Source organism: Vigna radiata, unplaced genomic scaffold, assembly GCF_000741045.1.
Source record: "Vigna radiata var. radiata cultivar VC1973A unplaced genomic scaffold, Vradiata_ver6 scaffold_234, whole genome shotgun sequence".
NCBI lineage: Eukaryota > Viridiplantae > Streptophyta > Magnoliopsida > Fabales > Fabaceae > Vigna > Vigna radiata.
The window spans coordinates 362,335-434,423 of NW_014543117.1; the positions used below are offsets into that span (position 1 = coordinate 362,335).

Sequence of the window (72,089 nt, forward strand, 5' to 3'; positions counted from 1 at the left end):
ATTTTTTTTAAAGTACACTTTTTATTAGGTAAACCAATTCACTCCTCCTAGTTTTTATCCACACGTGAATATTCCGTTGCACATTTCTAATATATATAACACGTGATACCTAATATTTCAACACACCTTAATAATCATGTATAAAGAAAGATTTATCTTAAATCTTTTGAGTCACAATAGTCCTATGAATGCATTATTTTAAAAAATATCTAAAAAAACAAAAACTAAACTTACTTAAATGAAAATCCACATTAACTATGATAATAACATTCTGCTTTAAAACTTTAATAGTGCATTTTAATTTTAAAACAAATATTTACATGATTTAGAATCTTATAAAAAATCACAAAATAAGAAAGAGAACATTTTTTTTTAAATAGTAACTTTTACAAAATGAAACTTAATTAATTAAGCATTCTATTTATAAGTTAGTATTTTACCAACGTAGTAATCAAATTCTATTTAGAAAGGATTATTTAATACACCTAAATTTTTTACATTTATTTCTTACTTACTTTTTATTCTTTTCTTTCTTGAAAAACTACAAAACTTTACATTTTTTGAACAATTTTACTATTGTATTATGTGTCAAATGAATGTAAAAGTGTATTATAATATTACTACTCTTCTATTTATAAAGTCAATTTTCATTTTTAAATAATTTTTATGTCCTCATGGTTACTTTTTCTATTAAACAAAGTATACTAAGTATAGAAAACTATTTTCCTAACTTCAAATTATTATGAAAATAAAAAATTTTCCAATGCCAAAAATCATATTTATTGTAATCGCAAACATAGATAATTATGATTATTTTGAATGGTTAAATTTTGATTGGTTGGAAATCTATTTCCAAGAATATTCACCAAGATCACTAATTCGTCACCATATTAAAATGATTTAATAAAAGTAATATGATATGTTTTTTTTTTTTCATAATCCTTTTACTCAATAAAGTCAATTTCCAATCTCCCTTGGTAGAAATTTTGGCCAAAAACTATCATCAAAAGCTCTACTTTTTGAAACGTCAACTTGTAAAAAGTAAATCAAACTTGAGAAACATATTTTTCCAACATTAAGATTCCAAAAAACCTAAAAATCCTCTTTTACCAAACGTGAAAAAAATAAATTTTTCCAAACATTGGTTCATGTGGTGAACGATGACAGAACAAACAAATCAAAATTAAGCACCCGCATTTCTTCAATGATAATGACATAGGTTAAGGAATGAGACCTAAAGAAGTCAAGTCTGGCGCCAGGAGGTGGCAAAGCAAATTATTTAAATAATAAAGTAATTATAAAATAAAATAAAAGGTAAAAATACCTTCGCTTTTCGCTAAAGAAGGATCTAGAAGAAAAACCTAGATCCGTCAAAGCTTCAGATGGATCCAACGGTCCACAATTACTCACAAAAACTTGGCGAATAAAAATTCTAGACCCTTCTGCGCAACCTAAGAATATTTGAGGTTGGATCGTGGCCATTCAACCGATCAAGTACGGATACTATATAAACACGCCAGACGAGGAATTAGTGAATAACATTTGCTCGCTGCGCTTATATCATTTTCCCTTCCATTCTTTGGAGATCTAGTGCAGCAACCACACGTGGAACTCGGTGAAAACTAGGGTTAAGGATTCGAAGGTAGAAGAACAAAATGTTTGGGAGGGCGCCCAAGAAAAGCGACAGCACTAGGTACTATGAAATCCTTGGCGTCGCCAAGAACGCGTCGCAGGAGGATTTGAAAAAGGCTTACAAGAAAGCCGCCATAAAAAATCACCCCGACAAAGGTGGCGATCCCGAGAAGGTAACCGTCGTCGATGTTTCTGATATGTAGACATAATTCCGTATTTGTTTTGATTATTACGAATGACGATTTGAATGGTTGTTGATTGATTAATTGATTATGGAATTAATGAATTGTGATGTGATATGAGGTGATGAGTTTTTCTGATCAGTAATTTAAGGCTAGGGGAATTAGAGGGATGGAAGATGTGTTTGGATTGTGATTGGGTGGTGTTGTCTTTCTATTTTGTGATGTTGAGAATTGGATGTTTTGGTTCTGAATTTGTGTACTTTTTGTTTAGTTCAAAGAGCTTGCTCAAGCCTATGAGGTTCTTAGTGACCCTGAGAAACGTGAGGTTTACGATACTTACGGTGAAGATGCTCTTAAGGAGGGAATGGGTGGCGGCGGCGGTGGCCACGACCCGTTTGATATCTTCAGTTCGTTCTTTGGTGGAAATCCGTTTGGTGGGGGTATGGTTTGTTTATTTGTTTTTTGTTGGAAGGGGTTTCCTTCAATTGATAATTGTGTGAAGAGTCTTAAGTGGAGTTTTTGACTGTGGAATGTGAACAGGTGGTAGCAGTAGAGGAAGGAGACAGAGACGGGGAGAAGATGTGGTTCACCCTCTTAAGGTCTCTCTGGAGGATCTTTATCTTGGAACGTCTAAGAAACTCTCTCTCTCACGAAATGTGTTGTGCTCAAAATGCAATGGGTATGTGTCGTGCTTTTATGTTTAATATATTTAAGGGCAAGTTATTAGTTTTTTTGTCTACCTTTAGGTAATCGGTTTCTAATTGGTTGCAGGAAGGGTTCAAAGTCTGGGGCTTCAATGACTTGTGCTGGTTGCCAGGGTAGTGGTATGAAGTTGTCGATCAGGCACCTTGGTCCTTCTATGATTCAGCAAGTGCAACATGTTTGCAATGAGTGTAAGGGCACCGGAGAGACCATCAGTGACAGAGACCGATGCACTCAATGCAAGGGAGAGAAGGTTGTTCAGGAGAAGAAAGTACTTGAAGTTGTTGTGGAGAAAGGAATGCAGAATGGACAGAAGATTACATTCCCTGGTGAAGCTGATGAATCAGTATGTATAGCTATTGAGTATAAAATTTGTATACAGACATTGAACTGGATTATGGGACTTAGACTGACATTGAGCTTTGTGTTTTGCAGCCTGATACAATCACTGGGGATATTGTATTTGTCTTGCAACAGAAGGAACATCCAAAGTTCAAAAGAAAGGCTGAAGACCTTTTTGTCGAGCATACTTTGTCTCTCACCGAGGCTCTATGTGGTTTCCAGTTTGTGCTGGCTCACTTGGATGGTCGACAACTCCTTATCAAATCAAACCCTGGGGAGGTTGTCAAGCCTGGTATGCAAATTGTGATTCTTAGTTGTATTTGATGATTGAAACTTGGATGTTTTTGACATGGAATATGTTATTTCTTGCGTGTAGATTCATACAAGGCTATAAACGATGAGGGAATGCCAATGTACCAGAGGCCGTTCATGAAGGGGAGGCTTTACATTCATTTCACTGTGGAATTTCCTGATTCTCTGAGCCTTGAACAGGTGAAGGCCATAGAGACTGTTTTGCCAGCGAAGACTTCATCACAAAAGTTGACAGACATGGAGCTGGACGAGTGTGAAGAGACTACACTTCATGATGTGAACATGGAGGAAGAGTCAAGGAGGAGGCAACAAACTTCGCAGGAGGCGTACGAGGAGGATGAGGACATGCATGGCGGTGCTCAGAGAGTACAGTGCGCTCAGCAGTAATGAATGAGCCACAGGAGCATAGCAGAGTAGTGTGATGATCTTGATTATCATTTTTAAATATAATTTGTGTTTGATCCATCGATTTTGACAACCAAACACCTTACCATTTATTCTTCGACAAATTATTTTACAGAAGACATCTTAATACAATATTTTTTATCTATACTGTCTGCACTGATGTCTCTTCCATTCTTTTCATTTATCCCCATACAAGAAACTCTTGTTACTTTTATATTTTCATATGCCTATTATTGCATTAGTCAACATGTTTTAATTAAATTTCTAAGATTACAAACAGTATAAATTATCTATTTCACATACATAAACAACTAAATAAATTCCTTTGTAGAGTTTTTTATTTATTTCACATGCATAAATACGGAAAATTTTCAATTGAGTAGAGATTTTATGTATATAAACACTTCATCTAATTACTCTAAGTAAACATATTTAAGAGATTAAATGCTAATTTAAGTTACTAAACAGTAATCCATGTTATTAGTATTTTTTGATCATTTATAAAATATATTATTTTAATTTGTGCTTAGTTAAAGTTTAGGAATTATATACTTACAAAAACAGATTACGGTTGACATAAGTCAAAATATTTTGGATGGATACGGACAACATAAAAAAATCTATTAATAACTATACTTATTAATACCGATATATATATATATATATATATATATATATAATTATTAATTATAACGAATTGGTAAGCAGACATAATTTTTTTTCTTAAGAATAGTTATTATTAATTATACTTATATTATGTAATATAGGAACGAGTAATTAAAATCATAAAAGTACGAATTTGAGGACATGATCGTAAAAAGGAAAATAAATTTGAAAGTCAAGGAGGACATTGTGCTCCATCATTGATGAAAGTTAATTTGAAAATAAATTAAATATAAAGAAAATTTAAGAAGGATTTTTTTTTATCTGATTATTAATAATGAAATAAAAATAGGAGGTAATGAATATATTAAAAAGCAATAAAAAATAATCACTTATTTCTAAATATTATTTTAATTAATGTATTAAGTAGTTGTAAAAGTACTTAATTCGTTTTTATTAGTAGTTATAAAAATACTTAATTCGTTTTTATTGTCAGATTAATGAAAGTTTCTTTTTATACGTGATGTTTTCATTTTAAATTAATTAACAATATTTCATTGTTCTTAATTTTGTTATATTTGCTATTTTGATTATTTATTTAATAATATAATTATTTGTAAAAAGAACGTATTTGGAAGGAAATGTATTTACCTAAATTTCCTTTCTTTTATTTTATAATTTAAGATTAGAGCTGACATTGAATTTCACACTACAAACAGAGTGTTAAGAAAAATAGACAAAACTAACATTTTTTTCTCTTGATGTAATTTCAAATGAAAATCATCACACTTATCAAACGCAACACGAAAAGTGAAAAAGTACTTACACAAGGGAGTGCTAACTATTCTCCCAAGAATCTAAAAGGTTTTCAAAGAAAACATGTAACGATTCTATTGATGAGTAATATCAATCTTCCTCTGGAGATGCCGGAATAACTGAGGAATTGTAAATGAAGGCTTGTCCCATGATTTTATACATAGTTTTGCCACAGCGAGAAGACTTTTAAGCTCCGTACAGTCATAGTTGTTACCAAGATCAGGGTCTATCATCTTATCAATGGAATTGTAAAATCGTGATTCTTGGATCCATTCAATTAAATCTGAACCTTCCATCTCTGAAGACTGTCCGGTGACCAGTTCTAGTATGAGTACTCCAAGTTGGAATATAATCTTACCACTTTTCTGCTTCAAGCAGTCTGAAATAGATATATGTCGTAACAAAATGTAAGCACTTTCAAAATTTGATTTTGTTGAAACTTGTAAGACTAGTTTACAAGAAGTGACCTTCTGAATATGGCATCAAATCAGAATTTCCACCAGATGGAAGAAGGCCAAAGTCAGATAACTGTAATTGCAGAAGTCAGTCTAATTTTATACGATTTGCCGTCGGCATGTCAATCTGAAACGAGATATAATATGAAGAGGCAAGAGTTTAACAGTGAGAAAGGGAACTATTTCCTTACCTTGGCTGTGAAGTTCTCATCTAACATAATATTGCTTGAGGTGATAGAGACATGACATACGGGTGGTTCACTGAAGAGAAACAAATATTCCTGCTTCCACATGGACAAAAATCAGATAACCATGATTGAAAAGAGACTCTTAATCTTTCAGTTAAATATTAAAAAAGAAAATTAACAAGCAATTATTGTTGGAACCAATGTTCTTCCACAGTATTATCCTGTCTTTACTTCCCCAAGCTTTACCTTTATTTTATCATGTCTCCTAGCTGTCCATCTCTACTTCCTATTTCTTCACTCATTCCTTCAAGACTTTATATTAAAGCACCAAAAGAGAGTATAACTATCATCATACTCGACTTCAGTACGTATGACTCGCTAAGCATAACTTTCTTAGCCGTCACACTTTAAGTCCAGGTAGAAGTGAGAACACCATTTCTGCAGCTTGCTACTTATGAAACAGAATTTCGTGATCTTAGCAAAGCTTATAATTCTTTAACCTCGGAAAGGTGCCACAGTGTCAGAGTGTTACCAATCAGAAGAGTCCTATGTTTTTAATACAGATCTAACAAAAAGATATAGAAAAATGTATTTCTTGTCCCGAAGTTATGGGATGATGAGTTTCTTCAACATGACTCTATGATTCTATTACGATCCCTCGTATGTTTTAACTGTTCACCTGTGTTGGTTTAACCTTGTTAACTGTGTCAATAATCAGGAGTCCCACGTCATAAATACTAAACAACACCGATCGCCAATTGAATCCACACAAAAGCTAACTTCTTCCCTCGTGTATGGAACTAAGTGAGCGAGTAGTTTCCAATATTCACTTTGCTATATGACTATCTAAGTTATCAAGAGTTTTGCTATATGACTATCTAAGTTATCAAGAGTTTTCCCGTATCCACAATCAATTTAGAAACTCAACAAGACATAAGAATTTCAGGCTCTTCAAATTAATTGCCACGGAAAATTAATAAGATCGCAGTTTCTTGCTGAAAATATTAGGCTATTCTGGTTTCTGACATGCTTTAATTTGCAGAACATACCAGTGCAGCCACAACACCATTGGCTATCTGCAACCTCGTTCTCCAATCTAAGGGAGTCTTCAAAGGGTCTGCCAACACCCAATCATTGAAACAAAATAAAAAAACATGTAATTGAGAAGCTCCTCTAAAATGATTTTTTCAGCTTTCTAAATTTACCGTTTAGATGATCCTTCAAGCTTCCATTTTCTATGTTGTCAAATATGAGCAACCTGAAGAGATACAAGAAAAAAATAATCACAAAATTTCTTTACCTACCCACACCAATACCGTGAAGACTAACTGTAACAAACAGTGATCCACGTCCACTTCTTACACAATAGAATTCGACAATTACATATTGAAAAATTAAATCAAGAAGATAAAATATATAACGTTTTTCGAGATTCATTAAAAAGCAATCCATGTCTATAATTTCAGCTGCAACGTTAATTTTAAGTTATTCTAATTTTCCAAATATCAAGAAACATGAAATGATCGCAATTAAAGACCTTCTAAATTTGTTTTTATAAATCCCTGTGAAATGCGAAACAGAGCATACTGGACGAACCTCTTGCGATTGCGCCCGACGGAAAAACCTCTGAGCGAGAGAAGGTGGCGATGTCGCAAGCGTCCCAAGAACTGCACGTGTCTGTAAAAATGATCGGTTCCTTCATCGAAGCCTTTCACTTCTCTCACCAAACAAACGCCGCCACTGTCTTCAAACCTGGCAGCATACGCAGAAATATCGGAATTGCTATATACAACTCTGTGGAAGCCATCCGTTGCTCTTCGAACATCTTTATACGAAATTCTCCGCACGAAAAACACCGCACCTGAACAATTCGACACGGCGATGGAGAACTTCGAGCGTGGAGTTAAATTTGATAATTGGATTGAAATTCGATGAAATTGAGAGAGAAGTGATTGAGAGGAAGGAGTGTGGAGTGAGAATTGTGATTACCGGAGCGAGATCGGTGAAGCCATGCGCGAAGGTGGCGACGGAGCTTGTGGACGAAGGGATCCATGGAGATGTTGGTTTAGGATAACGGAGTTTAGAAGAGATGTAACACCGTCAAATTCCATTCGCTTTGTAGCTGTTTGCCAAACGGGAAGAACGGACTCTTTATGAAAACGAATCTGCTGATTCCTGATATCTGTGGTCTTGAGGAGAGAGAAAAAACGTCGAGACACATAGCACCGATAACAGAACTGTGGAACAGTTTCAACGTGCGTCAACGTCACCCTTCAAAGGTCAATTAAAAATAAGTAATAACATAACGGGACGCTAATCCAAACGGTTTCTTATTTAATTCAATTTTTAGTCAGAGGAGTAAGAGTAAAGCAAAAAAAAACTAGTTTTTATTTATTTTTTATTTTTATTTTTTATATAACCTGTGCGCTTTTCAAAAACTAATTTTTATTAAAAACATATTATCAACATGTTTATTGTTTAATAAAAAACAGTTTATTAATATTTATGATGATTTTATTTTTTATTAATAGTTCTAGCAAAATATATTTAAACTAAAAAAATTTAAATCTTTTATTCTTAATATTTGAGAAGGTTGTTGAGAAGTATTTCCAAGTCTAAGTAGAGTTGACAGCTACTTACTTTATAGTGGGCCAAGATATTAGACTATACTTTCAAATAACTACATCAAACATTTATTAATATTAATTGTCATATTTTTCTCTCCTTTAAAATTAAAAATAATTTAAAAAACTAACTCAATTAGCCAGGCTGGCGACACAATTGGCCAACCTAAGTACATACCCGTGAAGGGGATGTACTACTAAACTATTCCATTTATTTTGTTAAATGTTTGAGCTTTTTAATTAAATAAATACTTCTAAAGTTAAGTTTAGACTTACTGTGAATAAATAATTTTAAGAACACGTGGTCAACTTTTTTCTCTAATCAATTTCAGGTTAATTTATTAATAAGAGATAAATATATTACTAAGCATTACTGAGATAGGTATCTTCTTTAACTACTTCAAATAACCACGAATTCATAATTTCCTATGTAAAGTTGACCTTACTCATATATTAATGAGCTTTAATAAAATAAGTTTGTCTAACCCCTTAGTTTACAGACTTTAAAAACATTACCCATACACTCTTTTACCCTTTTTTTAATCTACTTTTTTATAATATGAAAGCTACACTCAAATTTTAAACTATTAAAATAATTTTGATGACAAAAAATATCATATTAATAAATATATACATAAATTATATTTATAATAATAATACTAATAATAATATAAATAATAATTTAATATATACCAAACAAAAATATTAAATGATAATTTTTATTTGATAATATATTGATAAAATATATTATGTGATTTACTTGGGTTTTCATTTATTCATTTTTATGCTATTTCTGAACTTCTGGAAGATTTTAAATCTCCAGAAACTATCCTATTCAATTGAATATGTATTAGTTCAGCATTAAATTATTTACTAGAAACAAAATGGTCCACATCACGCCAGCCAAAGTATATATATATATATATATATATATATATATATATATATATATATATATATATATATATATATATATATGTATATATATATATCACAACCATTGGATGGTGAACTTATTTGCGAGATAAATATTCATTAATATACTTTTAAAATAAATCATATACAACAATAAAAACACTTAATTTAATTGAATTTATCATTATATTAAAAAAATCATCATTAATATTTTTAAATAATTATTTATATAAAACACAAATACTGATCATCATATTTAATATGGGTAAATATACGAAAAAAATCTGGTATAAAAATTATAATATGAAATAACTTTTTTATGTTGGTGTTTTTTACATTAAGTACCTAATAATTATTTGTTTATTAAGGTTTTGCTATTACTTTGTTTCCTTATATTGAAAATACATGTTTGTTAAGGATTCGTCTAGTCACACATATAATATTCTAAAAAAAATGTATATAGATTAACTATGTGATGTTTGATATGGGCAAACTTCACCTAAATTGTGATAATGTATGAATGAACTCATGAACCAATATTTTTATTAGAATTAAATACATGTTTATGGTATATTATAATTTACTTTTAATTGTAAAATAGTGTAAATAATCATTGTTGTACTTGACGATATGAATAATAGAAGATAAGAAAATAAAGAGCATTTTAGGTCACTTTTTAAAATTCATTGTATACATATATATAGTCACATATAATTAAAGATACATATAAAGGGTTTAGAGTAAGAGTGAAATATGTTTAATATACTTTAAGTGTAAAAAGTAAGTTAGATCAAACACATACAATCTAGATTAATTATTTACCGCACATGTGAAGAATAAGCACATGAAAATAATTGAAAACTTTCTTTTATTTTGGTTCGACCCATACATGAAAACTTTCTTTTATTTTGGTTCGACCCATATATGAAAAATAAAATATTTTTTTGTTGGAAAATAAAAAATTAACTTTCTTAAAATGTAAAATAAAATATTATAATGCATTCCACATATTTCCACTTCTATCAATTAACTAATATTATTTTCACCATGTGTATCCGTTCTCCCCTTCCAATTTCTATCCAACCAAACAGGTCGTATGAGAAAGACATGCTTCCTGGTACATTGTTCCAAATCTTTCAAAAACATTTTCCATGGAGTTTCAGCTTCACCCAAAGCTCAACCATCTTTTATGCTTATTCATCATTACCCTTTCATTTGCCCACGCTCAAGCTACTACCTTTGGATACTGCGGTACTTCCTCTCTCTCCCTTTTATACTATTTCAAATTGTAACCCTCAATTCCGATTTTTTTTGCTCATCACATTGATCCCCCATATTCAAATTTTAGACTTTATTTTTGGGGATTAAATTGTAATCGGACCCAGTTTGTTGATAACTTCTGTTCTGTCCTCGATTCCACGCACAGGTTATGCATACTGAATTTACAGCTAATTGCGCCCAGTTACTCATGATATGGTCTCGTTGAACTTTAGTGACTTTCTTTTGTGTTTAATTTTCCATTGAAATTTATGCAGCTGATGTGAACTATGCCGTGGAGGTGTCTGGAGTTGAAATCACACCAGACCCTGTTGTGCGTGCTAGGCCTGTAACCTTCAAAATTTCTGCTGCTACTGGTAATCCCTATCTTCATCTGTTTCTTTATTTCATTATGTTTTCCTTTAAATTCGATTTTTCTTTCAAGCAGGGACCATGTCAGTAGCCTTATTTCTTTCTTCTGTAGCATTTTAATATGTTCCTTAATTATTTGAGTAAACCATCAATGCAGTCTCTCAAGGATTTCTGCAAAAGACAAAAGGTTTCTCAAGGATTAGCCTATATAATCCTTAAAACAATGAAGTTATATGTATTTAATATCCATTAGTTTAATCCCTAAGTTGATATACTTTACTAAACTAATTTGAAAAAAGTGTTGATACTTAGGAGACTATTTTGTATTATTGCTATGAAGTTGATGGTTTATTATTGTAATAACTTAGTTCATTGTGAATATATTTGCTGAATGCAGGTGAAGCTATTTGTGGAGGAAAGTGGGAAATTACAGTTTCATACTTCGGATTCGTTGTCCATAAAGAAATCCATGATTTTTGTGAGCAAGTATCTTGTCCTGTTGCTACTGGCAGTTTTGTGGTTGCTCACACCCAAAAGTTGCCTGCATATGCCCCACCGGTTAGTTTCAATTTTCCAAACATAAGCTTTTAGCTATAAAACCTATAAAAAAACCTTACCCTATCGTGAATGAAGTCTCCATTGACATCTTTGAAGAGGTCCTTAACATATAACTTAGTAATCACAGAGTAAGACAAGGATTAATGTTCTGTTGAACAATAGAGATAATATTATGGATTGTTTAGCAGCAATGCATGTTCTTGTTCTCTCCTATCTTCCACACACAATTTGCACTCTTTAGTGCTAAGTGTTTGATGTGCCCTTGCATGCAGGTTGAAAAATTTAACATGTATTATATTTCAATTATCTGATTAAAGATATTTGATGATCTATTATTGTGTACTTCTGTTCTATCCAATAAGCTTGTGAGTCTTTTATAATTTATGGAATTTCAACAGTCATTTAAACTCTAACAGGTAAAATCAATTCAATAAAATAGACACTTGTTGGAGTTGGTTCTTTGTGTGTGCAAGTTCTGTTTAAAGACTGTGAGAAATTCGAGTATAAAGTTAGGAGTCATACATTAAGTAGAAATGGTCGAGATAAATAATATATACAGAGAAAAGTATACGGTTGAGAAGTGAAATGTAAGTCTACGTTTCACATTGGATAGAAATGAAAAGGTAGTATAATATATAAATGAGAAGACACATTAATACATTGTCTTAAGATGTTGAGTAGAAAGTGATGTCAATTCCTTATATGATTAGGTTCAGATTTCATATTGACGTTATTGGGAAGGAACTCATTCTTGAGAGGAACTGTTCATATCTATCTACTCTTTCTTTGTGTCTATGGTATCTTAGTCAAGTTTGCATTATATACAACCAAGGACTTGGTTTTGGTAGCTCATTGATTGGGTCCAAGTTGCTTGACAATATTCGTAGCTACCCTATTTATCAGTTGGCTTGTTATTGTCTTCTTGATGTTGGACTTGGCTTTTCATCAATTTTATTACCTAGTTTTGTTGATGTGAATTTTCACGCACTCATGTTTTTGTTTCAAGGATGCTTTTTCTATTATAACAGTTTATGGGGATGTAAAGCTTTTCTACTTTCTTGAAATTGGAACATTATAACGATACGTGAGATCAATTCCTTGTCTGTTATGTTCGCAGGGCACCTACACTGTGGAGATGACACTGAAAAACGAAAAGAACAAGCCATTAACTTGCATCACATTTAATTTAAAGATCGGTTTGGGATCTTTTCTCTCTAATATCTGAAGTGGCTGGCTACGGAGCTACTTTTGACAACTATCTAAATGATCTGTGGATAATAAATTTATATGATATTTGAGTTATATTTGAAAATGCCATGTTTGGTACATATATTGTAAAAAATATGGAAAAAAGCAATGCACAAGAAATATAATTGTTGTTATAGACAAAAAAAAAAAGAAAAAAAGAAAAAGCACAATTATTATTGTTTAACCATTCTTGTGAGATATAAAATGCAATACCACCACAAAATAAAATGGTTTAATTAAGTGTAAAAGTGATGAATGAGTAATATAAAAATAATTGTATAATGAAAAGGCTTCAACTCGGATTTAAACTGTATTTTAGTAATTGTATCAAAGTCATATGAAATTTTTCCTTTAACACATCATCACTTAGAAAATTACTACTTTACTAATTAGAGTTCATATTAGTCCATTGATATTGAAGTTTCCAACAACATCCTTCATACAATTAACCCATTAATTAATTATTGTTAAAGCTTTATTTGAAGAAAAAATATTTATATTTATTATCTATTTTTTTATTCTCTAAATTCTTAACCATAAATTCTCATTATTAAAAGCTTCCATAGTGCCAAAAAGACGGGTCTCATTTGAATCATAGGGACTTCACCAAAATTGGATTTCTATGCACATTAGACTAAGAAAAGGCTTCCTCTTCTTCTACCTAGCCAAAATATTTAAATTGTGAAATCTAGTAATCCAAATTTATATTGTTTTAAATCTATTTAAATAGATTTTTTCCTTCAAATCTACATTTTTGGATTTTAAATATAATTCACTTAATTTGATTTGGATCAGATTTAGGTAGATCAATTTTTAGATTTTGAAAATCCAAAATTGAGGTGCATTTAAGTTGATTCAAGATAGTAGAAGACTAAATTGAACCGAATCGATCAAGGTCTAATGTTAAGCCAAGTCAACCTAGGTCCAAGGTCTAATAGAGTTGATCTGAGTCGTAAGTTGAGTCGAAGCAGTCAAAAATGAAGGTCAAACCAAATTACCTTAGGTCGAGTTGTATATGCGTAGTTATATGTCAAGCTAAGCTAAACATAATTGAAAGATCAAGTCAAGTTGGGATGGGTCGAAGGACGAACTGAGTTAGCCCGAATCAAATGGCTAAAGGTCGAGCTCACTTGACCTAGGTCGAAGAATCAACACGAGTCATCCTAGTTTGAAGGTTAAGATAAGTTGGTCTATGTCGGAGGTCGAGCCGAGTTGTCGGGGTCAAAGGTTGATTTGAGTTAGTTTGAGTCAAATAATCAAGTTGAGTTGACCGGATATGAAGGTCAAGTTGATTTGACCTTGACCAAAGGTCGAATTGAGTCAATCTAACTTGAAGGTCGAGCCAAGTCGACCCAACTGAACGTCAAGTCAAGTCGTTATGCATTGAAATTCGAGTCAAGTTGATCCATGTTGAAGAATCAAGATGAGTTAACCAAGTATGAAGGTCAAGGTCACTCAACTCAACCTAAAGAACTAAGACAAGTCAGTCTATACCAAAGATCGAACTAAGTCGACTGGGGTCCTTAGGTCGGACCAAGTCAATTGGATCGAATAATTAATATGTGTAGACCTAGTATCAAGGTTAAAAGGAGTCAACCCAAATCAAAGAATGGATTCGAGCCGGCTTTGGTTGAAGGTTGAGTACAATTGACTTGAGCCAAAAGTGGATCTAAGTCAACTTGTGCTGAAAGTGGAGCTGAGTTGATTCGCATTGAAGGTTGAGCCAAGTTTGTCAAGACCAAAGTTCAAATGAGTCAATTTAGACTAAAGGTCAAGCTAACTCAGTCTGTGCCAAAGGTCAAGTTGAGTTGTCCTATGTCAAAAGTTGAGTTGAGTCGGTCTTGATAAAAAATCAAGTCAAGTTGGTAAAAGTTGAAGGTCATGCCAAGTTGTCCCGTGCTAGAAGTCGAGTCAAGTAAGCTCATGTTGGAGGTTGAGATGAGTTAACCCCATGTAAAAAAGTCGAGACAAGTTTGAAAGGTCGTGATGAGTCAAAATGGGTTTGAGTCAAGGAAAGATGGTTCAGGTCCATCTTGATTCAAGTCAACTTTGCCTAATGTTTAGGTGAGGTTTTCCAAACCCAAATGAACCAAATCCAGATTAACATAAGTCAACTTAAGTTCAACTCAAGCTGAATGAATTTAATTCATGTCTAATAGACTTGATAATATAAAATATACAATAATTTCAATTAATTTAATTAAAAAATAAATAGATTTGATTAAATTTAAATTAGATTAAAAAATTTTCAAATCTAATTGTCTTAAGAGAAATCTCAAATATAAATTCAACATATTTATAGTGGATTTATGAAAAATTCAATTTATAACCATCTTTACATTTTATTCATGTGTTTTCATAAAAGGTTGGAATAGTTTAAATTATTCGTATTTTAGTTTTTTAAAATTATAGATTTGTAAACATCTTCTATAACACATTATATAGTGCACTTTTAATCTTAAAATATATTTTGGGTTAAATAATATAAAATTATATTTCATGTTATATAATTTGAACTAAATTTTTATTTTAAATATTTGCATTAAGAAATTTAAAATACATTTTTGGATTATGCAATCAGATAATCCATGAATGTATGTATTTTGTATTATAAAATTTCAACCAAGTTTTTGAATTTATAATAAAAAATATATCTTTGAATTTTATAATATATTATAAACTATATAATTTAAAATATATTTTCAATTATTTTAAATTTTTTATTACGTAATCAAAATAAATTTCTGAGTCAATGAATTATAATGTTTGACTCATACTAATTATACGATGATTAAATGTGTGATTAAACCATATAAATATTATGAAAAAATATTGCTATTTGAAAGCTTAAGTTGATTGATGAATTTTTTTTTTCTTTTTTATAATAATTGAGAGATATTGTCTACACTTATTTTCTTTTTTTATTTCTCTTCTTATCACTTCAGGTAACTTATAAATTTATGGTTTTTGTTTTCTTTTGAGTGTATATACTAGATGTTAATATACCTTTTTGATATTCACGAATCAAAACTTAGTCATAATTTTTATAAATATAAAGAAAAATGAAATATAAAATTTAATTTATAAATAAAACACAATTTTATAAGATATTTAGGTTGACTGTAACAGTTGATGAATCCATTGAACCGTTAACATCAAGGTTGAAAGACCAATACGAGAACATTTATTTTCAAAGTGCTGGATAATTAAGCATTGTTATAGGAATAGGATACTGATAACATAAGAGGCACGTGATGAAAAGTTGATCAGCACATGAGCTTGGTTCGTCACGTGAAGCACCAACTTTACAGTAATAAAATAGTGCGAGCTGCTACCCTTAGGGTTTTCATCAGGCCCACAACATCATTTTATGTGTCATAGCCTCGTGCAAGAGCATTTTTCGGATCTGTTTTCTTTTTCAAAACTTTGCTTTCTATTTTAAATATTCATTAAATTTTATGCATGATAACATCCTAAGTGAATTTAGAGCTTATCACAATGGGTCAATTCACTTTACTGTAAATTTGGATGGAGTTGAATTTGAAAAACTTATATTTTTTTTAAATGAGTCAAATTTCAATTTTATTCATTTAAATTTAATTTCTACGGTAGAATATTTGATGGATCAAGTTAGTCTACCAATTTATCTATATATCTAATTTTATTTTATTGGTCAAATTTAAGAATGAGATTTGTTTACATTTGAATTATAAAAAATTTGTAATTTTTTTTATTTAAAAAAAATTATAATTAAGTGAGCTAATGAGCTAACTCATTTACCAACCAATCCATGATGTGCTGGTTCAAGTTCAAATTTTTCTGACTCACTAATAAATGAAACGAGTTGGATTAACTTATTATGTGATCAAACCCGTGATAGACTGAATCAGATCGGACAAATAGCCAGTTTTGACAGCTTTAAATGAACTTAATATTTTGTTTAATACATTTATTAAATTTTATGCATGATAACACCCTATCTGAACCTATTCACATTCACAACATCCAAAATACTAATTTAGTTCCAATGTTAATTAGGTTCGTATTATAATAACTCTTATTTCTTGGATTCATAATTGAATACTTATCCAATTAAATAAATTTTTATTATTATACATTAAGGTTTATTAATTAGTAAATAAAATATTGGAAGAAATTAATTAAAATGCTACCGTTACACCATGTATAATTTTGTATTTAACTGATTATTGTGTACAACGCAATTGTTGCTTCTAGAATATTTTATCACAAAATTGCACTTAAAATGATACCTAATCAATGATATGGACGTCTTTTTCACCAACCATACATAATAATTTTCATAATTGGAATGATTTTTTTAATGTGCTATCTGTTCTTTAATTTATTTTATCATTTAAAAAAGTGTTAATTTTTTTTCATATATTTTAAGTATAAGATATAAAAGTTATGAGATGGTTTAATGGTAAAATTGAAAAAGAAAATCAGGAAAATATGAGTTTAACTATTTTCACTAACATTTGATAATTATATAATTATATGTTTAATTTAGCGAGTTTGGAAAAGGATAAAAAAGTTGTAGATTCAACTCCATTAGTTAACAAAATTTTAACAAAATTAAATAATAATGTATTATTTTCATTTATTAATAACAAAGTATTTGTTTTGCTCCATTTCAATTAAATTATTTTAAAAATAAATTTATTTTTTTCTTTATAGTTTGCTCTATTTTAAGTCATTAATGTTTTTCGGTGAATTCAAAGTAACCTTCTTTTCTAAGAAATATTTATAGTGCAAAACTAACCATTAATATCTTTTATAAATTATTTTGTAAAAAATTCAATATAATTTTGATGATAAAAGTCTCATGTGTAAAAATTTATATAAGATATATGTTAAAATTTGAGTAATTTTTATTTTAAAACTAATTTACTTTTAGCACTAGATACATTTAAATTAAAAAAATTACACAAAATTTAATATGTGAAAAATGGTAATTCTAAGCAAAACTAACTTAAATTATTATTGTACGGTCATTATTTATATGAAAGATCCGATGAGTAGATTAATTAAAATATTACGAAAATATCATTAAAATTAATTAATTTAGAGTAAAATATGATTACTGACAAGTAAATTATAATTAATACTCATATAAGTTGAAGTAAAAAGATAAGTGTTTATATTTAATATATATTAATTATTCAAATAATTAAATCCTTATTAGTTTTAACATGAGAAATGCTTTCTCCAAATAACTTTCAGATTAAATTGGTATTTTGGGTCTATCAATAATAAAGATAAAAATTAATAAATTTCGACATATAACTTAAATAATTATATTCAGTTTTCTTAACAAAATGCATATTCAATTATTAATAATGAGAAAATTAATAAGGCAAAACAGATTTTATGAGAGGATTTATCTTCAGAAAATCTTATAAATGAATGTGTCATTTGTGATTATATTAGAGAAATGATGATTAGTTATTGTTTATTGTGAAAACAATATTTAAATTATAAATGAGTTGATGTTATAAAATTTAATTGGCAAAATTATTAAATATTAATTGTTGGACAAAAAAAATAAAAATATGACAGGCAGTAAATAAGTTAAAAATTTACGAAAGTAGAATATATTTTTCCCTCCCTATCCTGTAATAGTATTGTCATTTGCATCCTTCTCTTCCCTTCCCTTTCCACAAAAGCTCCACTTGTTACTTCTTTCTCTGCAATTCTCTCATTTTCTGCTTTCTCTGGCTTTATATATAATCTGCACAATTTGGAAGCGAATTCTGAATCTCTCTCTGCAATGGAATGTGCCTCCGAAGATAGCTCCGATAACTCTCAGCGACCACACTCACACAAGGAACAGCGAGTCTATTTCGTTCCTCACAGGTCTCTCCTTTCAAGATTCCACTCATTTCTCACTTCAATTCAATTACCGCCTTATTTAACTTTCCCTAAATCTGTCAGTGTATTTCCTCACTGTCAATCTCCGTAATCCAAAGCAACGGAACTAACAATGCACGTTTAGGGTTGGGCCGATCGAGGCGAAGCTGAATTCCATTTTATCGGTTTTATGCATTTTTAATGTTTTTCGTCGAATAATCGAACTGGCTAGCTTGTTGATTTTGTTGTGCCTCGTATGGATTTTGCTGTGATCCGAGCTTGTCTACATTGTTTGATTGAGATTGAATGCGTGAAGAGCGTTGGTGGTTGATTCCGTGTGTTTCAGGTGGTGGAAGGATGCTCAGGATTCAATGCCCGCGGATTCGGATAAGAAGAAAGGAATTGCGTATGCCTCTTTTCCTAGTTCGTCCTATGCTGGTCCTATGAAGATTATCAATACCATCTTCAGCTCGGATCTTGCGTTCAGTCTTCGGAGGGAGGAGGATTTGCAGCACATTCGTGAAAATGGCGAAGTTGGTGTGTCTGGACGGGATTTTGCTTTGGTATCTGGAGATATGTGGTTGCAGGCACTGAAGTGGTGAGTGAAGATAGATAGGTGGCTTCAAATGTATGATGTTTAGGTTAGAATGTGCACTGATGCAACTTTTTCTTTTGTACTTCAACCTAGGTTTGTATTTCATAGCTTTTTGAAATTTAGATAGCAGGGGTTGTGCTTTGTATTGTGTGAAATTCTTCTAGCTCTGAACATTTATGGCACAGCTTTGTGCTGTGTATTAATGCTTAATTGTTTTAAAAGTTTGTCACTCCATATTACATAGTCAAATAATAACATTGCCTGCCGAACTCAAAGAATTTCAAGTTTGGAATAGTCATCATTGATTTTTCTATTTCTGTGGCAAATGAGTTCTACCTCTTTTTTATGCTTGAGTTTCCTGTATACAAGTCCATGAATTATTTGAGCAAATTGTTTTTTTAACCAGAAGATGTGCTAGATTTGATGCAAGATAGTTGGAATTTCTGTGAGTGTTTACAAGTTCCTGGGAAGCTGGTTTGCACCTTGCAGAGTGTTGTCCACAACCTTTGAACATGTCTAAGGATACTTTTTATATTAGTTAAGGACTTCTTTTTGAAGGTGCTATTAGTGCTACATGAAGAAAGCTTTGTTTACCAGACTTGTCACTTTTAACAATGGATTTTATGGAGGAGAGCTCTAGTGGTATTTAATCTTCTATCATAGCTGTTGTATGGTAACCATTAGAAATTACCGTATCAATAGCTCACCCCATGACTTCTTGATGGGACCATGTTATAAATTGTACATGTAGCCTCAACTTAAAAGTAACTAGCGTATAAATGATTCATAATTCAATCTATCGATTCGTAATTTTTAGTCATATTACTCCTTTTGTCTTTGTTTTATTGGCATATTTATTCTGTACAGAATTTCAAGTGGTTACTTGCATTGCATGTTCCATGATAAGTAGATCTATAGCGAGCAAGTTTTTTTTTAAATGTGGATTTGAAAATAAAATAGTTCATTTTTCATGATGCTATCGATGAAAGTTTTCTGACATCTAGAATATTTAGATTGTCTATATCTGCATCATCACATGCTTTGATATTTCATGTAGGCATAGTGATTCAAAAAATGTAGCGAAGGATGACAAAGGCTTTTCAGCCACTGACTGTGATATGTCAGATGTATATCCTTTACAACTCAGACTTTCTGTGCAGAGGGAAACAAATTCATTTGGAGTACGAATAAGCAAAAAGGTCTCTTTCTCTCTCTGCTTGTTTTTTTCCCTCTCCAATTTCTTTTATGTTGTGTTGCTATAGTGAAGGACCATGAAAGGGAAGGAAGACGATAGAGATGAGTGGAAATGAGGGAAGTTGGTCTGTTTGTTACCCTAGAATAGCATCACTTTTTTCAAAAAATGGGTGTTCTTTATACTGGCACTTTATTAAAGTAGGTCAAGTTTCTTTTTCTTCTTAAATTTAAATTATGTTCTTTATATCCCTAATTGTCCTTATAAGTTTGACTCGCTGCTTACATTTGATTATGATTCTTTTGACATACAAGAATGTGTCACCTGTTGCCTGAGTGATGAACTTTAATCACTAGACCTGTACTGGCAAAAAACCATTCCCTCTGTGTCCGGTTTTGCTGCATCAGCTCCAAAGCTTTTGCATTATCATTTGGGTCACCTAAGTTTGGCAAAAATTCAAATAATGGTTCCTAGTCTCATACAAATTTAGGTTTTAGATTGAAGACCCATATCTTAGGGTAATCGTAATCTCTAAATTGGGATTATGATGACTGGCAAATTATTACAAGGCTATGAAGACCCATAACTACAAAATTCGGTAGAAATTATATGTTCTACTCCAATGCCCTTAAATTTGGAACGACCTTGGAACTACTTATTCCATGCGACAAGACATCTCTGCATGTTATGAGTTAGAAAACAAGATCTTTGCTTCAAGCCATAGAGTGAACAATTTAATTTACAAACCAAAACCAGACTCCATCTGAACAACAAACCTAGGTGGTTGCTTAATGTAAATCTCCTCTTCCATATATCCATGAAAAGTGGTATTTTTAATATCCTATTGGACAAGAGGCCATTGACAAATGACAACCATAGCAAGGGAAAGACGAACAATACTAGTTGAGGCCACAAACCTTAGTGTATCCCTTAGTTATTAGACGAGCTTTGAGATGATCTACTTCACTAGTGGGACCGACCTTAATGGCATAGATCCATCTACAATCCACAAGCTTCTTACCAAGAGGAAGAGGGACAAGCTCCAAAGTATCACTACGTTCAAGTGCATGCATTTCATCAATCATGGCTTGTCGTCATCCATTTAATAGTATATGTTGATGACATTGTTTTTCCGGAAAATGACCACCATGACATCTCACAAACGAAACAACATCCTTGTCACTACTTTCAAGCCAAAGATCTTGGCAAAAAATATTTCTTGAAGATTGAGGTTACACAATCCAACAATGGTATTTTTATATCTCAAAGGAAGTATGTATTGGATATTTTGGAGGAAATTGGGTTTATGAACTCAAGATCTGTTGACACACCCATGATCCCAATACCAAATTCCTACTTAATAAGGCGAAGCCTCTCTCAGATCCTGATAAGTACAGAAGATTAGTTGGAAAGTTGAACTATCTTACTATTACTTGTCTTGACATTTCCTTTGCAGTTAGTGTGGTGAGTCTATTTCTTAATTCCTCATGTGTATATCACTGGAATGCAGTCATTCGTATATTGAAGTACATTAAAGGATATTTTGGAAAAGTTTTGCTATATGATCACAATAATCACACTAAAATTATTTGTTATTTAGATGTTGATTGGGCAAGACCTCTTTCTAATAGAAGATCCACTCTTAGATATTGTATCTTCATTGGTGATAACTTGATATCTTGGAAGAGCAAGAAACAAAATGTTGTGGCTGAATGTAGTGCAAAAGTAGAATATAGAGTTATGGCCTCATCCACTTGTGAATTTATTTGCCTTAAATAGTTACTTAAAGAATTGCACTTTGGAGATGTCACTTAAATGACACTTATATGTAACAAACAAATTGCTCTTCACATAAGCTATAATCCTGTCTTTCATGAAAAGATCAAAGACATTGAGATTGATTGCGTTTTGTTTTGAGAAAAGATTCTATTGGAAGACATCAAGACTAAGTTTGTTAACTTAAATGGTTAATTAGTAGATATTTTTTCTAAGTCTTTACATAGACCTATAATGGATTATATTTGTAATAAGCTTGGTATATACAATTTATATGTACTAGTTCGAGGGAGAGTGTTATATATTATTAAATATAATGAGATATTGTTAAATATAATGTCATATGTATTGTTAGATATATTGCGTTTTATGTTAATTAGGAAAATGTAGACTTTTGATATTGTTTAATATTGGTAGATATTGTTGATATTGTTTCTAACAATATCTTCTATTTACCATATTTATGTTTTGTTGCCATATACTTGTATAATTCTTCATTATAAATAAATTACCCTATGTGTGTTTTAGACACAAGGAAAATTATTCTTGTACCTAGTTTTTCTCTATATTCAACATGTATTAATCATGAAATGGGCTTAGCCCATATTTTTTGTATGATTTTTTTGTTATAAATACATTACCCTATGTGTGTATTTTACATAAGGGAATTAATACTATATCTACTTTTCAACCCTTTAACATAAATTAAGAGAAGAGGGTGTGGAGGAGGTATCCCTTATAGTCATGCTCCTTGTAATTCTCTTAAGAAACTCCCCTCCATTCTTATTAGGGGCCTTGGGCTCATCATAAAGTTACTCTTAGTTTAACACGAACCTCCATTTATATATATATATATATATATATATATATATGATACACACAACAATAATTTGAATTAATATAAGTGCTTTTATAATAAAAAATCATTAAGAATTTGTGATACTTATATGTTCATTATCTTGTTATTATTCAAATTCTAATTTGTTGTTCCCGTTTATTACCTTCTTTTCAGGATAACGCACCTGAGCTTTTTAAAAGAGCCTGCAAAATGTTCAGTGTGGATTCAGAGATGGTAATAGAAAATTCCTTTTACAGCTATATATTTATGTGTGTGAAGGAATCTACTAACTCTAAGAGTAAGTTTTGTATAATTCATCCTAATAGATCTTTATACACTCTAAATTCTATTAATCCAACACTTGGATTAAGAGTTGACATTAAATAGATCAAGTCCATTTTCTTTGTAAAATTACATACATGGGTATGCTCAATTCATCTAAAATTCGATATGCATGGTTATGAGGATATCACATTAACTTTATCATTTTTTTTCCTAGAAAATGTTATTAAGTGGATCCCTTTCCAATGTTTTACACAAATGCATTTCTACTCTTGAAATTGACATTTTTGTAACATGTTATTGTACAGTTATGCATTTGGGACTATTCAGGCCAGATAACGTTTTTTATGAATGACAAAAATCAGATCCCAGTTGACTGTCAAAGACAGTCTGATCAGGAGGTTTGTACTATTATATTTTGTTTAAAGTTGGTTTGTTTATGCTTGGATGTCCTTGTATTTTATTTTCACAGTTGTAGATTATACTTTGATCACAAGCTATTCCATTTTTCTTGTGTTAGGGATGAGTGTATGTATGTTGTGTGCCATAACTTCTTAGCTACTTGGCATAATTAAAAGATTATGGTTTTTGCATATTAAGATCGTTAGATGCTTTAATGGATATTTTGATCTCTATGGAAAAAGTGGCGGGATGTCTAGACTAGCACTACATTTAGGGGTGTCAAAGTGGGTTCAAATTGGTGAGTTAAACTAGCTCATTATGGGTTTGAGTTAGATTGGGTTGGAAAAAATAGTTTTTCTTTTCTTTTTTAAAATGTGGGCCAAATTGAACTCGACTCACATAACTTGCTTGTTAAATGGATTTGAGCCGAGTTAGAGGTGGGCTGACCTAAATCAAAACTCACAAGCAACAACTCTTTCATTTTTTTTTTTCATTATAATTACTTTATACTTTTAAATGTGTAGGTTATGACTTTTAAATGATGATTTAGATGCTTAACTAATTTGTTTGTTTAATTATATAAGTTAACACTTTGTTTTTCATTTACTATCTATATGTTGGAAGTCCCATATCGACCAGAGATAAGGTCAATTTATAATATATAAGTGGGTGCAAACCTCACCTTCCAAGCCGGTTTGTGGAGTTGAGTTAGGCTTAAAGTCTACTTCTTAACATGGTATCAGAGCTCGGTTAGAGCATATCCTAGCAAGATTTATGTGGACATATTGTTCCTCTTGTTATTAGACCACTATCGGACCACCTATTAATGTCTAGTCTCAAACCCGAGATGTATAGGTGGGCGCAAACCTCACCTTAAAAGTTGGTTTTGTGAGATTGAGTTAGATTTAAAGTCCACTTTTTAACTCTTTATAATATCACTTCTTAACTGTGGTTAATATTTTGTCAAATAGTGTCATAAATAAGTGGGTTGAGTCAATCTACTTTGATTGCATTGTAATAAATATATGAAATAAGTTGGAAGAACAAAACATGTTTAAGTGAATCAATTTTCTTAATCCACCAACTTGTGATGAGTTAAGTTTTGTTACAAAATTTTTTATTCACAAAAAAGTAAACCGAGTGGAATTGACATGTTTTTAGTTCAACTCATGATGAGCTAACTCCTGTGATTCGTTGCCTCACTTTGTCTCTCTTCTACGTCAAGTGCAATGTGTTTCATGTTTGGGGTCCTTTATTTGTATTTATTATATGACTCTTATAATTTTGGTAAAATGTTATCACGTTTATATGATCGGTCAATATCAGGCATTACTATATTGATAGTTTGGGACATGATATCATTACTGATATACTTCCTGTACTATTTATTTTGTGTACGATATAAATTGTGTGCTTATGCTATCAGATATTAGTTTTCAGCCACAAGCGGATGTTTAGTGGTCTTCTGAAGAAAAAACCTAATTTCCCTTTGAGATTTTTCTTACACACAAAAATCTTTTCTCCTATATTTTCATAAGGTTTTTATATTTAAGAAGTTTTTGTCCTCTGAATTTTTTTGCTGAGATTTGATTCTTTTCCCTAGGCTTGTTGATGCAAGAACCTTAGGGTTGAATGATTTGGGAAAAAAAGCATAATTTTGTGGAACATAAAGATAACGATAGCTTATTCAATAATTTCTCGGAAGTTGTTCCTAAGAGATTGGTTTTTAACCAATTCCCATTGTGTGATCCACGTATAGTTGATGTTGCCGAATGGGATAGAGGCTATTATTGTTGTTGTCTTTGCTGAAGATAACTTTTCTTTGATTGTTTGAGTTATCATTTACTTTGTCTAGATTGAGTGTCTCCACATGAGTCCTCTACTAAAATTTATCGTAAGTGACTTGAACTTCTGAAATATTGGTTGTATGAAATTAGCTTCCATTGAGATAAGGCTATTATTTTCTTTGTTTATTGGATTTTCTTATGAGCCTTATTAATGTTAACTATGCACGATATACAGATTCTTTTGGAGTTGCAAGTCTATGGGTTGTCAGACTCAATTAGATCTAAGGATGGGAAAAAAGACGAGATGGCAAATTTTTCTGGCAATGCTTCACTGAAGATGAATGGATCTATTGACAGTGCGAATTCTGATTCTACGCATGCCAATTCTTTGACCTTCTCTTTAGGCTCCGGTGAAGCTGGTTCCTTGGGATTAACTGGATTACAAAACCTGGGAAACACTTGCTTCATGAACAGTTCCCTCCAATGCTTAGCACATACACCAAAGCTCGTTGATTATTTTCTGGAAGATTATGTTAGAGAAATCAATCATGAAAACCCTTTGGGCATGAATGTATGTAATAATTCATCTCACACAGCTCATAATTTAATATTTTGATATCTAAATTTTTTTTATGTTGCCATTGGTTGGTATATGGAAACTTCAATACCTGTGTTGTATTCTATTATTTTATTTTCTTGATATATGCTTCTTTGCCAGGGTGAGATAGCTTTGGCCTTTGGAGATTTACTCAGGAAGTTATGGGCACCTGGAGCAAGCCCTGTGGCACCAAGAGTATTCAAATCAAAACTTGCTAGATTTGCCCCCCAGTTCAGTGGGTTTAATCAGCACGATTCTCAAGTGTGTGCATTTGGCCCTTTCGTTCTCTTTTTTGCTAACACTTTTGGCTTTAAAAGGTTGGTGTCTCGTGTTCCCTAACATTGTCAACTATATCCATGCGTCTTAATAGGAACTTCTTGCTTTTTTGTTGGATGGTCTTCACGAAGATCTGAATCGTGTTAAATGTAAGCCTTATGTTGAAGTAAAGGATGGAGATGGTCGACCAGATGAAGAGGTTGCTGATGAATATTGGCATAATCATTTGGCTCGCAATGATTCTGTCATCGTTGATGTATGCCAAGTATGTATTCATCTCATTGTATGCAATGTAGAATTAATTACATACACCTACATGTTGTGAAGAACTCAGTTTCTTAGTAGTTAAGTAGTTATTTTTAGAAACTTTGATGGAAAATTAGTGATTTACTTGAGCATTTACGAGTGTAATAATAAAAGCAATTAGGTAAAGAGTTCAGAGTACTGTTTTAACCTATTAGCTATAACTATATGTAACAGATCTTATGTGTGTTTGTCATGCCAAATTCGCAAGTTCTGGAAATTACAGCCTGATCCGTTTCTAAAATATTGCAAAGATATTTTTTATGAATTCAGACGTACCATTATTTGGGCAGAAGAATTTCAAAGAACTTCTGTTTTAAAAAAATTACACACTTATTGTGTTAAAGATTATATGATATAATTGAGTTGGTTTGGTGAAAAATAATTAATTCCTTTGTGGGGAATGGGGGCCCGGTGACACTTATGATGAAGATAATGGTTTCATGTGAGATGAAGGAGCCATGAACAATTTATCAGTGGACTTTTCACAGTTGGTTGATAATGTTAATAGTCAAACAAATTTAATTAGGTTGGTTTGGACAAACTTCTCCATAAATACTTTTAGAAGAGACGAATAAGAACAAAAAATGAAAATAGCTTATCTATTGACTTGTTAAGAAGTGAATTTTAAGTCTTGTTGGAAGTTCCAAATTACTAAAGATATTTACAGTATCTAAGTGGGTGCAAATCTTATCCTGTAAGTTAGTCTTGAGAGGTTGAGTTAGACTTAAAGCTATGAGTAAAAGCCTATCCTAGTGAAATTTGTTATTTGTTGAGTCTATTATTCCACCCACTATCAGGCCACTATTAAATTATCCATTAATGTCTAGTTCCATGTTCGATATGTATGTCTCGACGTGAGGGGTGTGTTGAGTGGATGCAAATCTCACCTTACAAGCCAATTTTGTGAAGTTGAGTTAGGCTTAAAGTCCACTTTTTAGTAAGTGTAATTGAACCCTACAAAACTGACTTGTAACGTAAGGTTTACGTCCACTTATATACTATAAATGGTCTTTATTTCTAATCGATATGCGATCTTCAACACACTCCTTATGTCGAGGCATCTACATCTTGTGTGTCGAACTAGATATTTGTGGATGGTATGATATGTCGAACAAATAACAAATTTTATTAGAATAGACTTTAAATGACTTTGATACCATATTAAGAAGTGAATTTAAACTTAATTCAACTCTACAAAATTGACTTGTAAGGTGAGATTTACATCCACTTATATAGTGTAGATTGACTTTATCTCTAGTTGACATGAGATTTTCAACATACTCCTTCACACTAAATTATGGACATTTCATGTTTGGGATTAGATAAATATGGGTGGTTTGATAGGTCAAACAAACAATAAATCTCACTAAGATGGGCTCTAATTAGTTTTGATACCATATTAAGAAATGAGATTTAATCCTAACTTAACTTTACAAAATTAGCTAGTAAAGTGAGGTTTGTAGTCACTTATGTAAGATAAATTATCCTTATTTCTAGTCAATGTGGAATTTTCAACATAACTAATTTGTAAAAGTTCTCTTATTCAACTTCTCTAAATTCTTGTTTTTTAAGTTGTGCATAAGCTAATTTTGGCCAATGGAGAAGTTTATTTCAGTTTTTTGTTCTTATTTTCCTCTCCTAAAAGTGCTTATGGAGAAGTTTGTCCAAATAGACCAGTGGTTCACAATATCAGTTATTTGTGAAGGGGGTTAGAATAATAAAAAATCCTCCTAGATTGAGTAATAGCTCTTGTGCCAGTTAGCATGCTATTTTTTTTTTTTCTAATTCGTTTGAAGATGAAATTTGGTGTCCTTTTCATGTTCATGAGAGCTATTTTAATATTTTTTTCTTCCTATGGTAACTCTCTTTACCTTATGGATTGCATCTATCATTTTATGCAGGGTCAGTATAAATCAACATTAGTTTGTCCTATTTGTAGGAAGGTCTCTGTGACATTTGATCCGTTCATGTACTTGTCATTACCTCTACCTTCAACAACAATGCGGACAATGACTATAACTGTTGTTAGTGGCAGTGGTGATAAAATGTCTTCATTATCACCATATACTATCTCTGTTCCAAAAAATGGAAGATTTGAAGACCTAACCCGGGCTCTTAGCATTGCATGCTCTTTGGGGACTGATGAGACCTTATTAGTAGCTGAGGTTTATTTTCTTTGATATTTGTTGAACTCATTTGAAGTCACTTCCCCTACATTTTTGGTTTCTTGATACATTTTACATGTCTGATGCAATTGCTTTGGTACAGGTATACAACAATTGCATTATACGATTTCTTGAAGATCCTACCGATTCATTATCCTTAATAAGAGATGCTGACAAATTAGTTGCTTACCGATTTTATAAAAATAATGCCGACACGCCTTTGGTTGTCTTCATAAACCAGCAGATGGAGGAGTAAGTCAATGTTGTAATAAGATTGATTTTCTTTAGTAAGAATAAAAGAATACTTAGTAACATATGGGCTGAATGATTTCCTAACTCTTTTTCCTACTCTCATAATCACTACAACATGCTGCTTGGATTCAGTATGGATTTAAGTCTCACTGTCACAGACTTGCTCGCATCCATATACTTGTTTTACATGAGCTTCTTATTGACTCCTGTGATTTCCTTGCCGTGATAAAGTTTCTATTTGATATTATTTTTTCAGGCAGTTTCTCTCTGGGAAGCGAACTCTAAATTGGAAGGCCTTTGGAATTCCTGTTGTAGCTAGGCTGTGTAATGTTACAAATGGATCTGATCTCCGCAATTTGTATCTAAAGTGGTTCCATCCATTTCAAAATCCAATTGAAGAGGCCTTAGAAAACTGTGCCATGTCTAAGGAAACTGAAGTTGCAGAAATGGAGGTTACAACCCCTAGTTTAGGTTCAAATTTGAATGAGTTAGACACTTCTTCAGATGGAGGAATGGAGTTTTACCATACAGATGAAAAGGGAACTATAAAGAATTCCAAGATACTAATGAATGAGCCTCTAGCAATAAGTGGAGAGTTGAGGCTACTGCACGTGCTTGTGTGTTGGTCAGAAGAACAGATTAAGAAATATGATACACAACTTTGTAGTTCCTTGCCTGAGGTTTTCAAGTCTGGTTTTTTAGCAAAGAGATCTCAGGAGTCAGTTTCTCTATACAAGTGTCTTGAAGCATTCTTACAAGAAGAACCTCTTGGGCCAGAAGACATGTGGTTAGTTAGCCAGTTTTTATTGCCTTTAAGAAAGTGTACACTCGTTGATTAGCAAGCATGTTAATCTGTCCAATGTGGAAGATATTTAAGCTAGATTACTATGTTTTAAGCTTTTCCAAATAATTTTAGTTGGGGTCTTGCATTAGCTCAGCATATTTATTCAGCTCATAACTGCTATAAATTCATCATAACCATCACTAACTTATCATATTTGCAGGTTAGGGTTGGATACTTAGTGCCATTAAAGTTCAAACCCTAAATAGTTTCTTATTAAAGACTGATCAGGGACAGACTCGTTTTGTAATGAATTAGAATTTCTGTTTAAACATTTGTTTCCATCAATCTTAAATCTCAATGTTAATCTTTTCTCCGTCAATTAGTTCAAGTTGGAGAAACTGCCAATTTTCCTAATTTTAATCTTATAAACACGGCTAGGAAAATATTTTTGCTAAACTTTTGTTTCCCATCAGAAAATACTGCTGTGCCAATATTTCATACAGCTATTCTGATCTGTGAAGTTCTATAGACGTGTTATCACTTGGAACATACCCATTCTTCTTTTAAATTACTTATCTTCTCGACTGGCTATTATCTAAGTAGCAGTTTTCTGTAATGTTAGGTATTGTCCTGGCTGTAAAAAACATCGTCAAGCTAGTAAGAAGTTAGATCTTTGGAGACTGCCTGAAATTTTGGTCATTCATCTTAAGAGGTTCCAATACAGTCGGTACTTGAAAAACAAGCTAGAGACATGTGTTGACTTTCCTGTTGATAATCTCGACTTGACAGCTTATATTAGCCACGTGAATGGTGAGTCTTACCATTACACACTTTATGCTGTTAGTAACCATTATGGAAGCATGGGAGGTGGGCACTATACCGCATTTGTGCATGTAAGTGCTGTTTTTTTTTTAATACTTATTTTCTTTGTTTTTTAAGCTTATAATTTGGGATATGAGAATTGGTTTTGAAATATTTGAAATTTTGAGTTTTAGAAGTATAGAGCACATTATATCTCTAAACATTAGAAATGATTTGAGAACTCAGACGGCTTTCTTCATTATTGTCATGATTATGGATGATTTCTGGACCTCTATCCAATAGCTTACCAGTTGTAGATGGTAAAATGTTGATTGGATATGATTGACATCAATATGATCATTATGAAATTTTGGAAGGTTTTTATTATCTGTAAATTGTTTTAAAAAACGCTCTCATTGCAATTGTTAATGTTCATCCGTTGTATCTGCTTTTCTGTATTTCATGTAGAGAGGTGGTGATCAGTGGTATGACTTTGATGATAGCCATGTTAATCCCATATGCAAGGAGAAGATAAAGTCTTCAGCTGCCTATGTTCTTTTCTACCGAAGAAGTTTTGAAGCATCAACATAATGAGCGTAGCATATAGCTCGAATAGCTTATTGAAGCTAGATACCATTTATTAACATTATTGCCGCCAGAGTCTTACACGAATACAGCGGGTAAACTTTGGCCCAAAGGTAAGATTATTGCAATGTGGCTGTGGTCAGAGGATTTAGGTGCGGAAATAGTCTCTGCGCATCAAATTAAGATCATGTACATCCGAGCCTCTTCACACCCACAATTGGGGTGCGTAAGTAATGGACCGCCCCTTTTCTATAGTCTTACAAGTATACTTAACAAGGTAGCATTCTTTTGTTATTTACTATTTAGAAGTTTTAGACTAACTGGAGTTTCAGTAGGCAAGCAATGGAAACTTTAAAACTTCAGGCAGTACTAAGGAAGGAAGACTATAACATAGTAAACATTTAAGAGGAGAGAGACATACCTGAGAGATGAAAGCATAGTGTTTACAGCTGTTTAACCTTGTAAAGAGAATATCTATTCTAAAGAGAGTTAGACCAAATCCTGTGAATTAATTTTACGCCCTACTATATTCTTTGTTCCTATTTTGCTCTTTTAGTGGAGACTGATTGATTATTCAGGTTTGCCTCAGCAATTTGATTTTCTATTTTCTGTTATGGTGACCAGACCGTCGTCTGTCAGAAATTCACATTTGTAACAGTTGTCTTGGAAAGAAATTATTTTTAACGGGCTTGGTCTTTTCTTCCAATAGTTGGAAGTTCTTGATACATCATTACATTTGGACAAATTTTCCGAGTTCACAAAATGTGTTTAAATTTTAGCTGTACCTCATTTAAATATTTCCCTTAGTAATGTGACGGTGGAACCCCATGTCATGTGTTACAAGATAATTACTAAGGACTTAAAATGGTCATGGTCTTTGTATAAAAAAAAAAAAAGAAAAATCCTACAATTCCAGGTTGAAAAGAACATAAGAAAATGCAATTGGTAGAAACTAAGTTGTTGCATTTGGTTCTGATATTCAAATGGATAATGCATTATATATATATATTTGGAAGAAATGAACTAGAATGGATTGGAGTAATCCCGCAATCATGTCTGACAGTTGTTAGTTCTGAGCAGGATGGACCACGCTTCCTTGGTTCTCAATTTAGTGTAAGACGTGCCAGATCCCTTTGATTGTTGTTGTACCATAGTACTTGAGGCAGCCTTACGCATAACCAGGACCACTGGTTTTTCAAATTCTGCTAATTCATCAGCATTTACGTGGTTCTTAGTTGTAAACGTGCTCTACCCTTTAGCAGTAGCCTTATTTGCTACACAACTACTTCTTCTTCTTATCCTTTATACCTATACCATCCAAAAGTTTTCTGGTCCTTTTAATATGCTTATTTACATTTATAGAAAGCTTTTGATATTTTTATTTATTTATTTCTCTTTGTTGACACTTTTATTCAGTACTAGCAGACTTTGATATCTTCACATCATCCAAACAAAGTGATATTATTTAACTAGAATAAGAATGCTACTTTGAACTCAAATATAGATGAAAAAATAGTTATATTTCGGTAACTTCAATATTAAAACAACTTCTAATTATCTTAGTCCTATTTAATACAATAAAAAATGTCGTCGTGTTTAAATACGGACATCATCCTCTATAATTAACATGTTTGAGAGTTTTTTTTTTTTTTTTTTTTTTAATTTATGAAATCGATATTCTTAAATGTTAAACTGGCTTACATTTTTATATTGATCGTAATTTTTGTAGAAGTATTCCATATAAGAGACTAAAATGAATATTATTTATGGAACACCCAAGGGCATCAAATAATGTGAGCTGCTTTGCTGTTTATTTACTAGAGAAGGATTTTTATGAGATCCTTTATATTTTGGATTAGACTATGAAAAGTAAGAGTGAAAAAAATAACATGATTAAAAATTGAGTGATACGAGTAAAAAGGAAAGTGAAATAAAATATATTATTTTAATTATATATTGCATTATAATCTAGAAATGCATAATTATAAAGAAAAAGTATTGAGCATATGATGTATTATATTAAAAGTAAAATTAATTTGAAAGTAATAATAGAATATAGAGAGAAGGGGCCCGGAGTGATAGGTGAAATGACAGTGAGAAACATGATTTATTGTTTTCTGTAAACGAAGGTAAAGTCAAGTCAGGCATCTTAGTTTCAGACAAGATCCATCCCACACATGCATCCAATTAACTCACCAACTTATCTGATTTGACGTTTCAGATTCTCTACTTTTAACCTTATCCCACCCGACAACCTCTCTCTCTCTCTCTCTCTCTTTCATCTCAACCAACTTTCAAATTCAAATCTAATTTACCATTTTCCTCTCTTTTTAATCCTAAATTCTCCTGTTCAAATTTCCAAACTCTATAGCTGCGGATGATGATGATGATCCCTTGAATGAAGGATCGCAGTGTGATGATTCGGAGACATCACAAAATAGTCGGATTTTGCACAAAGCAAAGCATGCGCGTTTTGACCGTACAAAACATATACAACACACTCCACTCTGTTAAACATATATGTCTTGTCAACATTTCTCACAACAACCTTTACCTATAACATTCATTATTCTCATAATACTCACTCAACATTCAATTATATCACTTTTTAAATACAAAAATGGATTCAATCACTTTTTTTTTTCATCTATGCTATGTTTTTTTGGATTTTAAAAGTGCCCAGAGATTTAACACATATAATATAAATCTTTATATTAATAAGATATTCTCTATTTTAAATTAAATTTTAATAGATTTATTTTTAGTATTATTTTAAAAAAATCTTTTATCAATATATATAAATTTATGTCTATCTTTTATTTTTATTTAGTTTAAAATTTTGTTTTTATTCTAATAAAAAGTTTAATATAATATAATTAATCAATTTATTTTAGTTTGAATAGGATTTTTTTCTTTTAAATTTTTGAAACAGTGAGTTTATGACTGTGGACGCTATTTTACTTTCACTAATAATTAGGAACTTTGATTTTTACAGGAATCTTCAAATGAAAAAGCTAAAAACGCTATTTTAATACTTTTTTTTTATTTCATCGTTTTTAATATAATTAGTTCTAAATTGAATATCAATATTTTCTAAATAAAAAGTTTGATGATTAAAATGGCATTATATTGCAATATACAGTATTTAAAAAAATATGAAATATAATTTATATGTTAGGAAATATTTATATATGTTAATTATAATGTAATCTATATATTATGAAATGGATACACATTATGAAGTTTAAATAAATAAAATATACATTAATTCTGTGTGATTCACAAATTAAATAAATAATGAACCATAAAAATTAATGAAAAATAAAAAATAAGATATCTCATACGATACAACCCAAAATATAGTTCAAACTATACTTTGGAATTATAAGTTAAAATAATTTTACAACTTCACAAAGACAAAATACATGATAATAAACAAATAGTAGTTCATGTGCATAATTATGTAATTACTTTTTTGATAATTTTTTTATATATAAGAGAATTTTGTTTGATTTATATTGCACTGATTTTAATATAATATCTGAAATCATTTTTTTTTTGTTATTGCAATTTTATATAAATTGATAAGCAGCCTTAAGAAATATTAGAAACGTACTTTTCTTACCATATTTCTATTGTTGACCGAAATTGATTAGAAAGTATATAGACTTTATAGGATTTTTTTTCACTTAATGAGTTTTTTCTCTTTTAATTTTGTATTTTTTTTTCTAATAATCTTTAACTAATGACTATATTCATAAATTAGAGAATAACATTTCTCGAGGATCTTGACCGAAACTATGAATTTGCATAACAAAATCTTCATGTGAAAAAAAATTATTAAATCATGTTTTTGAAAATAATTAATTTTGTTTGTATTCAAGTGTATAGGTAGTAGGATGTTTATATAAAGAGAAGGACTAAACCATTTTTAACGCACTTTCTCTTGCTAGATAAAAAATTAATTAAGATAGAAGGCGCTCCGAAAATTTTAACCAGTGAAAAAGTATATCCAGAGAATTTTTTTTTATCAGTAAAATTTGCAATAAAACCAGTTCAACTTAGAATATAATATACTTATGCTGTTTAAACAAATTTATATGATAAATATTTATATATAATTAAAAAGAATTTTTAAAAATCTTGGTATTTTTGTTTTGTTAGAATAGGTTGGATAGAGACCATAAATAGATTAGACCTAGCCCTTAAACAAACTCTCTCTAACTTGATTTCACCCTTCTAAATACAATAAACATATGTTTAAATAACTATAAATTCTTAAAAATTATTATATGTTCTAAATGTGTATATATATAAGCCTTCTTTTATAAAAAAAAAAAAAAGAAAAGAAGTAATATTGAGAGAAAAGAAAGCTTGATAACCAAAGGAGAAGAATCATGAAAATCATGCCCCAGAAAACACAACTGGAAAAATGAAATAAACCTAAAATTTCTACGAAGAAGTTTGGACAAGATTCTATTATTGGATGAAATGAGGGTCTCCTATGAATTTAGGGTTTAATGAGGAAACTGGGGTTTTGGTTTCGTTAATCAGTGTCTTCTGCATAGTTCCTTTTCATAGAAAGATTAAATAAATAAAAAAATAAATAAAGAAAGAGATTCTGAGAAGGTGGCAGAGTAAGACATGCATGCAACCCCAGAAGTCTGCAGTGTATGGTGTTCCTTTCAGAAGGCTGCAGTGCATTAAGTGAACAAGACGGTCCAGGAAGAAGAACAAAAGCATGTATTTTTTTTAGGGTAGAAAGAATCGCGCAAAACTCCAAGATTCTATGAAGAAGACTCTAAAAAAGAAGAGAAAAACTGATGGATAAAAGAGTGTTCAGTGGTCCTCTTCCATCGCTTATCATCAAAAGAATAAAATGTTGCAGAGACGCAATCACCCAAAACAGAAACATAATATAGAATTATTACAAAACAAAACGACGCCTTATTATAGGATAATTAAACTTACAATCTTTGTTTTCTTAAGTGCCTAAGTTCAACACAGTAATTAATGCAATCACAAGAATACCAATCATATCATCAACCTCTTTTTTCACTGATTTAGGTCAAACACAGAATAAAACAGCTCATAATCATAAACTTCCATTTATATATAATCAGTAAAATCCGTTAGACTTTTGAGTAGCATCTCCCTGGTCCAACTTTGCTTGCTTATTGCCATCCAGCTTTAACCCAAAGTGAATGTGAGGGAAATGTGCCCACTGCATATACATATTCATATATAAGACAACACAGTCAGAATCACAAAACAATATAAACATATATACTATGTAATAAGACCTACAAAGAGTACACACATATATAATATAAACCTAAGCTTTTACAAATCACACACATTGATTCATTCAAACATGTTATTAATCTGTCAGCAAGTTCAATTCAAGTCTCATTTTCATGTGGCTTTATGTTTGTGGTCTACAGATTAATGCATATCAGATATTGGAATTGTTAATTAGACTAATACCATCATGAACAAAGGAAAGAACACATGCATACAAAACAAACCTGTGGTGATGATTTTTATTACATGGTTTGATAAATTCTGATATGTTTAACCTATCAAACATTCAAACGTGATCTCATACAGTAGTTAAGTTAATCGGTGTAAAAGAGAAATTGTATGTTTTTCTATGTGTTTGTGCCCTACACAATGATGGTTTTATCTCCAGAAGAAGTCAATTACAGTGTATGAATGTTTGCATACTCTACAAAAACACTGCAAAATAATGATTTATCCACAAGTCAATTAGAGGGTGCATCATTGTAAGGTATCCCTATAAAAACTAGGAATATTAATTCATTTTTTTTATTGCATCTCTTGTTCACTATTAATTTCTTTGTTTTTTTTTTAAATAATATGGATTTCATAATTTTTCATTTCTGTCTTGTCTCATTTTCCCTCTATTAAACACGTTCAATTTTCTATTTCTCAACTATTTTCTCTCATGTCACCCTATTCATAATTTTGTACATACTAAATTAAGTGGAAGAATGAAAATAAGTGTTTGACTGTTTGGGAGAGTGTAAAATTTTCTTGCACCTTTAACTAACTGAATAATAATTAACAACAAAAATCATAAATCTTTTCATAAAGAAAAAATTATAATAGAATAATGACAATGGAAAAAAAGTTCTATAAATTCATTTCAATAAATTTTAAAAATATTGATACCTTCTACATTGTTGTGTAATGAGATGTGCAATGAGTGAGACGAGGAACAGAAAAAGAGACAAAAAAAAATGAAGAATATGAAAAAAAATATAGTAGATTGTATATATCATATGAAAAAAAAAAAATAGAAGGGTAGAATATACGTAAATAGAATAAGAGAAAATAATATGAAAAATAACGAGTTTGAACTGGACCACTTTGTTAAGAGTTTTTCTATTTACAAATATATTAATTAGATAATATAAAGCAAATATAAAAGTTTTATATGACCAAATGAAAATGAAAAACTAAGCTGCACAATTAATGTATATATTTCAATAAGAAAAAGATCGTTGGATGTTAGTCATTTTAGCTTTAACCTTTATAAAGTTAAAGTTTGAACTGAACTATATTGACTGTAATATTACTAATTAGTCAAGAAAGTTTAAAAACCAATGACACCACAATAGAACTTCAAGATATATATATATATATATATATATATTTACATTCATATTCTTGTGCCCTTTTCTTTGTAAAACTTGTTTTTACACATATTGAAAATCAAAACTTTCAACAAAATCAAGTTCAAGATACCTGCATAAAATAATATATCATCATATGCTTCTTTCTGATAGACTTGGCGAAGCCATTTTATTTATATTTTTTCTGGGAAAGATAATTTTTCCATAACCAAATACTGTATTTGTCCTACATTACATTTTTTTTTTTGCAGCATTTTTCCTGCAACAATATTTTCTCAACATCTAAAACTTCTCACAGATATCAACCTCTCATCTCAGATCACTTGCCCCATTCTATTTCTCAGTTATCAAATGGTATTAAAAAACGCTACCAGTTTAAGAAGGATAAAGGGTTTTTTGACAATCTTTTTATGTTATATACTATATATCTACATCTATACTGTAGACTTGAATTAGGAAAGTCCAGGATACAAGACATGTCAGTGAAACAGGAGGAAAAGGCAGAGAGAGTGAAGAATCGAGAGTCTTAAAAAGGAACAGAAAAAAAAAAAAACATCATTGTACATTGGTTCTTATGCTTCAGCTATTCTCGATAACAATTTTTTTCATCTATCACTTCATTCTGGAAAGGATAATGATACTTAAATAACATTTTTTTGACAACATTTGAATATCATCTACCTGTCATTTTGTGATCGGTCTATAATGGTGTTTATGATTATTATTATTTGTTTTGGAATAATTTTAGAACAATCACAGAATGACACATGGATGATATTCAAATATTGTAAAAAAAAGTGTTATCTAATAATATCTTTATCCTTCTTGAAAACACTGAACTTATATTAAAATAAGTAAGTTTTGTGAACTGAATACATACAAATCATGTAAAGAGATTGTATTAACATCTCCACTGTTATTCACAACTTATTTTTTTGTAGATAAGGTTAGAAATAAGTAACTGTGATGATAGTCAAACTTATCTAATCAATTAGAACTAATATTATTAATTTCAATCTCACTTTATAATCAAAGTTTTCCTACCATTTGATTCACTTTCATGTTACGTTTTTCATTTTTTAGTCTTTTTTTTTTTGGGAATAAAACGATAGTAAATTAAATAAACGAAAACAATACTAAAAATTGTTTTTTTTTTGTTAAATAAAAAAAGTAAGGTAAATATTTCATATTATACGAGTTTAAAATAACTAAGCTTTAAAATCTTACTGTTATAAAGACTAAACTGGGACTTTATTCAAGATAATCACATAACACATCAAGTCATGAACACAATAAATAAAACTATACCTTAAGTTGAACTTAACTAGTAACAAAATTAACTTAAACTCATTTACTTCAACTAACTAGTGAACTCTAAGAATTAATATTTAGTTTATTCTGACTATATGCAGAAATCACACTGACAAGTTACACTAAAATTATGTTATTAAACGACTGGTGACGACTGGTGCAGGAGATTCTGCATAATTCTAGCCATAGAGTTTCATTTATCATCTTTATTTATGTAGCAACAGTTTCTTTATTTGTCATTTCGTGTTTCTCAACAAACTATTTTCTGAGTTCTACATGCATGTTCGAATTTATCAGTGTATGAAGCAGTGGAAGGACATGATCATATGCCATTACTACAGCAAATTTTGATATAAAGCAATAGCCACAAAGAGAAAGAAGGCATTGGCTTTATTGGTAATGTTTCTACAATAATTGAGAGGACATTGGGTTTCAATCTTCACCATGTTAACGTAAACGACAAACTCATTTTTTATTGTGCAATCATCACATGTGAGAGGGAAAGAACAGAAACAAAACTTGCGTGCATTCATATACCAGAATGCATATGCAAAAATGGAAAAGGAAAATAGTGATAAAGCTTAAACTCACGTTTTTTGCAGCCGTGCTAAAAGCTTCTCTGTGGCTGATATCTGGATTACTGGCCTTGATTCTTTGTATTTCCTCTCTGAAATAACAGTTATTTATATATCTATACATTTATATATTGCACTTGTATTCAAGGGAACAACCACAATGTTGTGAAAACCATCACTAGTACATATCTAATGCACACACATATGCAAATATTGTGGTTGTTCATCACTTATATGATGTGATTGTAAATATTTTGACAAAAAAAATGTTATAGCTGATTATATATAACTTTAAGTAATTTAACAAATTCAAGATATAATTTCCTATAAAAATATTTTTTTAACAAAATAATAGGATATATGATGTATTAATACAATTTCAACTTTTTTTTTCAGAAAAAAAGATAGTTTAACAAATTTAAAAGTATAACTTGTTAAATTTCTCTTTCCCTACCTGCATAGTATTTTTTTTTTCATTTTTTTTGAGCTATGAAACAATGGCATGCACTGATTGTTAAACCATAACATTTTTTTTTAAAATGAAGTTTCTCCCTTCAGTTTCTTTATTGTCCATTTTTAAGAAATTTTCGTACCTTTGTTTTACATGTTTATCATAAAGGAAAAAGAAAATAGTGAATATTAAGAAGTTTAAAAGAATAATTTAATATATACCACTTTTTTTTTTTTAATTTGTAGTGTATCTTTAAAGATAAATGAAAAGGAAAAGGATAGAAATATATGTCAGATATTGCACAGTGACAGTGTTTTAAAACCAGCTATATCATTCATGTTGTTCAGGTTATAATAGGGTCCCAAGTTTTTTTATTTTATGTAAAAACATTCTCTAAAATTTTAGTAGTCATAAGAATTTACATGTGTATATAACTCTTCATAATACTATATGCAATTTATTTACAAATGTATGTATTTATGTGATTTCGTCCAAATGTTATTTGAGTCATGAATCGTCATTCTCATTAAACTGTTTTTCTTTTAATTTTAAACATTAAGCAATTTCTATATACTAAATATAAGTGTAGATACAAGAGAAGATGTGAAATGTAAGGAATAGTTCATTGTAAATTGATAGATCACTTACTTAATGAACCGGTTATAAGCAGAAGGAACACGCTGTCTCTTCTCTGGAGCTGTATTGATCATGAATTAATTTAGTTTATCATACTCAAAAAAATTGCATAGACTGTAATTAAGTACATATTAACCACAGATTAGCAATTAAAAATATTAGTTTAACACTAAATGAGATCTTCTAAGAACCAAAATCTGGTAACTTTTTAACAAGCTGGCCCCATAGTTGGAAAAACTGGCGCAGTGGCAAATTGAATTCTCCAAAAAGTTTCTTACTGAAGTACCACTATCAATACCAATTATATCATCAGGTACGAAGTCAAAATTGTTACCAAGGCTCAGTTTACATATATAGATGGTTGATTAATTAAGTGATTATAATAAAGATGAGTAGAAAGAAGTATTATTTAAGTGTAAAATGTAGAATGAATTTGCATAGTGGTACGTGTAGTATGTAGCTAGGGCACAACATGATTGCAATCAATTAAGGATGGGTCAATTTGTTGCGAAAGGTCACCATCTGGTTGGGGACACTTAAATAGAGATGAAGAAAATATAGGCCAAATTGGGTATATTTGTACCACAAAAAACTTGATACTCAGAAAGATGGACGCCCACTCTCATGAAAAAACTGAGTTTAACAATGTGGCCTCAATGATGGCACATATTGTTCTGCTTGGTTTCATTAATTAACATGTGCCAGTCGTGGAATAACGTAGTTTGAATCATTGTGTTCTCATACCTTCTCAGAGTATAACGGAAAAGTTCAGGCTGGCCTATGGCTATAGGACCCGTGTTCTTCATTCAAATTAACTTCTAGTTATGTATGCCAAAAACTAAACAAGAATTAACGAGCGTGACTCACGACGAATTGGAGGAATCCTAGGTTGCTCATGCTCTGCGGACTCAAATGATTTGCATTTTGAAGATGATCCCAGTTCCTTGCTGCATGCTTCTTGAACACTTAGGTGCTGTCTCTGTAACTTAGCAACGCTAGAAAGATGCTAAGAGAAACACATACACACACACACAAAAAAAAAAAGTATCAAGTCCAGAATTTAAAAAGAGTGCAAAATGATAATGAAAGATGCAGGAGGGTTTGAAATATATACCTGAGTTTCTTGAGAAGGAAAAGGTTGAAGTGATGCTCCCATGTTAACTGATAGCAGATTGGCACAGTGTCCACATCTAACCGTAACAATGGTGAGCATACTGCTGCATGGAACACTAACCTGTCGATTGAAAGACAAACAAATATCATCAGTTTCAATTTCACTGGGAAGTCGCTAGAAACTAAAGTAAGCTGAATATGTAATCTTAATGCGTCTCTCTTACAAACACAAGGGAAATGAAAAAGGGTAAATCAGATGAATTGGAATTCTCAATGTTTTAAATTATTTCGTACATAATTGTTTGGACCATCGGCATAACCGAATTAATATCAGAGCTTCACACTTGTCGATGTTAAAGTGTTTATATATATATATATATATATATGAGAATTGAAGCTATCACATTCAATGGAAAGGTGGTTCCAAGCACCAGCATTGCAATAAGAAAACAAATTGGTTGGTGAGGTTGAGAGAGAGAGAAAGAGAGAGAAGTAATGTTTTCTTTCTCTTTCATTATGAGAGAGAGCAAATTAGCGCAGCTAGCATATTGAATACTACATGTTAGCAGGAAGCTGAAGAACTGACATGGCAAATTTAAAAGTTAGCACTCTCACAATGTCTCCATTCACTTTTTGGCTGACACTGCAAGGTAAGATGAAAAAAGATAGACATTGTAGCTCATAGTGATCGAGGAGGAAAGAGAGAAAGAGAAAGAGAAAGATGAAAATGACATGACTGGAACGGAAACCATGAAAATGAAATTAAAACACAAACACCGTTAACCACTACTGCTACCAAACAGATATGACCAAAGAAAAGTGATCACCATCATGAAGCAGATTAAATTTACTGCTCCTTGTGCAGTGTCAAGATCGGAGGAGAGAAAGAAAGAAAGATAATGCTTTCTCAAAAGGAGTAACTCAACAGAGATATTATGATGAAAGGAAAGAAAGGTAAAGGAAAATAAAGAGAGTGTGTGTGTGTGTGTGTGAGAGAGAGAGAGAGAGAGCATGGCATTTTCTGGTGCGTAAATGGATTTGTCTGGACGTCATAATCGCCACAAGTTCTTGTAGAAAGAAAGAGAGGACACTGTCTCAGTACTTAAAAGGTAGCAACAAGTCTGAAATTGTGAAAAAACCTTGATCATCAAAAAATGACGCTTCACTGGCAAATCATGATGAACAGAATACACCACCTTCAACCTCATCACTCCTCAGTGAAAAGGAATCAATCCAAGTAGACTGAGGAAAGACAAATCACCAAACAGATTTGTATAGATTTCATTTTATGAGCTGTTTATCAGTACTTCACGGAGAAAACAAGAAATGAAAAGAACTGATAAATTAAGAAAACGGTTGACTTTTTACACAACATAACATATATAGCATGTGAGATCATACGATGCTATATATATATATCCTCATGAAAAATTAAATGAAACGAACAAAAAGAGGGGAAAGGGCTCCGTATATTACAAGAACCCTAATACCTGGGACTAGCCCTACCTTTTCACAGCCCTCAAATTTCTTATGGGTGTATGCGTTTTGTTTGTAAAACATCTCACTCAGGCTCAGGAATCGTCTTTTACCTTTCAAAATCAGTATGCTTGCATACAATTATTGAAAGTTTCTAGCTTTCGAGCTTAATAATTGTCTTCTGCCATTACTCATGAGAGTGCTGACCTCTAACAAAATTAAGACCACAGCCGAACTTTTTAGCATAAATAGATGTTATAAAGAAAAACCCAGTCACGGTTTCCCATAAAATATAAGACGAGAGACAATTAATTGTTGATCTAAAGTACATTCCAGTAGAGAAATTCACTTCAAGGATGGATTTCAACTCCTTGGGGAAGTGACCGTTCTTGAATTCTTTTGTTTTTTGATCTCGATTCAAGAGATAAACAGAACTCGTATTGACAAATTATTAGCTGGTGAAACACACATGGTATAATAAGAACAAACAAGCTTAAAAGAATTCAGGGAAAAAAGAGAACAAGAGATAGAAAGATAGAGAGATATAGAGAGAGAGAGAAGAGAGAATTCAGAACTGTACCGCTAGAGTGGTGTTGCAGAAGTTGCAGTGAACATAACAAACACGTTCGGTTGCCATCATGTCCATTGACATTTTTTTAAAAAAAAAAACTTGTGATGACTGTCCTTGGTGTTTGCTTAGTAGATTTATAGGCAGATCAAAGAGGAGAATTCCTTGACTGAAACAAAGCGAACAAGCTAGATCAAGGATTTACAGAAGACCCAGAAGAATATAAGACAGAGAATCATAAAGGTTAAATAAAGAAAAGAAACTTTGTTATTATTGTTTTTTTAATGCGGATAGATAGATAGATAGAGAAAGAGAAAGAGAGAGAGAGAAAGTGTACAAAAAAATGTGAATGGTTAAGATGGGACTATTCTGGTCGGGAAAAACCAGTGAAGTGGAGTGGGATTAGTGACAGTTTAGAATAATGAAGAAAAGATGGATTATGGGAAGTGTGAAAAATATTTGGTGTATGTTTTTATGTGCGCGTTTGTGAAAGACAGAGAAGCAGAGAGTGGGGGAAAGAAGGTGTGTGGGGGTGGATGTGTTATGATTGAGAAAATGAGTGGGTGGGAGTGACCCATTCTCTCTAACCTCTCTGCCTTTCTGTAGCGGACGAGGGGGGCGAGATATTAATGCTTCCAATCTTTCTTTAACACGAGATGATATATCTATATATATATATATCATATTATGAGACATAACATTATCTCCTCTCTCTCTCTCTCTCTCTTATTACAACACAATGCTAGTTACTTATTACTACTCATGTAAGTAAGAGAAAGCTTACAGGGATCAGAGACATGTTTAGAATATTTGTCATTCAAATCTATGCATCTGAAAGATAGATAAGATAGTTAGTTAGTTACATACATAGATTGTCTGACAAATGCTTGTTTTCTTACCACTTTTTTTTTTTATTATGTCTATTCTGATTTCTGACCCTCGACGGGTTTCAAGTCTAAATCACATAATTCTCTGTTAATTACACAGTAAGTCAACAAAGCTTAGTAACAATAATAATGACGTCGAAGGACCGTGGAAATAGCAAGGATTGTAAATTGGCTTTTCTCCATTTTTGCGCTGTACTATTTTGCAAAGTGAATAGACATTTTACTGTACATATTCATGTTTTTTCCTGTGAGCCTCTTACACGTGGGATTTTCATTTTTCCTCACTTAATTCTTCAGGTTTTCGCTCATTTCTAATTTTCAACATCAACTAGTGTTTTTGCATTTTCTCTACTTTTCTTTTCACTCAAATAACTTGCTCTCTGTACGTACACTGCATTTCCACCACCACCTTCGTCAGGTCTTGTTTATACAGTTTCATTTCAGACACCATATTTGAAACATCCAAAGCGTGTTCAAAACAGTAATGTTTGCTAACTGCATACATCCATAAATTTTTTAATTTTTTATGATATTTTATTTTTTATATTTATTATTGTTTCTGATGAAATGGGACGAGAATGACACATGTGTGAAGTTTTTTTGTCTGCCAAACATTCACTCCACTCCTCGTTTTGTATAACGGATTGGATAAGGGTGACCCCATTCAGCCCTGTCTCGCTTATAGAACCAATTCCTAAAATTAAGAAACCCATATGAGATACCGAGGAATAAGCTATTCTTTTTTTTATATTNCGTTGACCAAGAGATGTTGAAGCTGCATAGATTATTTGAATGGAACCTAATAGTATTAACCATGGACAAAATATAGAATGAGCGCGAGATAATAATTCCATATTAATTCGAACCAACCCATATGCTCCCATTTTTAATAATATTCCGGCTAAAAGCATACAAGTGCTGTAATGCGCCTCTCCATATACACTGTGACGCTTAAGTCAAAATCTTTCTCTGTAATTCAATTATGAATAAAGTGAGTTTATTTCGAAATTAAAACTCCATCGATAAAGTTTGTAAGGATCTGATCAATTAATTTATCTTTTAATGATTATTAATAAAAACCTTAATTACTCAGTAACTGTTGTTACATAAATTCTGCTTTAACTCTCCTTAATTCTTGTCAAGATGGAGGGATTATGAAATGCTTTTTTACACATAACCGTTCGGTCCTTTTCATTCAGTTTGGCTTCGTATCAGTCTATTATAAGCCCAAAGTAATAATTATATATAAAATTAACATAAAAGGTTTCATTATTTTATACAAGGACCTTATTTGTATTAACTCTCCAACTACATATCCTTATTGAACTATTCTAGCAGAAGCTGATGAACAGAAACTCGACGAGTAAGCTGCAGTAGTTAATTAAACCATTCGGAGAAAGGGGAAGAAAACTTTATACTTGTATGAAATTAGGGCACTATGTAATGTTCTAGCCTGGTTATTCTATATTGTGTAACCAAAAAATTCTAAATATCTTATTACTAATTAGTGGTATTAAAAAATCATATGTATGAAAATACTCAAATTTAATAAATATAATTCTACACCATGTCATGGGAAATGTTTCCTTTCTCTAATTCACTCGTATCCTTTTATTTACTTTTTCTTGCCGTTCTCTTATCGTTTATTTTGGAATTGTTTGTACAATTAATAATATTTTTTTAATTAAGAGGCTTTCCCCTTACTCACATCAAACATAGGTGAAGTCAAACATATTAATTAAATAGTTAGGCTAAATTTTCTCGAAATTAAAAGCATATTAAATAAGGAAGCCCAACATCGTAGGTCATTAAATTGTGATTAACAAATAAACTTACTTAAAAGAATAAGAATAACAGTTTACAATATTTGAATATAGTTCGTTAGCCTAATTAATTCGGAGTATATATGTTTGCAATATTATTCAACATTAGTGTCTATATTATTCAATAAGCCTTACTACAGAATACTGAGTCATGTTAGGATTTTATATTGGGTTCATCTTTACTGCAGTAATAATATTTTTAGAAACTAATAATTAGTAAAGGTTAGCATCTATTAAGGTACATATCAACAGTGATATATGATTTTATTTTTTCAAGACCTAAGCCAAGCCACACTTGTATTAAAACGATACATATATTAATCTCAAAGAATTTCTCCATTTGGGATGACCTAATGCATTGAGTTTATGAAATTTCTTTTTTTAGTATTTTCTTATTTTTATTTATTATGGAACATAGATTAATATTTGAATTCCAAACAATTATATACCATTGTTACAACTTACAATGGGACTGCTTAATAGGTAAGCTTTTAGTTTATATTATTCTAATATATATTTATTTTCTTTTAATTAGAATAGTGCGATTTTGTAGGTGTGATGCGAACACGCTGAAGGCTTTGATTCTGGAATCATGCATTTTCCCCCCTTCAATAAGAGATGTTATCTCGACAACTGGACTGTCAGAAGACGAATCTCTTTACTCAAACAAATAATATGATGTTTTATTCTTATATTCTTTTCTACTTTAGCGTAATTCATTATTTTCTGTGATTTTTTCGAGTTTTCTAAAAATGATAATTTTTTTTTTCAATTGAAAAGCATATAATAGGGGTAGGCGTGGGTATGAAAGTGTTATAACTTTTGAATTTAACTCTACTACTGGTTGAAAAGGAACTTTTTATATGGAATAGGAATTTAGTAGCAAAGTATGTGAAATGAGGCCATTATAAGGAGAGGAACAACACAATTTTTTCAAAAAGTAGTCAACATGATTGAGGGACGCAAAACTCAAAATACTTATTTGAAGAAAAAAGGTTTGGTTAAGAAAGTTTATCGTTAAAAAAAATAATTATAAGGAAACTAGAATGAAAGATGGTTCGGGTGTGGGGTTTAAAATTACAGTCAAACACTTTTTCACATTTTTTTTTTAAATTTCTAACGTTGTTTTCACTTTTAATTACAAAGTTCTTTCAAATCTTTATTATTCCGTCTGTACAGTGTATCTATCATATTTTACCTATAAATTTGATTACTAACTTGATTATTAGTGATACCTTAAATTGTTTAAAGATTTATGATCATTCGGTTATTCTTAGAGTCTAATCGAACCGTCGTTTAATTCGAATTTTAGTGTACTAATATTGTTAATCACTTAATTAATTAATACTGACTAGACTGAGATATAAAAGATTTTCTTTTTGTTAGACAAGGAAAATAATTTAAAATTCTTCCTTATCTTCGTGGAGAAGGAGCAACGATTGTAGTGGAGAAGTGGCAATAAAACTTGAAACATCACGAAGTTATTTGAATGGTTGAAAAATTAGAGAAGGAAATAGTTAATGTAGATATAGTGGAAGGGCCAAGTAGCTTATAGGCATTGCAAGATGGATATACTTCATGTGAAAGCATCATATGCAATCTCATTCAAAGACTAAAAGAGATTAAAACTTCAAAAAATTAGGTCTTTGTTTGGTACGTAATTATAGATAAAATTCCTTCAAAATGAAATTTAAGAGTTTCTTCCCATGATTGAGACCTTTGGTATGATCTTTGTAAAAATCATATAGAATCTAAAGAGCATTTTGTTGTTCGTTTGTCCGTAACCTACCACAAAAATGGAATAGGCCATATTTGTTTTATTAAAAAAATTCTAAAAATGTGGAATTTAAGTCTATTTTAATCACACAATTAACTTATAACATAAGATTTTACACTTATTTATATAATATAAATTTATTTTATTTTTAGTTAATTTGAGATCTCTAACTTATCTTTTTTAATATATATATATTTTGATTATAGAACTAGATAAAAGTTGGTATGTATCGCAATAATATCAAATATATAACGTAAAAGATATTCTTTCCGTATCAATAATCAAATTTCCGTATTATCTTTTGGTTTAATTACTTCTTTTGTCCTCAGTTTGGTTGAAGTGTGTCAAATTCGTTCCTTTTTAAAAAAATATCAATTTCGTCCCCAAAAAAATTTGTGCCAATCAAGTCATCTTCGTTAAATAACCACTTCATGGGTCCGATCCCTGATTTTGCAGCGGATAAAGTGAGTTTTGAAAGCAATGATTTTTAACAGAGATGACTTGATTGATACAAATTTTTTCTATATGGGACAAAATTGACATTTTTCTAAAAGGGAGACGAATTTGACACACTTCAACCAAACTTGGGACAAAAGAAGCAATTAAACCTTATCTTTTCTACTCATATTTCATTGATATATCTCTGTCCTATAAGAAAATTGAGTGACAAATATAAAATAAAATAAAAAGAGGAAAGAACAAGCTAGGGATTAAGAGATAGTCTCTTAATTAGGCCTTAAGTTCACCACAATAATCAACAGATTTCTAAAGATTATATTTTCGATCTTTATTCTAAGAGTTAGTTGGGCTGATATAATTATTGGTTCGTCTGAGAGTCATAGTATGATATATGGTTAATTACATTAGTTCTTAATTTCATGTTCATTAATTAACTTAATCAAATTTATTCAGATTTGTAATAATTTTAAGAGTGAATCCTTCTAAATCTATTTAACAGGTATTCAATTTCTATGATTAAAAAAAGAATTGGAATTTAAAATACTCTTTGAGTAAAAATCCTATGGTATTTACTTCTAATTTTCAAATAATGTAAGTAAGTCTTTTGGTATTTATTTAGAATAATTATGATTTTTTTTAATACACACAAATATGTATAATCTATTAATATTCAATCAAAATTTTATAATTTGTAAAAAAAATCTGTGGAGATATAATAGTATAATAATTCCAGGGTTTTATACAATTTTTTAATAGATGTGTAAGAATTTGATCCGAATCCTTGGGATTCTTTTTCGATAGTCAGACTTATGCTTATCATGCATAACTTTTATCGTTCATCTGCAGATGACATAGAAATTACTTGATAATAATAGACAAATTATCATATTCAATCTAATTAGACAACAAAAATCACAATTTTAAATAAAAATAGAAAATATTAGTATATAAAGACTTAAAATGAGAGAACTGGTATAATTTTATTTTTCTTTGTCCAAAATTTATTATATTTTATTAGATAACAAATACCTTAATTTTTAGCAATGAGTAAAAAGATTATAGTTCATAAAGGACTTTTAAATTTTTACCTTTTTTGTATCCAAAACTTATTATTTTTATTGACTATCATTTTCAAATTTTTTAAAAGTTTACGAAGTTTTTAAAAAGTAAAATACTGTAAAGTGTTTTCTTGGATTATTTTAAATTATTGTATAATTTTTTTTGTTACATCTGATTATATAAATCTATCAAAATTCAAACAGCACAAGCCTTTTTAAAAAAAAAATATCATAACATTCTTATACGATATATCATAGAATAACCGTGCAACAATGAAAAAGAAAGTTAAAGAGGAAGAGAAAAGAGAAAAGAGGAAAGTGTATTGATCAATTCAAAGAGATACAAGAGAAGAAATATATAGGAAAGGAAACTGAAATAAAATAACAAAAAAAGGGTAGACCTAACAATAAACCGAACGATTTAAATAAATGAAATTGAACTGTGTACTGAATCTACACAAGATCGAACGGTCAAGTGACTTGTGCACTAAATCAACACAACCAAACAGTTCAGGCTAGTGAAACCGATTGATATGATGAATCAACACTAGATCAAACAGTCAAGCGAATCAACACAAGACTAAACGATATATATACAAGACTAAACGGTAAATACTCAAGACCAAACGGTATAACTGTTATCAATATACAATGTTTTAAAACTTAAAAAAAAACATGTCAGGCTATGTTAATATACCTTCAATATAATACACCACTAAATTACGTAGTTGAATTTAGAGTTTCTAAATTTAAATTATCATATGGTTTAAACAATCAAGTTATAGGCAAAAAAAACATCTAAAATTGAATTAAAATATATCTAACATTAATGAAAGAGGAGAAATACAAGAGAACTTATCAATCCGTCACTAAGCTACCTAATCCCTAAAAATTAGAAAGTTTAGAATCTGTAATATAGTATTTCTTAGAAACACATCAAAGAGACCGTAGTCTGAAATACCATCCACATCACTATCCCATTTACAGAAAAACGGAGTAAGAAATAATCTATATAAATATATAATGAGGTTCTCTATTGGTTATATAACTTCGTTTTCAAAATTATTAAACATATTTATATGGAAAATATGTTTCTAATTAAAAAAACATAGTAAATCATTAAAAACATTTTAGCTGAATTTTCATAATTTTAATTGTTTTATAAAAAATAAAATTTTTGAAAGTATTTTTTATAATGGTGTAGAAAATTAGTATTTGAGAATCTATAAGTTGAATATTTTAATTCTTAAGATCTAAAAAAGAAAACAATTTATTAGTATTTTTCTATTGAATAATTAAATATAGAACTAGGTTTATAAAACAATTTTTTTTTATTCATTTTTAAGTTTCAGAGTACACAAATATTCACATATCTTATTTTTCCAAAGTCAATGCCTACGGAAAGGTTTTCAAATTAAAATTTAAAGCTGGTGTAATGTAAAATAATTAAATTTATAATGCATTATTACATATTTACATTTAAATATTTCTAAAAAGAGTTAAAAATAGCAATGAAGATGATAGAATTATGTGTTTCCTATGAATCTGATCATAGAATTATCTAAATTAAAAAAGTGTTGGATATTTAGTATGGTGTTTTGTTTTAGAAGTAGATATGAGTGGGGCAACCCAATTTGATGTTGTGATTTGTAGCCTAGTGTTGAAGATAACGCTACTTTATGATGGAAGTGGCCACATGCATGCAAAAAGTGCCCTCAAAAGATAATTTCTCTGATGTAGATTGTTTTTTAATCAAACTTTTCTATTAAATAGTAAATTCTTTAATTAATTTCTACACATAAATCTTAATTTGAATTAATTACATTAATATAACCATTATGAGTATTCGGAGAAGAGAAGTAGATTTACTATTTTTTGCATAATTGAGATTTATTGATATTTTGGTTTTGTTCCATTGCTTAATTAATATGTTTGAATGAGAAAACAATATATATAAAGTTGATATGCACATCACAATCAAAATCACCAAAAACAAACCACTCAGAAATTGCCATAAACAATGCATCATTTTTGTATTCCGCTCATACCAACTCTATAGTATAAAATGTGTGATTTTATTATTTTATAAATTTAACTTTTATATAATAAAATTAGGTTTAATGATATTGGTCTTTATGTTTATAGTAATGCTTTAATATCTTTTCTCTATTTTATTTAACTTAATCATCCTTTTTAAAGAGATTAAATATGGTCCTTTATATTAAGTTAGACTTTTTTCTTGTTATACACCACTTTTTAATTTTATTAACGAGAATAGAACATAAAAAAGAAAAAAAAAATCTAAACTAGACAGTTTTACTATTTTTTTTGTTATTTTACAGCTTCTTTGCTACTGGAATTATATTTGTTTGCTTGAATTCTGATTTTTGATAAACGAATTATTTAAATAATTAGAATAAATAAATTACTTAATAATAAAATTTGTTTTAAAAACGTTAATAATTTTTTTATAATTATTAACTTTAATTTAAATAAAAAATACCTTCAACAAATGAGCATCTAATTTGAATTTCAATTTAAATTAGAATTTTATACCTTTTTTATTTTAAATTTTTTATAAAATTCAATTTTTTTTATATTTTTCTATATCTTAAATTTGCATATTTTTTCTAAATAAAACCTTTTTAAAAATTCTATACCTTGTTAATATTTTTCTTTAAATAATTTCTTTTTATAAAAAAAAACTAAATGTTTTATATGCATATTACTAATTTTTAACTTTACATTGAATTGATTTTTGAATATTTCCACCTAGAATCATATTTTGTATTTTATTTTGTTTTTCTAACTTATCACACACACAAAATATTATTACATTAATTATTTTAACTAATTATATATATATATATATATATATATATATATATATCGAAGTTAATTTAAAAAAAAACCATAATTATACTATTTTATTATGATAATTTTTATATTATCATGATTATAATATATTTAAATTATTTTATTTATTATAATCTCCCTTCAAATTTTTCATTTCCAATTAATTTATAAATATTAAATTAAATATACTTTTTCAATTTATATTCACACGATTATATAAAAAAATATTAATTTTTAATAAAATATTTTATCATAAACAAATATACAAATCTGTAAAAGTAGAAAAGAAAATGTTGAAAATAATTCATTCTTAAAAAAGTAGAATTACAACAACAAACAATCTGCAAAATTAAAAAATAAAAATGAGAATTTAGTGGTTCGTAAAAATAAATTGTACTTTAATAATCAAAGAGTCTAATTTAAAAATTTATTAATGATCTACTAACGTCAATAAAGTTTTAACGTAATTTGTAACAAAAAAATTCTTAATGATTTACTTACATTAATAAAGGTAAAAAATGACTTATAAAAAAAATAACGTTAATATTGTTTAGACTTATATTTCTAATATAATCACTTATTGCTTTAACATATTTATTGTTCAAAAAAAAAAGACTTTAACATATAGATATAATAGAAGTAAAAAATTTATAAATTATTATTATATAAAATAAAAGAATGCTATTAAATCAATGAAATTATCATATTATTTGATATATTTTTCATAATAAAATTGAGTATTTTGTTTATTTCTGTTAGAAGAGAAGCTTGTGGTAAAAGGTTTTTATGATAAATTGAATTATAGATTCTTTCTTGAACAACATAATTAATGGATAAATTAGAAGAGAAGTAGATGTATACATAGTAGATGAATATAATTGTCTTAAATCATTTATATATATATATATATATATATATATATATATATATATATATATATATATATATATATATATATATAATTTTGATATTTTTAATCGATTATATTAATAATTTAATCTATTAAAACAAGTTAAAAACTTTAATTGATTACATTAGTAAAACAGGACAAAAGTGTATGTTTTAATTGATTACATTAGTATCTTAATCGGTTAAAATAGAAACTTTAACAGTTTTTTACCTAATCAATTAAACTACACTAAAATGTCATTTTCTATATATATTTGTGTTAAAACTTGACTCATTACGATTTTCATTTGCAATATTTAAATAAAGCTTTGAGTTTGAGTACAGGGCATAACAAAAAACATTCAATGGGATTCTTGGAGGATTCAATCAACACTTGTAAAAGAAAGCTTAAGAACTCTTCAAGATATTAAGAACGCAACAAGAATTGTAACATCTGCATGACTAGTTGTGCTTTTAGGTTCACTTGTATTGTTTTTCATTGGTAACCTCTATTGTGTAGACAAAGTTAAGATAGTGAGTGTGATCCTCTCTTGGATATTCTATTTTGTATTTGAATGATTATAAGGATACAAATTGAGTGTTTTGTATTCTTGACTAGATTTTATTAGTAAATTTCTCTTAAAGTGAAGTTGGTGAAGAAAGATTAAATATAAACTCGTTCAAGAGTTGAATCAGTATAAATTTTGTGTGTATGTTTATTCTTTCCATTTCATCTTGCTTAATTCAATTATTGGTCTAATAATTTCTAAAATTGAAGAATTTCAAAAGTTTGAAAAACTACTTTCAAAATCCAATTCATCTTCCGCTTGACTAATTTCATTAAATTAATATTATAAACAAAGGTCAATTGACTTGAATATTTAAAAAAACATTTATTGCAAAACATTCACAAATCAACCCAGTGAGAAACCAAAATGACATTATTTTTATTTTTGTGTGAAATTACATCGTTATTTTTTTATAATAACTAAAATTAAAAAAGAAAATAAAGTAAAAGAAGAAAATTAAAAAGGAAATTAAAAAATAAAAATAAAGGCAAAAGTAAAAGAAAATATATAATTTATCTTTTTTAGTAAAATCCGAAAGAGATGGAAGGAAAGTTTTGGGTGAGACAGAAAAGCACAGCTCTTTTGTATAATTTCTTGAAATAGTTGCCACAAAAATGTACAAACAGCTTAAAAAATGGTAGAATAATAAATCAAGCCACATCATTTTGTCAAAAAGATGCCATACATCATGACATCGTCCCTCAAAACACGCTTCGTGTCTTTTCAATTCCATTTTCCCACCCTAAACATAATCATTTTCACCATCAATTTTTCCAGAAATCTAACTCCCATAACTTATTACCATTTCCATAAAATCAACTTTCTACTTACTTACCATTAATCATCTTCTCCTTAATTTTCAACTTCTCACTTATGTCACTGTGCTTAACAACTCATAAATAAATAGCCTTCAACTTCTTCTCATTGTTTTTACCCAATATATTCGAGAGATTCATCATCAAAGAATAAATTATTTATATAAAAAACATAATACTACTTCTAACACAAAATCATACAAATTAATGTCCTATGAATCTTTTTTTCTTTTCATATCAAGATTCCTCACTAATATATTAAGAAGATTGACGACTAATAAGTCACCAATTATCTATATATAAGATACTTGGAGGCAATTTCCAGCATAAAATTTCAAAGATTTTGTTTTTCTTATCACTTAATTTTTTTTTTATTTCTATTTAATGTGATAATTTAGATTAGTGTTTCTTAGAAAAAGGTCTATACTATATCTTATAATTATTTAGTTGTATAAACTAAGTACATTTCTTTATTTAGTAAGGTTATAGTCTTAAGGGTATAATTGTTAAGAACTGGAATTTAAGCTTAACTATAATTTGGTTTTATCTCTAGTTGATGTGAGACTTTTAACACATCCTCTTCACGTCAAGGTATAGACATCTTGAGTGTGAGCCCACATTAGATCTCGCTTCCGATCATAGTTTTGATATCATATTAAGAAGTGAAATTTAAACCTAACTCAACCCCACAAAACCGGTTTGTAAGGTGAGGTTTGCACCCACTTATATATTATAATTTAACTTTATCTCTAGTCGATGTAGGACTTCTAACAATAATATCAAGAATGTTTTAAAATTATTCTGAAATTGAGGTTATTAGGAATTATGGTGATTATTACTAAAGACAACAAACATGATATCCACTTATGATTCATATTTCTTACTGAAGACATAGTAATTAATGTTTGAAAGTGAAAATTATAGAGGATTTTGGTGATATTTTTGGTTTGAGGAAGTTTGACAAGTGTGGAAGAAGTTGGCTGGAAAGAAAATGTTCCATGTGAGGAATGGCAAGAAAGTGAGATTCTTGGTGTTGATAATTGGGTATGAAATGAGACTAAACATGCTTTAAGGATTTTGAGAGTATTGTGGAGAAAGTAGAGAGACTGAAAGAATGAAGGGAATATTTTTTTCATTAATTCTTGCCTTTGTGTCATCTCTTCTTACCACATGACTTTTCATTCTTTGATAGAAATAATAGAAACTTCTCCCACAAGAGGGCAAATGATTCCCTTGGGAGCCCTTAACAACTAGAGGTGTCTTAGGGTACAAGCTCATTCTAGGTAACACTATCCCTCAAACTTAAGGGAATAAATCGATTCTTCTCTTTCTTTCACCTCTCTTTGCAACTTCTTCTCATTTTTTTTTTATTTTACTTTTTATATATGTCTCAACTACTTCCTATGTCTAAAAAAGTTATATTAATAATACCACAAAATTTAAAATATGTTAAATATATATACATAAAATATTAAGATGTATACAATTATTATTAGTTGGACTAAACCAGTATTATTCGTATTTAAAGAAATCGATTTATCAATTTTTTATTATTTTGGAATTCACATTAATAATTTTGTTACCAATATTTAAGGAGATTTATTCGAGAACCTTTTTCTTATAATATTATATAATAATATACATGAGGTGGTTAATGTTATATAAAGCACTGATAAAAATAGAAATGAACATAAACCTTGGACTTCAATTACTTCTTTTGAGGTTTCTGTTTTTGGTTGAAAGATGGATGAGGAATAGTAAATTGGGTTGGGCCAGTGAAATGGCCCAATTTCTTTTCTCAATGCTTTTGACTTTGATCTTCGCTTGGGCTACACTCGTTAAAATTACCATTGTACTATTGCCATTAGCGTATTAGGATAATTTCTTTTTCTTTCTCTCACTCTATACTTTATTCTCACACTCCCCCGGAGCACTATAACGATAATTAACATATATTATCATAATATATGTGAAATATAAATTTTAGATTACACAATCTAAACCAAAAATTATGTTACTTGAAATAATATTCTAGATTGTATAGATTGTGTAATTTTAAAGATTACAAATATTTTTCATCGTTTTTATCTTTTATACACGTTCTTTTAGTGTTCAAAATATTAATTAAACAATATTTTTATAAAAAAAAATTAAATTCATAATAAACAAAACATAATATTATAACTGATTTAATATTAAAAGCATACATATTTTTTTCATCAATATTCTAATGTTAAAAAAAATTGTAATTAATGATATCATATAAAAAATCACATAATTATAAATAATAATAAAAATATTTAGTTCTTGAACTAAAAATAAGTTAGGAAAAAAGATGATAAAAAAATTAATATAAATTTTGTATATTACTTAAGAAACTAAAGGTCTCATTTAATAATGATAATAAACAAGAAAGGGATATTCACGGTCTCATGTCTACTTTTAAAAGAAAGAAAAATTATCTTTATCTTTGTACCCAAATTTAATGGGTATCAAATTTTTGTCACATTCCTATTCTTTAATAATGGATATATACTTAGCACCCATTTTTTTATTATTTTAATATTAATTAATTAATTTTTATAAAATAAAAAAATTACATTAAAGGAACACAATATTATAAAATATTTAATACGAGTGTATTCTCATTCTTCAATATCAAACATTTAAAAAATATATAATTGTATAATTTCAAATTAGAATACCAAATAAAATTTTATGAAAACTGGCGAATATTTATTAAGTTTTCAAACATTAAGTAGAAAAAATTTAAAATATTTTTAAAAGAATATAAAAGAAAAAATATTTTAAATGTTTTTTACTTTAATTTTTTGAATTCTAATTAAATTTATTTTTATACATTAATAAAAATTACAATATATCACTTTATCAAAATCAAATAAAAAAACAAAAATTAAACTAATAATATTTTTAAACTCTAATATATGTTAGATGGGTGATAAAATAATTAATGGTAATTACATTAAATTACTATATTATATAGTAAATAAAATTCATTTATATAATTTATATTAATAAAATTATATTTATGATAATGAGTTAGAAAATAAAAATAATTATATAAAAAAATATTAAAATAGTATTATGCATGATAAAAATAAACAAAAGATAAAAATATTAAAAAAATTATCAAATGTGTCTTAGAAAAAAAATTATTAGAGCATTAAGTGAAATCACACAAAAGAAAATAAATATAATTAAAAGTAACCTTAAAAATATAAGAAAACTTTTTTAATATTAACCTAGCCAAATTGTTGAGAAATAACGAAAATTATTTTAATAAAACAAAAGATCTTCAAATAAAACAAAAATTAATAATAAAAGGATAAAAATAAGTTTTTCTATAGTACCTAGTAAATATAATATTTTTTTCATTTAACACTAAACATTCTCATATGAAAAAAAAAATATAGACAACACCTAAAAATATAAAAAAATATTCAAATATAAAACAAAAAATATATAAATGTAATGCATCATTTAAATATAATTGTACAATAATTATATAAAAAAATTAAAATTTTTCATATCTAAATGAATTTCATAATAATTAGTTAATAGACTATGAATATTTAAATAATTTAAATATTCATAATCCATTAAGTAATTACTCATATCCAGAAGCAAGAATAATTTTTCATAAAAAGGGAAACGTATTCAAACAATATTCGCAAAAATAAATTTATTTTTCACCCTAGTATTATTTTCATAGTCAATATTATTTATATTTATGTTCATGTTTATTCGATAAAACCATTCCTTATCAAAATCCTTATAAATTTAGTCAATATCTACAAAAAGAGATGTATTTATCATCCTAAGTTGTAGAGTCCTACTCTCATCTGAACATATTAAATTCTTAGAAGCGAAGATCAATTTTGCAATGTCTTATCACAACACCTTCATATGGTAAGTTGACTTTTTCTTTTGCTTTAAATAGATATTATTAACTGTTGCTAACAATCAATTAATTAGGCTAAACCATGTCATTCTACGTGACTGCATTGATTAAGATTCATATTAATTTAATTATGCTAACAAAACAGGTATTTACCTTTATGCAAAATAGATGATTAATATAACAAGTATAAGAATTTAAGTAACATGCATAATTGGTGCGAAAAGAATGTTTATTTCAAAAAAAAATTAATTTCATCCGTACATTCAGTCATTTATTAATACTTTAAAACGTTATTTGATATATTATTCGCATATTTTTCATTTATTATATAAAAAAATATTAAAAAAAAATTAAGTATATTTTTAGTCTCTAAATTTATCTGCAAAATTGAATTTCTTTGTCTAGAGTGTTTATATAAAATTTATTTTTATGTTTTGGTAATGCATGATGTTTTTTTTTTAAATGATAATAACAATGATGCTGAATAGATTAAAAAGTTTGTATATGTGACTAAAACATGATTAAAAAAAATACAACATGGTTGTTATACACCTTAGAGCAAACTTAATTTGAGTTGTTAAATTTTTTATTGGATAATGATATTTAGACAACATTTTTTTGACAACATTTAAACATTGATTACGTGTCAATATGTGATTAGTCAAAAATTACTCCATAATAATGTTTATAATTATTATTATTGATTGTGGAATAATTTTTGATCAATCACATATTGACACATAATCAATGTTCAAATGTTGTCAAAAAAATGTTGTTTAAATATCATTATCCTTTTTTATTTTAGCGACTTTGTAGGATTGATTGAAGTTTAAAAATTCATTTCTAAACATGGTACGAACTAATGAGTTAGAGTTTATTCTAACGAAGTTTGTTAATTGTGAATATATTGTTTCACCTGCTATCGAACTGTTATTAGACCACCTATTAATGTTTAGTGTCATGATCGATATACATATATATCTTGATATGAGAGATGTGTTTCGGAAGTCTTATATGACTAGATAAAGCGATTTCATAATATATATGCAAATCTTATCTCAAAAGTTAGTGAGATTGAGTTAGGACGTGAGAGACGTGTGTTGGAAGTCTCATATTGACTAGATAAGGTGATTTTACAATATATAAGTGAAATGCAAACCTTACTTTAAAAGCCAATAGGATTGAGTTAGGCTTAAGATCTACTTCTTAACATGATTAAATGAAAAAAAACTTCTCGTGAGACACAAATTCTAATATAATATTTAAATTCATGGATTAAAAATATATTTAACTCAAAAAAAGTATTCTTTCATAATTACTTTATGGAATTTATAATATCTTTAAATGTATTTTACCATCAAAAGGAAAAACACAACATAAATTTTGTAGCACTTTTCTAACAAAATAAAAAAGAATAAATCATAGTTTCTATACCTGTCGCATGAGAATTTGATAAAAAAGAAAAATATGTTTTTAATATAAATTTTAGCGATGATAACATGAATTTATATGTTCATCAGAAACTACAAAATAAAGGAAAACATGTACCGTTAAAGTTGCACACCTAAAATTTTAAAATATAGATGTTAAAAAATTACGTATCATCTTGAAGTGCAAGTATAATGAGGAAATTTGAACAATAAATTTACTTTTTGTTTGAGTTTTTAAATGGATAAGTAAGATATGAATATGATTACTAATGTAAATATAATATTTTTTAAGTCACATCGAAAACATAGTTTAAGCTTGTGGATATGACTTGTGTGGTGTGCATTTGGAAGTCCGACAATAGATGTGCATTGAAGGTGAGTTGTGTTTTTATATTTGCTTGAGGAAGAACGAGATAACATGGCAACACCTAGTTGGTCATATATGAGATTGGAGGACTGTGATATGTCACAACATTTGGTTGGGCAGATTGTGAATGTTAGAATGAGATTTTTTAGTGATAATTTTACATGGGCATTAGGTAATATTAATACAAGGTGTTCGGGGATTATGCACGTGCATTGCTTAGCATTGATGTAGAGTGTATTGAAATTTTTGGGATGATTTAATTCCAAGTAAGATTACCCTGTATGGTTAGTATGATTGCTGTTGTAGGGAATGAAGATACGTCTATTTTAATCATGGTTGAGTTTGTTGAGCATATGAAAACTAGTGCATCTTACGAGTGAGTGTTGGTGACTATATAATAGATTATAAGTCCATAAGTTTAAGACACTCTGAACTAGTGTTTGACATTTCTTATACTTTTGTAGTAAAGTGTTGTTATGTATAATTAAAGTCTTGTTCTATGTAGACATACTTGAGATCAAAGATCAAAGGGTTGAGAGTGTTTTCTTTGTATTTGATATTTCCATGTTATATTGTTTGTGTATCCTTATTTATTTCTTTATTAGTAGAACGATTTTCAAGGATAAAAACGATACAATTTTTTTTAACAAATTTAGTACCAACTAAAGATAATTTCAATTTATATTATAATTCAACATTTTTTTTTGTTATTAACGTAGATCCACACAAAAAAAAAAACTATAAATTTCATTGACCTCGCTAGTTTCAGTTCCTCTATTGTTTCCTCTTTTATTTCTTCTTATTTGACCTCATATATCTAGTCCTCTGTGTTTTCCCTTAATAATAGGTACCAAAAAGACCATTAAGGATCTTTATGTCCTTGTAAGTTCATCTATGCTTATAAGTTTTCTAATCTTATAAAGTACAAAAAGTTCCTTTATCAAAAAAATATTACTATACCTCTATACGATCATAATCAACTTTTATACTTCATATGTTACAATATCATAAGTACTAGTAAGCTTACCAAAGCTAACTTAGACATATGTCTATGTTATAGCAAAAAAAATATTGTGTTCTAGCTAATATTAACTCTATCAAATAACATTACATGCATTTCTCTATGCTGAAGAGACATCTTGAGTAGATATGTCATTTTAACTTACACCCCATGGGTTAATCCTAATCTCATTTAAAATTATGCCCCTTATTTTTAGTCCCTTCAAGAGGGGGCTTTTCTGAAGCCTCAACCCCCAAAATTCATAGGAAGTGGGTTAGGGTTGGGATAGGGTGAGGCTGACCTCTGAAACTCCTCCCTTCCTATTCACTAAAGCCATGAACTTGCATTCTTGCACACGTCAAAAAACCAAGTTATATACAGAGATTTCAAGGCCTCAAATATACTCCTTGATGACATCAGTAGCTTTTTTGTTAATTGATTTTATTATGTTGTTTATTAATCTATCTTTTCCCTTATTTTTAGAGATGGAAGCTAAAACATTTGTCATGTCCAATTAAGATGAACACAGATTTTACAATTTGGATCCTGTTCTTAGTTTTACCAATCAAACTAATGTTGAAAGTAATAAGCTAACAAACTTGCCACCCATTCTTGGATTATGTTTATACCTTTTGTTTGTGCATGTCATTGAGTTCTTGTGGTAGATGTGTATATGATCAATGATTATGTGTGAGTAATGTTTTAAGTGACGAGAATATTATGCAGATTCCATCATTTGATATATTCCTTGCTTGGGAGTTCTAGATATCTAGGTCTTGGTTCAGTTTCTCTATCTCATTATTTGACAGGTATAGTAATTCAAACCAGAACAACATGCCTTTTATCTTGCATTCCTTTTAGGAATAAAATAGTTTGAAGTAATTAAAAAGTGAAGATCAAAATAGTACAAGATAAAAAGTTGGAATATTAGTTTATGAGTTTCCATATTTTTTATTGGGTTAGACTATAAATGTATTATTTTCAAATTTGTAGTGTATTATTATATTTTTTCATGCTAAAAAGGAAAGTCCATGGGTTGGTCCTAGCCCATAGGACTTTGAGAATATTTGGCCATGTGTGTTTTTTGGTCCCGAACGTGTATGGACTAGGGCCAAATCTTATAATATAGACTTACTTGAGAGGTTTAATCTTAAGTATCATATGTTACTTGAAGTTTTATTTAATAATGTCTTGAAGAGAAAGAAAATAAAAGATAAAATGAATTAAGTTTTCCTATAACTAAAGTGAATTTATTTATACCTTAAAATTCATCTTTAAGGTTGTGTTCACTTGAAGAGATATATTTGAAAGAGAAAGAGTAGATGAATTTGTGAAGATTTAAGAGTAAATTAAGTGTTGTTTTTTTAAGAGATTTGGAGGTAATGGAAGTGAATTTAAAATGAAAGTTTATGAAAGTTAGCATAGGATTTGAGTGACAGATAAAAAAATTATTTTAATTGATAGAAAATTTTTTTTATCAAAATGTTCTTAGTGATAAAATAATATAAAATGATATTTAAAAATAATATATTTTTTAACAAAAAATATTTGAACTAGTTGTATCAAAAAAATTAATAAATAATTAATACTATATATTTAAAAAAATAACTAAGTTTAATACAATATATTTAATAAATAATTAATACAATATATTTAAATAAAAATTTCAATTTTTTTTAATTTTAATTTCAATTTCAATTTTTATAAAGAAATAATAAATCTTCTGAAAAAACTAAGTTTAATACTTTGTAAAAAGTTACTGAATTTAAATACATAATTAAAAGATTAAATACATAATAAAAAATTTCTATGAAAAATAATTTAATCATTTTGGGGTATGTAACTTTATTATTATTATTATTATTTAATATTATTATTATTATTATTATTAATATTACTATTTTATTACTTTTATTATTAATAATATTAATAAATGAATGAATTTGTCAGTTTAATTGGAACTGATTCTTTTTTATTGGAATCAAATCCATCATATTATACTGTATGCATTTTTTAAGATAAATAATAGAAAGTATAGTTTTACAGGAACAAAATTGATTTTTTAAGACAAATATTGTTAAATTCTCTCCAATCTTTGCTAGATAGTAACCATCAATCCTGCAAATCCTTTTCTTTCTTTTCTTTTAAATATTTTAAAACTACGAATCCACATAGTGAAAAGTAAAATCTTCAGGAAACACAGCATAGAAGATTTAAATAAGAAACTTTATAAGTTAACCTGTACATACACTAATTTTAATCTATAAAAGAATTATGTCATCATCTTCTTATTATTATGCCGTCAACCAATTAAACTTTTGAGTCCCTTTGAAACTTCGAAGAATCACTTTGGTCTTCTGGTTAGCTGTTACTTTAACACAAGGGTAATGGTGATTAGTTATGATAACTTATTGGATTAGAAAAAATGGTTTGCCAAAGCTACTTACAGCACAGACATATATATCGTGGTCTTACTCATACAGATAGAAAAGGAAGAAAGTAAGAACAGAAAAATATTAGTTGGCAGGCAAGGAATGTCATATTACAGTAAAGAATCATTTTATTATTGCATTTCCATTTCTTCAGTAAAACTAATTATTGAACGGGCACATGTCTTAAAGAAAAATTCCCTGATTAGTTGCAGAAAAGCTTCTCATCCCAGCAACACAACAAACCAACCACCTATGAAATTGAAGCTGAATCTAAGTACATATATGCACTATATGGTATGAAGACTTCAAGGACTCAAAAGCACAAAAGAAAATAATGGACAAAAATGTGGGAAAATCACACCCAAAGCAGCTGCCAACATCCCATTCAACCAAAAGATGGCCTTCATTTTTTACTTTTTACATTGAACGGATTTCCACTGGATCTGCATCAAAGCATGTGCAAGCACTGTGTAAATAGACATATGGTAGAAAGAAAACTCATTTGTAAAATTATATATGCTGTCACAATTTCACTGAATAAGATCCGATAACAAGTTGAAATCTCACATCATTTTTTTCAGGATTAGGGAAAGCCAGAAAAACATGGGCTTCTTCATTGACAAGAGGTGAATCTAGAATGTTGTCCAAAGGTTCCAAGCATCCAGCATGCTGCTTCAAGTAACTTTCCTGGAAATGACATTTCACGAAATCAGTTTCGACAAAAAGAATAACCAAACCTTGGACAAACAGTTGCTTTATTTAGATTAGCATGTGAAAAGAGATGTGTATAAATAACTTACCCCCAGAAAAACAAAAGAATCATTTGACTACAGAATTTACATTTTGATATGTTAAGGATGTAGGTCGAGCTCAGAGAGTCACAAGCATTATTTGCTTAAAAGGAAAGATATGAAAATATACATGGTCGTAGCACATGGCCATTGACTTGACTGGGAAGATGCAAAATCTAGGCAAACCAATTTTGTGCATATTTCACATTTACTATTTGGTAGGCCTTAATCTTCATCAGCAACAGCTACGTTTTGCTCTACTCTAAAAAGTCACATCAAAGGCAACTCAGAAAACTCTAACACATTCACTAATTCCGCCACTGGGTTTCTCAACCCTTTTCTTCTTTAAAGTCAAGACAAGAAAACCTTAATTTCTCCTTAAAAAAAACTTCTGTTTCACCTTTAGGAAACTTCACCTCACACATGTAAATACCTAACGATAGAAAACGGCAAAAATAAAGAAGTTTGGCATCAAGTAAATAATACAGTCCTCTCATCATAACGTGAAGTAGTTCCAATTCCCAATCCCTGCATTTGTCTAACAAGAATCACAATTCCTCATTTATCATATCAAACATTTTGGGAGTGTTTGAAAAATAGATTTTTAATAGAATCGATTTTGATATGACGTGATTTATTTATGGATGTTATCATTCTAATAACAAATTAGTAGTAAAACTCGATTATTTTTATGCAACACCAAAGTTCCTTAAAGTTGCTTCAACTTTATATCTAAAAATTATATAATCAGTTACCTAAAATCATATTAGGTGGAATTAAACCATGATTCTAAATGATAACGTGAATCGAATCATATTGGCTGGAACCAAACATGTAATCACAAACCCGACACGAAATGTCTAATTGAAGATATCCTAGACAGACATGTCTTCATTTAGTTTTCTGCCCAAAAGAAACCAACCTAATACAGAACAAATTTCAACTCTTCCAGTCCCACCTAGATCCCACAAGGCCAAAACTAAACCCAAATCATAACTTCAACAGGATTTTCCGAATTCAATTCTACAGGAAAAACTAAAAATAACAACGACGTGAGCCAATCAACGTAGTTAACCAAAAGCAGCCACACAATAAAAGAAAACGCTTTAAAAAGAAAAACAAAAAATAATGAAATCCAGACAGCCAAAGACATCGCTATCACCTCTTCCCTTTTTCCTAATCCAGAGAAAAGCACAAGAAAAAAACAACAAAGGCAACAGTAGACCTTACCTCTCCTGTGCTTGAAAACAACTTTTGCAGCCGGTTGACCCGAACGGGTAGTGGTTTTAACCCGCTCCTCCTCCTCCTCCTCCGTCGGAAACAAAACCCCGTCAATCCCCTGAACCGAGATCCGACCATCCGTGTAAATATCCGGGTCAAACAAATACGCCGACCCATCCCCGTGCCCGAATTTAACGGACCCATCAGCCTCCTGCGCCACCACCTTATGCGGCAAGCGCAGAGTATCGTAACGAACCTTCCCAAACCTTCGAACAGCATTGTACATGCTCTCTTCAGTCTGATACTCCGGTATAATGTGATAATACATTATCCGCTCCGGCGCACCCGGTTCACTCAACTGCTCCGTCGTTAACTTCGCCATGGCTTCGTCGTTCGGAGCCAAAACGGTGAGAATGTAACCCTCAGACACTAAACGACCCATTTCAACGGCCAACGAAGTTAGATTCACGAGAATGTCCGCCATCTCGTTGTATCCACCATAGTGGAGGAGCGTGTGGATGAAATCATTCACCTGTTTCTCGCCATTGAAGTGGTGGTGCGGTCCACCCGGTCCCGGCGCCGGCGCCGGAGCCAGGGAAGGTCCCGGAGACATGGCGTCGTAGATCGGAAGAGCAGGCGGGGAGCCAGGTTTCGCCGGCGGAGGAGGCTTTTTGAGGCGGTGAGTTCTCGGGTCGACCTCCGGGGCTCCCTCTGGCTTGACGGCGGAGATGGAACGGAGAGTGCGGCGGCGGTTGAAGTCGTCCTCGACAGAGCGGGGGAAGAGGATGCGGTCGATGGCGTGTATGACGCCGTCGGGTCGGGTCAGGGCCTCCGGGTGGGTGACGCGGGCCTGGTCGACGGTGGTGAGGTTTTCGGAGAGACGAATTTGGTGGTTGGAGAGAGTGGTGACGTGGCGGATTAGGGTTTGGGATCCGATTCGGATGGGGATGATGTGAGAGAGGAGAAGCGTTTGGAGGGAGTGAAGGTTGGCGGGTTCGAGAAGGAAGCGCTTGAAATCAGAGTCGAGGTTCCGGTCCAAAGCTTCGTTGGTCGGAGCAAAGATTGTTATGTTGTGTGCCGCCACGGTTTCCTCTAGTTTCTGCAACAGCATGGCTTTTTCCACAAGCTCTGCAAGTTCTGTGTAATGCGAGTCCAGAAGAGCAACTAAGATTGAGTTGGAGTTAATCTGAGCCGTCGGTGACGAGGGAGAAGAGTCTCGCGCCGTTAATGCCTGAGGGAAAACACACAGAATGCACACAACGGTGTAGAAGACGCGGAGGTCGGAGACGCCATAGATACGGCGACCCATGGCCGGAATGCGGTTGAGAGTAAGCCGACCACCACTTCAGTAGGAGCAGCAGCAACTGTACGATTCCTCTGTTGGTTTTGGGTCTGGTGGATAAATAACCCGAAGCATAATATCATGTACGCTAATCACAGAAACTGTGGCATGTTTGGGATGAGTTTAAAAGTGTTTAGTGGTTTTATTCTTTTCTTTTCTTTTTTACGAAAGGCAGTGAAATTGGAATGGCAGAGTTGGCGGCAGAATTTAGCGCATAACAAATTAGCGCAAGTGAATGTGTCGGTTGCATTGGGAAGCGGGTGAACACGTGGCGATTGTGTGTTGGTTGGAAAGGGAAGAATCGGACAGCATTAGAATGGGGTCCACTAGCCAGCTGGAACATTGACATTAAACAGTGTGTTGTTGGAAAATTTGATGAGGTACTACTAGTTAAGTTATGGTGTGTTGGAGGGGGCAAGATATTTTTACGTAGTAAAGACGAAGAAGAAATTGTTAAGAGTGTAGTTAATGTTGGTGGTGCCCACTTGCTATTGCTTTTTCTTATGTAATCATTCACTGATAACCCACTTACTCTTTTCTACATTAATAAGTGTATAATCTAGATTTATCTAAGTAAAATCTTATAAATAATATTGTTCACCATTTAATTTATTAAATATTGCATTTATTATTTACTTATACATATTTGATTTCAACGTTAAAGTATTATCACAAACATACCGATACTTCAAAATTCTTAAATTAAAATATGCATCTTAACTTCTTGAGTTGGAAAATCTAACACGATTGGAATTGAAGAAGAAACTACCATTAAAAAAATACTACTAGTGGACATGTGTTGTGTGTGTTTCAATTCCAAACATGACTTTAGAATAAGTTTAATATCATTGACTAATTCATTATCAATATTGACAGATAAGTTTATTGAATTTTATAGAAAATAAATACATAAAAATGTACAATAAGAAAATTTTAGGTATTTTAAAAGTGAACTAGATTAAGTGAAAAATTAATACATAGACTATGAAAGGAATACTCGTGGATTCCAACCTCTTTTCCTTTTTCTTTAAATGAAATTAACGAAGATGATCTATCTTTTTTTTTTTGTTTCTTCATTAATATTTTCAAATTATTTTCCTTTTGTATTGAATGAATTCGTGTTGGGAGGAATAAATAGCCAACGTGAGTTTGACTCATAATTTTTTTGTTTATTCAATTTAAAATATTGTTTCACTGGGTGAATGAGTAGGATTGAAAAATATATATGTTCGACTTTATTGTCTTTTTTCTTCCTTTAAACTTATTTGTTTCACTTTCGTCCGAGATGTGTACATACTAAAAGTATTTTGATATTTAAGTCAGATTTTAATCAAGAAATCGTAATCACAATTAAGTGTCAAGACTTAGTTAATCTAACATTTACCTGTAAAAATATATTCTTACTAAAGATTCAATAAATCTAAATATATCAAACAAGCACATTTAATCATATTCAGATTTACAATAATGAAAGCGGAAGCAGAAAGACCAACCTCCAGCCATTGTTGTATGCTTGCTTAACTTCTAGTTTCTAAACTCTTGCTCTTAAAACACGATGGTGATGTATATGAAGTAAAGAGTAGGTTGAGTGACCTGATGCAAAATTTCCTGTAGTACTCCAAAAATCATCACAAAGTATTTAATGTTAAAAGAGATTGTTACGGGAATCATGGCACACCCACACACGTTTTAAAAACGGTTTTTATTTAAAATAGACCACTTTCAGAATATTAACTGCTTTCAGAATATTAACTGCTTTCATAATATTAACTGAAAAAGAAATAAATAAATGGAAAAAGATATAATCTTAAAATGTAAGTATAAGGCTAACATTACCTTTGTAGCTTACCTCAATATTTATACAGTTTATTATAGACTTTTAATTAATATTGGTCTAATATCACTAAGGTTCGTATTGATCCAATTGTAATCCAATACCACCTAAACCCGTTTTACCAGTTTATTCTGTAAACTAAAATAGACATACCAAACGATATTACTATCTTTCATATACATTCGACTGACATAACGAAATTGTCGTTGGAGTTGTTTTATTGAACATCATACCAACCGTATTAGACATTATACCATGTTTGACTGATATAACGTAATCGTCGTCGGAATTACTTTATTAAACGATACACCTATGTATTAATGTGAATTGGCATATTCTTGAGTAACATAAAGAACATTTTAACAATAATAACTTGCTAGTTTATCTGTCATAATGTTTAGGATAATGATATTTAGACAACATTTTTTTTACAACATTTGAAAATTGATTACGTGTCAATATGTGATTGGTCAAAAATTACTCCACAATAATGTTTATAATTATTATTATTGATTGTGGAGTAATTTTTGACTAATCACAAATTGACACGTAATCAATGTTTAAATGTTGTCAAAAAAATGTTGTCTAAATATCATTATCCTAATGTTTATACTTGAATAATGAATTTTGCGAGGTTTATAGCACTTTTGTTCCACTAACACACAACAACATTGTGTGGTGTGATTTGTTTACGTGCACTATCCCAATTCTAACAATTCATCAAAAACTATCCGTGCCACTATATTCTAAATTAATTTTAAAAGAGTAAATGAAAATAATTTCACAAATTATAAATATATCAAATTTGAAGTATGTTAAAATATCAGTCATTATTTTTAGTTATTTCATGACACGAAAAGTCTATAAAAGGGTAGTCTATCCAATGGCTATTTAAAGAATATTTGTATAATATATGTTAGTTGACTACCATCGTATATTTGTTATAAATTATTTGTCCTCTCTAACTTCGACCGAATGAACGGATCATGTAAGTCTTACGCCTTAAAATATACTGTGAGCAATATGGATTCTCCAAAATGCCCTTGTACAACAATATGGATTCTCCACAACCTTAATAGATTTATGCAAATCACTCATCATCTTCGTTCCACCTCTCATTTCTCCTGTCTTTGACACACACTCATGCTTTTCTTTCCACTTCACATTCGTATAGCTTTTCTCACTCTCATCGTCATAGCACCATTTGAAGAAATTACAACCACCTTCGTGTCCATTATGCAAAAAAAAAAAAAACAAAAGAAAAAAATTAAACGACTTTCTAGTCTAACAAAACACTATTCCTCAACATTTTTTTACCTTGTACATAGGACAACCCCAAAATTGCTTCCCTTTATTTTTCACAGTTCAAGTTGTTCTTACTAATAGTTTTCTCTCCACAAAAGCAAAGAGGTGATCCACCACCACAAAAAACGACATTACAATTCTCATTGCGCCACCCATTGCATGTCGAAGATGAACAAGAATGAGACTTCTACAATTCATTATCCATCTCTTTGAATCAACAAAGAATGCGTTTTCCCTTTCAAAGCTTGCAATCGAACAAGGAACGCACTTTCACCTTAATACCAACCCTAACTTCTGGTAAGATTTCCCCAATTTTTTCCTAATTTTAAAGGTCAGAGCACTTATTTTCTTTCATCCTTCCATTTTTGCCCTTATAAGATTTCGCTATCACCTATGTTGTTTAGAAAAAAATTCAATATAAATGACACGTGTCATTACTAGTCGAACATTGCAAGCCACGTAAGCAAAACTTTAACTGTGACAGATCCCTAATCGAATCAAATTTACACTAGACTCAATTGATACGCGAAAAAGAAAAGATACCTATTTAAAATTTTGGACAAAAATAGAGACTTCTGATGAAATTAAACCTTATTATAATTATAAATGATCCTCCAAATTTCTCCATATTGTTTTGACATTCATCTCTCAGCCTATTTTAGTAATATAATAATATATATTACTATTTTAAATTGGAAAATATTAAAATAGTAATTATTAATTGGTTTTTTTAGAGGTAAAAATATCACTTTGTTAGAATTGAGGAAAAATAAAAGTAAACTAAACCGCTTTTTAAGTTAAAAATTTTCACATATAATTTCCATTCTTACGTGACAGCATACGTTCCTTTCTGTCCATTAAAAGAAAACCATTTTAATGAATTTTCCATGCAAACTAATCTCCTCCCTTTATCTATGCTGAATAATTATAATTTCACACACTTTTTTACTTTAACAGACACATAATAAGCTTTATGGATAATTAAATCACACAATTTAAAAAATTACTGACGTTTTATCGTATAAAATAAAGGTAACTAACAGGTAAGCATGTCATTCTACTACTACCTTGATTAAAAGAGTAAACAAAATATCTGAAACCTTGTATACTGGAATGACAACGATGGAGAAGTAAAACTAGATAACCGTTTATTGCAGAAAGTTAAATTTAAATGAATGGGATCAAAATAATTCGTATTTATCATGTATACGTGTAAATATTTTTATTGTAAAAAACTATCTTCATACAACTACTATATTTCATTAATATAAACTGAAAAATAATTACTAATATATTATAAATGATTTCATAATTTATTTCCAATACCTCTACAAATGCTAACCTTACACAATTTTTTTTTCAATTTTATCCTTTTAATTATTATTCTTTTTGTAGTGGAGGAG

The 72,089-nt window shown here is 30.0% G+C and overlaps 6 protein-coding genes across 6 annotated transcripts; 3 read left to right on the top strand and 3 right to left on the bottom strand.

The window, feature by feature from the left end:
- The first annotated feature begins 1,523 nt into the window (after positions 1–1,523).
- On the top strand, positions 1,524–3,733 carry LOC106753149 (dnaJ protein homolog). The gene is made up of 6 exons (XM_014634950.2): positions 1,524–1,805; positions 2,086–2,254; positions 2,355–2,493; positions 2,586–2,862; positions 2,952–3,150; positions 3,235–3,733. Exons 1-6 carry the CDS (start codon positions 1,656–1,658, stop codon positions 3,555–3,557), a joined length of 1,257 nt encoding a protein of 418 aa, XP_014490436.1. The 5' UTR covers positions 1,524–1,655; the 3' UTR covers positions 3,558–3,733.
- A 1,178-nt stretch (positions 3,734–4,911) lies between these two features.
- LOC106753114 (probable receptor-like protein kinase At1g49730) lies at positions 4,912–7,913 on the bottom strand. The gene is made up of 7 exons (XM_014634907.2): positions 7,627–7,913; positions 7,234–7,498; positions 6,843–6,895; positions 6,687–6,754; positions 5,641–5,730; positions 5,462–5,522; positions 4,912–5,373 (listed from the first exon to the last, which is right to left on the bottom strand). The coding sequence occupies exons 1-7, from the start codon at positions 7,688–7,690 to the stop codon at positions 5,069–5,071; spliced, it is 906 nt and encodes a 301-aa protein (XP_014490393.1). The 5' UTR covers positions 7,691–7,913; the 3' UTR covers positions 4,912–5,068.
- A 2,320-nt stretch (positions 7,914–10,233) lies between these two features.
- Positions 10,234–12,745, top strand: LOC106753124 (putative phosphatidylglycerol/phosphatidylinositol transfer protein DDB_G0282179). The gene is made up of 4 exons (XM_014634919.2): positions 10,234–10,427; positions 10,712–10,810; positions 11,203–11,363; positions 12,481–12,745. The coding sequence occupies exons 1-4, from the start codon at positions 10,328–10,330 to the stop codon at positions 12,586–12,588; spliced, it is 468 nt and encodes a 155-aa protein (XP_014490405.1). The 5' UTR covers positions 10,234–10,327; the 3' UTR covers positions 12,589–12,745.
- Positions 12,746–18,247: 5,502 nt separating this feature from the next.
- LOC106753145 (ubiquitin carboxyl-terminal hydrolase 8) lies at positions 18,248–31,827 on the top strand. The gene is made up of 13 exons (XM_014634943.2): positions 18,248–18,488; positions 18,829–19,080; positions 20,135–20,276; positions 23,058–23,117; positions 23,474–23,566; positions 25,590–25,925; positions 26,073–26,213; positions 26,323–26,493; positions 28,436–28,699; positions 28,803–28,951; positions 29,208–29,738; positions 30,358–30,628; positions 31,005–31,827. The coding sequence occupies exons 1-13, from the start codon at positions 18,403–18,405 to the stop codon at positions 31,125–31,127; spliced, it is 2,619 nt and encodes an 872-aa protein (XP_014490429.1). The 5' UTR covers positions 18,248–18,402; the 3' UTR covers positions 31,128–31,827.
- Positions 31,828–36,045: 4,218 nt separating this feature from the next.
- LOC106753115 (putative axial regulator YABBY 2) lies at positions 36,046–44,196 on the bottom strand. The gene is made up of 6 exons (XM_014634908.2): positions 43,923–44,196; positions 41,868–41,987; positions 41,621–41,759; positions 40,766–40,814; positions 39,683–39,758; positions 36,046–36,345 (listed from the first exon to the last, which is right to left on the bottom strand). Exons 1-6 carry the CDS (start codon positions 43,992–43,994, stop codon positions 36,241–36,243), a joined length of 561 nt encoding a protein of 186 aa, XP_014490394.1. The 5' UTR covers positions 43,995–44,196; the 3' UTR covers positions 36,046–36,240.
- A 20,102-nt stretch (positions 44,197–64,298) lies between these two features.
- Positions 64,299–68,026, bottom strand: LOC106753148 (fasciclin-like arabinogalactan protein 15). Its single transcript, XM_014634949.2, has 3 exons — positions 66,215–68,026; positions 64,761–64,880; positions 64,299–64,636 (listed from the first exon to the last, which is right to left on the bottom strand). The coding sequence occupies exons 1-2, from the start codon at positions 67,512–67,514 to the stop codon at positions 64,807–64,809; spliced, it is 1,374 nt and encodes a 457-aa protein (XP_014490435.1). The 5' UTR covers positions 67,515–68,026; the 3' UTR covers positions 64,299–64,636; positions 64,761–64,806.
- Between the last annotated feature and the right edge of the window lie 4,063 nt (positions 68,027–72,089).

Coding starts and splice junctions, on each gene's coding strand:
- LOC106753114 (XM_014634907.2), bottom strand. CDS start 7,690: ATGGATCCCTTCGTCCACAAGCTCCGTCGCCACCTTCGCGCATGGCTT. Junction 5,731..6,686: donor ATGGTGTTGTGGCTGCACTG/GTATGTTCTGCA, acceptor ATGTGGAAGCAG/GAATATTTGTTTCTCTTCAG. Junction 5,523..5,640: donor ATGAGAACTTCACAGCCAAG/GTAAGGAAATAG, acceptor CTGCAATTACAG/TTATCTGACTTTGGCCTTCT.
- LOC106753148 (XM_014634949.2), bottom strand. CDS start 67,514: ATGGGTCGCCGTATCTATGGCGTCTCCGACCTCCGCGTCTTCTACACC. Junction 64,881..66,214: donor TGTTTTCAAGCACAGGAGAG/GTAAGGTCTACT, acceptor TGTCATTTCCAG/GAAAGTTACTTGAAGCAGCA.
- LOC106753115 (XM_014634908.2), bottom strand. CDS start 43,994: ATGTCAATGGACATGATGGCAACCGAACGTGTTTGTTATGTTCACTGC. Junction 40,815..41,620: donor TAGGATTCCTCCAATTCGTC/GTGAGTCACGCT, acceptor TGATCAATACAG/CTCCAGAGAAGAGACAGCGT. Junction 39,759..40,765: donor GCTTATAACCGGTTCATTAA/GTAAGTGATCTA, acceptor CTGTTATTTCAG/AGAGGAAATACAAAGAATCA.
- LOC106753124 (XM_014634919.2), top strand. CDS start 10,328: ATGGAGTTTCAGCTTCACCCAAAGCTCAACCATCTTTTATGCTTATTC. Junction 10,428..10,711: donor TACTACCTTTGGATACTGCG/GTACTTCCTCTC, acceptor AAATTTATGCAG/CTGATGTGAACTATGCCGTG. Junction 10,811..11,202: donor CAAAATTTCTGCTGCTACTG/GTAATCCCTATC, acceptor TGCTGAATGCAG/GTGAAGCTATTTGTGGAGGA.
- LOC106753149 (XM_014634950.2), top strand. CDS start 1,656: ATGTTTGGGAGGGCGCCCAAGAAAAGCGACAGCACTAGGTACTATGAA. Junction 1,806..2,085: donor AAGGTGGCGATCCCGAGAAG/GTAACCGTCGTC, acceptor CTTTTTGTTTAG/TTCAAAGAGCTTGCTCAAGC. Junction 2,863..2,951: donor CTGGTGAAGCTGATGAATCA/GTATGTATAGCT, acceptor TGTGTTTTGCAG/CCTGATACAATCACTGGGGA.
- LOC106753145 (XM_014634943.2), top strand. CDS start 18,403: ATGGAATGTGCCTCCGAAGATAGCTCCGATAACTCTCAGCGACCACAC. Junction 26,494..28,435: donor TCATCGTTGATGTATGCCAA/GTATGTATTCAT, acceptor CATTTTATGCAG/GGTCAGTATAAATCAACATT. Junction 29,739..30,357: donor CTTGGGCCAGAAGACATGTG/GTTAGTTAGCCA, acceptor CTGTAATGTTAG/GTATTGTCCTGGCTGTAAAA.